This window comes from Lotus japonicus, chromosome 2 (genome assembly GCF_012489685.1).
Source record: "Lotus japonicus ecotype B-129 chromosome 2, LjGifu_v1.2".
Classification (NCBI taxonomy): Eukaryota; Viridiplantae; Streptophyta; class Magnoliopsida; order Fabales; family Fabaceae; genus Lotus; species Lotus japonicus.
This window is the reverse complement of record NC_080042.1, coordinates 89050271-89122359: the sequence shown is the minus strand read 5'-3', so window position 1 is coordinate 89122359 and position 72089 is coordinate 89050271. Positions and strand designations below refer to the sequence as shown.

Genomic DNA, 72089 nt, shown 5'->3' with positions numbered 1-72089 from the left:
TAGGCTTTCCTGTTTTACTTCTTAATTTCTCTTTTGTTTACAGCTGAAGTCATTACCCGATCAGCTCCTCAAGTTATTTCCCCAGTGGCTCATTCTTCCAAGGACAAGCCAGTCGTGATTGAGGATGATGATGATGATGATGATGTCAGTCTTGCTGACAAGCTCAAGGTACTTTCCCCATGCTTTTCCCTTTTTCTTTTCAATTTCTTTGGATTATGAACTAACGTATTCTGCGACAGAGTCGGAAAAGAAAACCTAAGCCTGTTGCTTCGACCAGTCAGAAGAGGGCCAAAGGGGCTGGTGTTTCCACCACCAGTGGGGCTTCTAAGTTGGCATCTGATGCTCAACCAGAAGTCGATGACAAAGAAGGTGGTGGCGACGCCGCCATTCAGGTATGTTTTCCATTCTCGAGGGTACCTTGTGACATTTTAACCTGTGGTTTCCTAATCTGAGTCATTTCTTGTTTGTTCTGTTTCTTTTAGGCTGATGTCCATGAGCATTCTACTTCTAATCCTCCATCCCGTGAGAATTCTCCAGCTCCCAACCCTGCAAAATCCAAAGCTGAAGGTGTCGAGAAACCTCCCAAAGCCGCATCCTCGGCTAAAAAGACCTCAACATCTGAGGGAAGGAGGAAGGTCAGGAGCAAATCTGGTCATAAGTCTCCTCGCCGTTCCAGAAGCTCCACCAACTCGAGCCCTTATAAGGAATCTGCTTGCCAGGTATCTTTATACTTTTCATGTTTTGTTGGCTCCTCTAATATGCATTTTACTTTATCGAAAAGGGCATTAAAGAGGCTTTTCTTGTAGGAAACTCAAGGTGCAACCTCTCCCATTCGCGAAGCAGAACCTCTTCCAGGCAAGGATGTATGCCTCCTCCAAAATCGACTGCCACTGTGCCACCTTCGCCTCAAGCCAAGGGTGGCTCTTCATCTCGTGTGTCTAGTGAAAAGCTCGACACTTTATTTGAGGAGGACCCGCTGGCAGCTTTGGATGGCTTTCTCGATGGCACCTTGGAATGGGATTCTCCACCCCATCAAGCTGATGCTACTGCTGAGACTGCTCAATCTAGTGGGGTGGCCAATTTTCAGCAAATCGAGGAGAGTATGGGTCGGCTGAAGGCTATTGTTTTCGCCAGTGGGTTCCTCGACCAGATCCAAGTTGATCCTTAAGCGAGCCATGCTGCTAAGGAATTGCTCGTCTTCCTTCTTGGCCAAAAACTTGATTCTCATCAGGCTGCTGCTTTGGCCAACCTTCAATCCTTCTTAGTGGATGCTTCAGCCACTTTTCATCAAGTTAAGGATGTTGGTCAAGCTGTCAGCCTTAAGGAAGCAAAAGTCTCTTCTGGTAAAGCTCAAGTTGCAGCAATGAAAGAGGACTTCAAGAAATTCACTGCTAGGAAGGTTTTGATTACAGACGAAATTTCTGAAGTCGACACTAAACTTGAGGAGCTGCATTGAGAGATTACCAAGTTGGGGAAAAAGCGAGCTGATTTGGTCGAGGAAGGCCCTGCTGTGAAGGCTCAGTTGGATGTGCTTACTAAGGACTCCAAGGCTCTGATCATCTCGACAAAAGATGTTATCAAGGAGTTGGAGGTTGACCAGGCTGTGAAGAAGGATCTCGATGCCAAGATTGCCAACTTCGCTGATCGTTTGAACTCTTTTAAATCCCTGCTTTAGGACTCCCTCTTATCAATATGTAATGATGGCACTATTTTAACCATGGCTTTCGATGCCAATTTGCATGTAATATTTCGACAATGGTTTTGGCACGTAGGCCATATAATTTGACGTTTAATTTGCCATGTCTTTTCAGTTTCCATTGTGCATTTATTCTGACGGCTATTCGCTTATTGTTGCACCGTTCAAACTCCCTTGCATCCCCTTACGTAGTCATTACTTGGTTTCTGGGAAATAAGCCAATTTATTGCTACCTTATACCACGTTTTCTTGATTCAATGAAGGTCTTTGTTCATTAAAGGCCAAAGCTATTTACGATGGTAGTGGTAATTTATGTGGCCTGTAACCATAAGATGAAGAGTTGGCAACTGATTGCCACTAATCAATGCACTCCTTTGTTGTTATACTATAAATAGAGCACTCTTGGTTACTTCTCTTCAGTAACTTCTTCAAACTCTCCCTTGCCTCTTTTCCAGAATTCCTTTCCTGCTCTTACACACCCTTTCAATCATGGCTAGCCGTCGTGTTCTTAACCAGATCCGGAGCTTGGCCTTTGACGAAGACCTGTTTTGGGAATTGCATTCCTCTCTTTCTCTGGCTGAAGAGCTTACCGGGCTCATTAACCAGCTTTTGCAGAGGAATATAATTGCCTCTGTAAAAACTCCTCTCCTGGAGTTTCTGGGCCTCCTGCATGAAGCTGTACCCCTATATGAAGAACACCGGGAGCTTACTGCTCGAGTGTTCTTTGCTGAACATCAAATTGAGGAGAAGATGGAAGAATTTGAAGAGTTGAAGGCTGCTCTGAACCAAGCGGACCCTGAGGGGAGTGTGGGAGCTCTGAAAGCCTTGGTGGACAAGCTTTCTTCCACTGCCCGTGAGGAACTGGATCTTCGACAGGAGAAATCGAGACTGGAATCCCAACAAGAGGATGTCTTGAGGCGCATGGAGCCTCTTAGGGCCAGATACGATAGTTATAGGGCTAATCCCCCTTTTTAAAGTTTCTTTGCCATAGTTGTAAATGCTCTATTCTAATTAATAAAACATTCGAGTTTGGCAATTTACTTTATTTATTTTCTTATTCTTGCTTCCTTATTCGATGTTTATTTCATGCAACGTTGGCTTATACGTTTTCAAGTATTTGCCATTTACCGTTATTTGTCGGTTTCAACCTCCTAATTCTTTAATCGAATAAGCGTTGTTTAAAAGTACTTTCTCGACTGTGAAAGGGCCTTCCCAGTTTGGGGCCCACTTTCCATAGCGTTTATCCCTTTTATCGACTGGTAAAACAACCTTCCATACGTAATCACCGGGCATAAAAGATTTAACTCTAACCTTTTTATTGTAAGCTTTAGCAACGCGATCCTTTTGCCTGGTTAAGGTATCCAACGCCAATAGTCTTTCTTCGTCGAGATTGACTAATTCATCAAGCATCATATTCCAATAGTCTTCACTTGGAATTTCCTCTTGCCTTTGAATTCTGCATGACTGCAAATATACTTCCGCTGGTAACACCGCTTCTTGGCCGTATGCTAGTCGAAATGGCGTTGCCCCGGTAGCTTCTTTAGGTGAATTCCTGTAAGCCCAAAGCACTTGGCCCAATGTTTGATGCCATCTTTTAGGTTTTCGACCAACATGTTTTTTAATCAAGGAGATCAATGTTTTGTTGGCCGCTTCTACTTGACCATTCGCTTGAGCGAAATAGGGAGTCGAGGTTAGGAGTTTTATGCCCCAAGATTCCGCGAATGATGCCACTTTTTGGCCTACAAATACTGTGCCTTGGTCTGTAGTAAGTGACTCAGGTAACCCGAAACGATAAACTATGTGATTCTGAATGAAATCGATCACCGTGTCCTGGGTAACATTTTGTAGAGGAATTGCCTCTACCCACTTGGTAAAGTAATCTATAGCCACTATTATGTACTTGTGTTGCCTAGAAGAACATGGGTTAATTTCGCCAATTAGGTCTAAAGCCCATCCCCTGAATGGCCATGGTTTAATGATTGAGTGTAATTCACTTGCTGGCACATGTTGTATTCCTGCGTGTCTCTGGCAATCTTGGCACCCCTTGGCATACTCCATGCAATCTTTCATGATAGTAGGCCAATACATCCCTTGTCGAAATAGGATCCATTTCATCTTGATTCCTGCCTGGTGGGCACCACATAGCCCATCGTGAACGGACGAGATTGCTATGAACGCGTCGTCTTCGCTTAAACACTTCAGTAGTGTTCCGTCGACGTTTTTCTTGAATAGCTCGTTTCCCATGATGACATAGCTCATTGCCCTATACTTTGTTTTTCTGTCTGTAGTGCCCACAGGATTTTGCAAGTAATCGACAATTGGCTTTCTCCAATCATTAGGTGCCATATTGTCAATGACCAGGATGTAGAGGTCAGAGGGGTTTAGTTTTTCTTTGACCTCGATAAGCTCTTTTAACCTACATTTATCGACCATATATCCTGACGCGATTTGTGCCAATTCATTGGCCTCTTGATTGTCTACCCTGGAAACATGACCTAGCCTTGCTTCGTCGAACTTGGCCAACAAATTACTAGCTTTCGTGTAGTACCTAGCTAGATTTTCACTGACGCACTTGTATTCCTTGGTAAGTTGCTTTATTACCAACTCAGAGTCCCCTTTTATGACAACATTCTTTGCCCCAAGGGCTATCAGGATCTCGAGGCCTGATGTTAATGCCTCGTACTCAGCCTCATTGTTTGAGCAGTTACTCTTAATCCTAAACTTGAATTTCGTGGGGATGCCCCTTGGGGATACTATGAACATCCCGATTCCGGTGCCATTCTTATGGCTGGAACCGTCGAAAAATAGCTTCCAAGGTTGGATGCCTACGTAAGTTACGATTTCTCGAGGCAAAGTATGATCTGCCAGGAAGTCAGCAATCGCTTGTCCCTTAACTGCCTTTAGTGGGGCATAAGTTAGTGAATACTCGGTTAGAGCTAAAGCCCATTTACCAATTCGACTATGCAAGATAGGTTTGGATAACATGTGCTTTATTATATCATAATGAGAAAAAACCATTACATCGATTGGCTTTATATAATATTTCAGCTTTACACAAGAGAAGTACAAGCATAAGCACAATTTCTCGATCATGGTGTATCGAGTTTCTGCATCATTTAACACCCTACTTAAGTAAAATATGGCTCTTTCCTTGCTATCTTCATCTTCTTGAGCCAACATGCTTCCAATGGTTCCATCCGTGGCAGAGATGTACAGCTTCATTGGCTTTCCTCTCATAGGTGGTGCCATTACAGGTGGGCTGGACAAGTACACTTTGAGTTCATCGAACGCTTTTTGGTGCTCTGCTTCCCAGCGGAACGCATCTTCCTTTTTAAGTCGAAGAAGTGGGGAAAATGGCTTGGTCTTCTCGCTGAGGTTGGCAATGAATCTCCTTAGGAAGTTAATCTTTCCCAATAATGATTGCAGTTGTTTCTTGCTAGTTGGTGGACTAGTGTCGAGAATGGCTTTAGCTTTGTTCTTGTTGATCTCGATGCCCTTTTTATGCACCACAAAACCCAAAAAATCACCTGCAATAACACCAAAGGCACATTTAAGGGGATTCATCTTCAAGCCATATTTTCTCATCCTCTCAAAGGATTTCCTTAGATGCAACAAATGGTCATCCCTTGATGGGGACTTCACCACAATGTCATCAATGTAAACCTGCATGAAAGTTTCGATAAAATCATGAAAAATGGTATTCATTACCCGTTGGTAGGTCGCGCCAGCGTTTTTCAACCCAAATGGCATGACCACCCACTCGTATGTCCCCAAGGCACTAGGACATCGAAAAGCTGTTTTCGACACATCCTCTTCTGCTATGAAGATTTGGTTGTAGCCTGAGTAACCATCCAACAAGCTTAAGTATTCATGACCAGCAGCTGAATCTACCATCATTTCAGCAATAGGCATGTGATACTCATCTTTTGGAGTGGCAGCATTAAGATCTCGAAAATCAATGCAAACCCTCATCTTTCCGTTCTTCTTGATCACTGGAACCACGTTGGCCAACCAGTCCACATATCGAGCCGTTCTGATAAATTTACATCTAAGGAGTCTTTCGATTTCTTCCTTGATTTTCACCAACACATCTGGATGGAACCTCCTGGGTAATTGCTTGACCGGTTTCCTGTCTTCTTTGATGGGTAACTTTAATTCCACCAATTCTCGACTAAGGCCAGGCATTTCATCATAATCCCAAGCGAAACAGTCTTTGAATTCCTTGAGTAATTTCACCATCCTGTCCTTTAGCTCCGGGTCAATAAGAGCACTGATGTATGTTGGCCTTCTTTCTAAGCCATCTCCCAGGTCCACTTCTTCCAAAGGGTCTTGTGCTTCCTCTTTCTTGGAAATGTCAACCACTGGCTTTTCGAAACCTAATGGACCGTCATCATAGATGCAATCCAGTCTCAAATCGCGAAGGTCCTCGAATTCGCATTCGTCGACACTCTGCTCGTATTTTCTTATGCACGTGTTATCCTTATTTGCTGTTGCCTCCTCTTGAGGTGTCATTTCGACAGGCAAGATTGAGGCATTGGCTTTGTCGGTAGCCATTTCTTTGGCTATTCTTGCGGCCTCTAAGGCCGTCCTTATTCTGTTCTCGGCTGCGTAAGCCGAAATTCGAGCTAGGCTCGAATTAATCATCTTTAACCTCATTTTGCCACTTAGTTGTGGCATCCTTTTCTTCATCGCTGTGTCATCCACTCATGGCATCAGGTTTGTATGCTTCATTAAGGTTTAAACCCCTGATGGGATCCAACATCACCGAATACTCCGAGTACGGGTTGAAATTTTGAGAGGCCACTGTGTCTAGAGGAGCAATTGTGGCTAAACTTTTCTCGAAATTCTTTTTGCTGACGTAACCTGTCTCCGCTAAGTAGTAGCTCTGATCTGCTTGCACGTTCTCGACGACCCCATCTGATTTCCAAATGGAAATTCGTTGGTGCAGGGTTGAGGGCACTGCCCCCACGCCGTGGATCCATTCTCTCCCCAATAGCAGGTTGTAGTTGGCTTTTGAGGGTACCACGATGAACAACGTGGAACGGGCCACCGTCCCTACGGTTATGTTCAACATAATTGCTCCTAAAGAAGAACCTGTCTTCCCTTCGTAGTCGGAAAGGACCATGTCGTGAGGGATTAGGTCTACTTCAGTTTTGCCCAACTTCTTGAGCATAAACTTAGGCATTAAATTGATTGTGGCCCCTCCGTCGACAAGAACTTTATTGACTCCTTTTTCGTCGACTTTGGCCCAAACGAATAACGGCTTCAAGTGGCTTTTCATCTGCTCCGTTGGCCTCTGGAAAATAGCTCTTTCGTCCTCGACGGATCCTTTTTGCATCACGTAGTAGCATAAGGGGTTGTCATCTAGCTCTTCCTCGTCGTAGTAGTCTTCTTCATTCTCGGTGACCTCTGAGATTCGGTCGAATTCAGCAGGTAAGATAGACACTATGCAGATGATGTTAAGATCTTCCCCATCGCTGTCGTCGAAATCGTCGAGCATGTCTTCGTCCTCATCCTCGACAGCATCCTTCCCTTTCTCCTTGGCTGGATTTGGTGGCACGGTCGCTCCTTGTTTGATGGCGTGGTCAAGTTGATTAATGATTGACGCCACACTAGGTTCATTGCGCGGGTTGTCTTCGGGCTTTATGTCCCATAATGAACGGAACTTGCCACCCCTTTCCCTTTCCGCTTTCCTCTTCCTCAGGAAACGTCTGAACTGAGTTCTGGTCATTTGTTCAGGAGCATAATAGTTCCCGGAGCCATAGGAGTAGTTCCGCGACACACGGGAATTGTTGATGTAAGAAGACCCCTGGCCCAAGTCGATTTTCTGCCACTTGGGGTATGGTTTTGGCCTTGGAGGTGCTGGCTTGAACCATTGATTTTTTGGTAACCCAGCATCAGGGACGTAAGTCTTGTCCTTGCTTCTTAACTTTTGGCCTTTATGGCCATCGAGTTCTTGATCTCTTTCAACCCACTCCTCGTGGGGATATTTCAACCTCCTAGACACAGGCATCTTGCTCTGGTAATGCCTCTTCATCTCAGAATCTTGATAGGCTTTGGCTGCTGACTTGTCGAAAACGGCACTACATCGAGGACAAAGCATGACTTCTTTCTCGCCATCTTTGCTCCGTGACAAAAACTCAACAAGAGTTTCTCCTGCCTTGGGGTAAACTTCCTCTAGGCTCACCTCTTTTGCGACCTCTGGTTCTTCGACAGCCATGTTTTCCTCCTTTGCCTCCTCGAGTGTCAGGCCCAGATTTAGCTTCTCAGAAATGTCGATCATGCCAATGTAGAAAGGTTCCACGTAGTTGGCTTCAGCTACTTGCAGTGGGTCGGAGTCAATCTTCATTTGGCTTTTGTCTTTCTCGTCATACTTGAGCCTTCCCGAATCCAATGCCCCCTGCACAAGATCCCTGAAACGAACACACTGTGAGGTCCAATGAGCAAAAAAGTTGTGATATTTGCAATATTTCTTCCCTTTCCTTTGTTCAGGAGAAGGAAGTTTTTGGTCTTTAGGGACCACAAGCAAACCATCAGACACAAGTATATCATAAATTGCATCACACTTGGCCACATCAAAAGTATAAGTTTTCACAGCAGGAATCGTGTTCTTGGGGTTTTCCTCCCCAAGTTTGTTTTCACGTGGCTTCAATGCTTTACAAACATAAGGATCCCCTGGCTGCAGTTCAGCCAGATTGACATCATTTAAGTCGACGTCTGCAGAGACTTCTCGATAAACACATGGACTTTGACATACTGGATCTGCATCTATGTACGCCACCTTCTCCTTCTTTGGCCATTTAGTAGTCTTGGCCCTTTCCTCAGACTTTTCGGCCTTTAGCAATTCGATGTGCCTCACTCTATCTACGAGTAAAGACATATCTCGAATATACTGAGTGTCGATTTTCTTTCTGATGGAATACTCTAGACCACCAGCGGCTAAGACAACTAGCTCGTGTTCAGGGACATGGGTGAAACATCGAGATTTAAGCATCCTAAACCTGTTGAGGTAATCATCAATTGACTCTGCTGGCTTTCTTTTGACACTAGCCAAATCTTTCAAACTCACCTTGCACTCTCCCCTAAAGAACTGCTCGTGGAAAATCCTTTCCAATTGGGCCCATGTATGGACTGACCTAGGAGCGAGGGTGGTGAACCAGGTAAATGCATTCTTAGTTAGAGAACTCGGGAAGTACTTCATTTTTAAATTTTCATTGATGGCTAAGTCCCCTGCTTCGATTTGGTACCTAGCTATGTGTTCTACAGTGGACTCTCCTGAATCCCCCGAGAACTTAGTGAATTTGGGGACCTTCCAGCCTCGAGGAAGTTCTGATTCGAGAACCTCCTCTGTAAAGGCCGACACAAAATGAGGTCTATTCGCGAAACCTACGTTGAAGCCATGTTGGTTCAACAATTGTTCTACTACGGCAGCAACATTTTATTGCCCCCCAGCGTTCTGGTGTCGAATTCTTTCTAACACACCATCAGCATGTTCTTCCCTGTTCACCATGTACACATTTTGCAACGGTGGCTGCACTGCCTCGTTCCCCCTAAATAAAGGGTTTGCCCCCATATCTTGGTGTTGTGGCACTTGATAGCGCACAGGGGCGGGGTTAGGCAATGGGATTTGGTTAATCCTTGGTGCTGGTTGGATTTCGACTGGTGCCCCCAGGGCTGTCGCCAAACGATCCATCTGACGTGCCAAATGCTGATTATTGGCATTATTATTTTGGAGCACTGGATTAAGTAGTTCACCTATCTGTCGAGATAACATGTTAACCATTTCATGGTTACTATCATCTACTTGCTGCCTAATGGCTTGAAGTGAACCAGTATTCATACCTGTAGATAAATAAATTTGTGAACTAGATCCAGGGATAGGAGGGCTAACTCGACTCCCCAAATTTAGCATTGTTCCATTTGCCCCAAAAGGGGGTATGCTGAATGGAGGAACATTTTCAGGGAATTGTAAGATCAAGATTTGGTCATGTGGTACAACTCTATGTTTTGATGATAACAAGTATTTATTTGTGGATGAACAACTATGATACTCTAATGTTTGTCTTGAGTGTTTTGACAAACAGGTTCTGATTCTGACACCAGAAGATATATTCGTCAGAAGTTCTGAAGATCAGAAGATCTAAAGATCAGAGGATCTGAGGATCAGAGGATCTGAAGATCAGAAGATCTGAAGATCAGAGGATCTGAGGATCAGAAGATCAGAGGATCAGAAGATCTGAGGATCAGAAGCTCTGAGGGACCAGAGGCTCTGAAGGTCCAGAAGCTCTGAAGGTTCAGAAGCAGAAGTAACGAAGGTCAGAGGATCCAAGCTTCCCTCTGACTCTGATCACCAAGCTTCACAAGTTCCAACACGAAGCATTCATCTGATCAGAAGTCATTAGGTTAAAGGCAAATGTCTCTATCAAGAAGTACAAGAGCAGTGTACTATTCTGAAAAGCCCTCCTACCAAGGTTCAGCCACAGCAGGTTCTGGAAGTTCCAGAAATGCCCTCCAACGGTCATATTCTCTCAACAGAAATATCCTTTGCACCTTGGACTATAAAAGGCTGAAGAAAAGAAGAAAGCTAAGAGAGAAAAATCAAGAGCTGCAATACAAGAAAAGATTCAAGCCTCTACTTTCTTCATCTGTTCTTATTTAGTTTACACTCAGCTTATTTAGAAGCAAACCTTTGTAAACACCAACCTCAAACAGTTGTTTGATTTTCCTTAAGGGACCGGGTAGGTCAGTATCCTTAAGAAGACTAAGAGAGTGAATCTTAGTGGTGATTCCTTTAGGAGATCAAGGTTGATCGGATCCTAGAGAAGACTAAGAGAGTGAATCTTAGTGTGAGCTAAGTCAGTGTATTTTTAATCACTTGTAGGTTTCAAGTGCAGTTGTAACAATTATCTGATTAGTGGATTGCCTTCATTCTAAGAAGGAAGAAATCACCTTAACGGGTGGACTGGATTAGCTTGAGGGATTTATCAAGTGAACCAGGATAAAATACTTGTGTGCTTCTCTCTTCTCTCTATCTTTATCCGCTGCACCATCTATCGTAGAGAAACCGAAAAGATTTACTTTAAATCTTAAGGGGAAAGTTTTTATATTGAAAACGCTATTCAACCCCCCCTTCTAGTCGTTTTTCATACCTTCAATTGGTATCAGAGCGCAAGTTCTGATTACCACACTTAACAGTGTTCAGTAGATCCGGGCCAGTGTGAAAAACTCATGGATGCCACCACTACTACAAGCAAATATCAATACAGTGCAAGACCACCTATCTTTGATGGTCAGAGATTTGATTTCTGGAAAGATAGAATCAAAAGCTTCTTTCTTGGCTTTGATCCTGATCTCTGGGATTTTGTTGTTGATGGCTACACCCCTCCTGTCGATGAACATGGTGTAAAGATCCCAAGGAAGAAGATGAGTGAAGATCAAAAGAAGGAGTTCAGAGATCATCACCGATCAAGAGCTATTCTGCAAAGTGCCATTTCATATGAAGAATATGAGAAAATCACTGATCGTGATTCCGCTAAGTGTATCCTTGATTCCTTAAAGATGACACATGAAGGAAACAAGAAGGTGAAAGAATCAAAGGCGCTGTCCTTGATCCAGAAATATGAATCCTTCATCATGGAACCTAACGAATCCATTGAGGATATGTTTTCCAGATTTCAGTTGCTCGTAGCTGGAATACGATCTCTCAACAAGAGCTACACAACTAAAGATCATGTCATAAGGGTCATCAGATGTCTTCCTGAAAGCTGGATGCCCTTGGTGACTTCAATAGAGCTCACAAGAGATGTTGAGCATATGAGTTTAGAAGAACTCATCAGCATACTGAAATGTCATGAGCTGAAGCGCTCTGAGAAGGCTAAATCTGAGAAGTCAAAAGCTCTCCAAGCTGGAGCAGAAGAATCTGAAGAAGCATCAGAAGATTCTGATGAAGATGAGCTGACTCTGATATCCAGAAAGTTCAACTGCATCTGGAAGCACAGGCAGAGCAAATTCAAAGGCTCATCAAAGGACAAAAAGTCAAAGAAGCATTTCAAGACCAAGAAGAGTCTGATGGTGACTTTTGATGAATCAGAGTCAGAGGATGTTGACTCTGATGGTGAAGTTCAAGGACTCATGGCTATTATCAAAGACAAAGGAGCAGAGTCAAAGGATGCTGTTGACTCTGACTCAGCATCAGAAGGAGATCCTACCTCAGACGATGAAAATGAGGTATTCGCTTCTTTCTCTACCTCTGAACTGAAACATGCATTGTCTGATATTATGGAAAAGTATAACTCCTTATTGTCTAAGCATAAAAAGTTGAAAAAGGACTTATCTGCTGCTACTAAGACTCCTTCTGAACATGACAAAATTATTTCTGATCTGAAAAATGATAATCATGCTTTGATCAATTCTAACTCTGTGCTTAAGAACCAGATTGCTAAGTTAGAAGAAATTGTTGCCTGTGATGCCTCTGATTGTAGAAATGAATCTAAGTATGAAAAGTCTTTTCAAAGATTCCTAGCTAAAAGCGTGGATAGAAGCTTAATGGCTTCAATGATCTATGGCGTAAGCAGAAATGGCATGCATGGCATTGGCTATTCTAAACCAATTAGAAATGAGCCTTCTGTGTCTAAAGCTAAATCCTTGTATGAATGCTTTGTTCCCTCTGGTACCATATTGCCTGATCCTGTACCTGCTAAAGTTGCTAAAAACCCTCTTAAAAAGGGATCTTTCTCTATGACTAAATATCATGCAAATATTCCTTTAAAATATTATGTTGAGACACCCAAGGTGATCAGAACCTCTGGGCTAACTAACAAGAAAGGACCCAGAAAGTGGGTACCTAGGGATAAGATTATATATGTTGCAGATATCTTCAATAGGTCCATCGAAACTCCAACCATGGAACCTGGACAGTGGATGCAGGCAACACATGACGGGAGAAAGGCATATGTCCCAAGATCCAAAACTTGAACCTGAAGGTGAAGTTGATCTTGGTGGCATCAGTAGAGTAAGATTTGGTCAAGTCAAAGCCAGCTGAAAAAGCTTGCAGAGATGAGCATGACCGTTTCAGAAAGAAACAAAGACTCAGAACTTGTCAAACCAGAAGCAACAACATCAGAAGATGCTACTACAACTTCTGACTTGCGTCATCAGAAGAAGAGTTGGTTCCTAGCTTCTCATTCTGAAGTATCTGAAGATGAAATTTTGTCCATAACGGAGATGTCACCAGAACCACACTTCTGCTCTCATCAGAAGATACACTAATCAGCAGCCAAGTATCCCTTGGTATTCCTTCTGAGGGGGGAGTATTTCGTCTTATGCTCTTACAATTTTTTTCCCACCTTCATTCTTTTTGCTTATGACAAAAAGGGGGAGAACTTATAGTATCTTGACAACTCCTATATTATTTAGCTCAGAATCTAGATATTACTAACGTTGATATTAAGTACTAGATTCAGGGGGAGCTTAGCTCAGAATCAAGCACGAGTCTTGGATTCAGAAGGAGCAAGATAAACTATACACATCAGGATAAGTTTTAACTCTGATACCTTATACTCTGAGTGTATTCAGTTTATTTGTTTAGAGTTGTTCATCAAAATACATGGTTTTGTCATCATCAAAAAGGGGGAGATTGTAAGATCAAGATTTGGTCATGTGGTACAACTCTATGTTTTGATGATAACAAGTATTTATTTGTGGATGAACAACTATGATACTCTAATGTTTGTCTTGAGTGTTTTGACAAACAGGTTCTGATTCTGACACCAGAAGATATATTCGTCAGAAGTTCTGAAGATCAGAAGATCTAAAGATCAGAGGATCTGAGGATCAGAGGATCTGAAGATCAGAAGATCTGAAGATCAGAGGATCTGAGGATCAGAGGATCAGAAGATCAGAGGATCAGAAGATCTGAGGATCAGAAGCTCTGAGGGACCAGAGGCTCTGAAGGTCCAGAAGCTCTGAAGGTTCAGAAGCAGAAGTAACGAAGGTCAGAGGATCCAAGCTTCCCTCTGACTCTGATCACCAAGCTTCACAAGTTCCAACACGAAGCATTCATCTGATCAGAAGTCATTAGGTTAAAGGCAAATGTCTCTATCAAGAAGTACAAGAGCAGTGTACTATTTTGAAAAGCCCTCCTACCAAGGTTCAGCCACAGCAGGTTCTGGAAGTTCCAGAAATGCCCTCCAACGGTCATATTCTCTCAACAGAAATATCCTTTGCACCTTGGACTATAAAAGGCTGAAGAAAAGAAGAAAGCTAAGAGAGAAAAATCAAGAGCTGCAATACAAGAAAAGATTCAAGCCTCTACTTTCTTCATCTGTTCTTATTTAGTTTACACTCAGCTTATTTAGAAGCAAACCTTTGTAAACACCAACCTCAAACAGTTGTTTGATTTTCCTTAAGGGACCGGGTAGGTCAGTATCCTTAAGAAGACTAAGAGAGTGAATCTTAGTGGTGATTCCTTTAGGAGATCAAGGTTGATCGGATCCTAGAGAAGACTAAGAGAGTGAATCTTAGTGTGAGCTAAGTCAGTGTATTGTTAGTCACTTGTAGGTTTCAAGTGCAGTTGTAACAATTATCTGATTAGTGGATTGCCTTCATTCTAAGAAGGAAGAAATCACCTTAACGGGTGGACTGGATTAGCTTGAGGGATTTATCAAGTGAACCAGGATAAAATACTTGTGTGCTTCTCTCTTCTCTCTATCTTTATCCGCTGCACCATCTATCGTAGAGAAACCGAAAAGATTTACTTTAAATCTTAAGGGGAAAGTTTTTATATTGAAAACGCTATTCAACCCCCCCTTCTAGTCGTTTTTCACACCTTCAGGAATGTCGAATACGTGCCTTGTATGCCTTGCATAATAGACGTAGGCATACCATAAGGCATGTTTTCCCTCGTAACCGTTGGAACAATTTGTGCCTGTACTGATGTAGATACAGGCATTTCTGCAGTTGCAGAAATTGCTACATTCTGGGTTGGCATAGTGGTGCCATGCCCCATTCCAGTAGACACTTCTTCATTATTGTTACCGCTACTTCCCCCGGGGCTACTCTGATTACCCACGTTAGACCCTTGAGGGGAGGTTCTTCCTCGATTACTTGCCATACTCACAGTCTTACCACTTCTCAGGTGCATATAAAACGTAAATCACAACCAGGGCAAGTAACAAATACCAAGTAGCATGCAACAAACAACACACACAAAACGCTTCTGTAAAACTTAGTTTTCACAAAAACGGTCCCACCGGGCGTGCCAATTTGTTTACGTGGATTTTTGGTAAACAAATATCTTCTTAGTTCGACTAAAGGAAGTTTAGATTCAGGGTCCTTTTGAGAAAACGCTTTGCCAAAGTATTGTGTGTGTGTGTGTGTTTCTCGACAAAAAAACGAATTGATTTAGACAGAACTGAATTTCATTAAACACGGGTCAATTACAAAGGAGTCACATACATAAAATAACACAAAAAACTAACAAGAGATATGGATCTCGACAAGAAAATGCATAAAGGAACTGGGAATTAAATAAGCTTAAACACGAGAAAACTAAAGCGTTGGTTCTGCAACATACTCCTCCATCATCACGTTGTGCTCCTTGAGTCTCATTGATGCGGACATTTGGAGCTTTTGGTGAATTTTCAGAGTTGAGTTGGGAACCTCTTTTTCTGCTGCTGCTTCTTCTATTTATAGTGCTGTTCCTGCCCACGTTCTTGGCGGTTTTTCTTGGATGCATGATGGCTTCGTGGGTTTTAAATTTTGGCGCCATGCCCCACGTTTAGCCGGTGGTCTTCGCGCACGTGACTCTATTGCCACGTGGATGGTTCTGAGTCGTGGGCCACCGTTGCAATTCGTGGCATCGTGGGTATATGCACGTGCTTGTGGTTGCTTGTTACTCGGTAACTGCCTCTTCCATTAAGATGATCGAGATTTCTTCATCTGCTGAGTTTGTCGAGATATAGCTCTCACTAACTTGACTTTGAGGGACACCGTGTGCTGAGTTGCCGGTTTCGCCATAACCCTTTCTGTCGAGAACCTACCTTTGCACCATGGTGTCGAGAGTCGTAGTACTCGTAATTTTTAGCTTAACAACAGTACTACAACGGTACGTTCTACAGCGCTTCATAAGCATTGTAAAATTGAAAAAATAAGCGTTGTAAAATGCAATTTCTGGCTTAGTGAAAGATTGAAAACAATTTAAATTGAAAAAATAATTATTTATTATAAAATATAAAAATGACGTTTGTATTGCTGCACCATAGGTCCGCGAACATGATCTCAACACGTGCTACATTTACTCCCTCCGGTCCTTATTACAAGAAACAATTGATTTTTTTGGTTCATAGAATAATTAATATATTTTTTACTAAATATAGACTAGATACATCAATTACATAATAAACCTAAAAAGTCAAATGTTTCTTATAATAAGGACCGGAGGGAGTATATTATGGGATATCTTATTTTGTTTATAAAATTATGTTAATTCTCAATGGTCATATATATAAGATAGACAACATGGGTCATTTTCTTGATAATTACGTTTTCTTGTCTTATGTGTCACCAGGACATTATTATCTTAATTAAGCATGACACATGAGCATGATCGATTGTCAAAATATTTGTAATTAAATTGTAATCTCATTTCATGTTTAAAATTTAATTAAACATGACTTGTAGTAGCTTATACATGCATGGTTAGTCAAGTTGGAGAGGCGATGCAGGATGACAAGAACATCGAAAGATTAAGTGCCATGGTCAATACGTGAGTGCGCAATGATATAGTATCTCATTATAATTAACAGCTTGCTCGGAAAACTAGAACAAAGACGTGAATATATAGAAAATACACTAATTCTGTCTTTTTCAAAATTAATCAAAACAAGACCTTCTGCAAATGCTCAATTTAATTTCTATCCCCCAAGATCAAGACCTTCTGCTAATTCTGTACTCCAAGTCAAGACTTTCTACTCTAATTTTGCAAATGGTCAGTTTTCTGCATAATTTCTCAACACTCCACTTGGGTCTTCTGCTATATATATACTACTCACTCTGTTCTTTATTATAAGATCATTTTTGAGTGTTTTTTTGTTCCTAAATATAAATCCATTTACAATATCAATAGAGCATTAATTATTTTTTCCCAAAACTATCCTCATATTTAATATGAAAGAGACAATGAGATTTTGAAATAATAACTTGGAAAGAGAAATTTATAAGAAATTAAATAAGGGTAATCTAGGAAAGTGAATAAATTCTTTTACAAATTTATTGCTTGTAATTACTTTTCTTAATCTAAGAGAATTGGATAAAATTGACTTATAAATAGGAACGGAGGGAGTATTTCTCTTAGGCCTAAAGGGAGTTGAGCCCCTTTACATATAAACACACAAATGATACAGGCACATTATAGATCACATGATCATCATAATTGACTCTTTCTCATTGTGTTGTTTACATCTATTCAGTGTCTGCCCGACAAGATTGTTACCCGTTTAACAATATCTGATACTGAGAGGCCGCTAAGGTCTGGCCTGCCCAAAGAGTGACAATATCTTCGACCCGTTTTGGTTTTGTACTAAACGACAGAGACTGCAATAAAAAATATAATAGAGTAAAATTTCGTCCAAGAAACAATTGGAAATATAGAATTTATGGTTTTGTCTACATCTTTAATTTATTACAACTCTTTGAATAGTGGTAAAATAATAGTCAAAATAGAGGACTAAAGACCATGCTGCATTTATGGTTTTGTCTACATCTTTTTTTATTGAAACAAGCACATGGTTTTGTCTGTATATAGAATTATTGGGTATTCAAATTAGTTATTTTACGAAATAACACAACGTCGTCACTCGTCAATGACCAATTGGTGTTATTGGACAATTTGATTTTGCATTATACTTTGCGATTTGCGCACAAGAATCCAGAATTTTTTATAATTCAGTCATTTGGACCAGTTCTTCAGCTTGATAATTTACAAAGCTACTCCTGAAATTAATTAAGTGAATTACAGGCAACCTAAGCCCTGATAACACGTACAATTAATAAAAACAAAAATGAGTCACAATTGACAATTTCATTTAGAAAATGAACTTTGAAACACTCGAAGCTTTATTTCACTAAGTCTAGTTTGAAGGGATTCATTTTAACCAACGAGTGATTGTTCATTTTAAAAACGGCATTATTCTAAATTAATTTTAGTCGAGAAAACTCATTTGAAAAAGCATGCCGGGACAGTTGGATGATAATTGAAGGTTGAAATTCAAACGTGACCTCGAAGCAGAATCGAGAAGATTTGTCAACAATTAATATTACACTATAAAATTCAAATTTCATCGACAATATTTTTTAATATATAACCAAAGGTGGCTTCTAGTATACGAATGAGTTTGACTTTACGTAAATTTTAAAATTCATTGGAATCATGTTTTTTTTAAAACAAGAATCATGTTTTTTTTTTGAACTCAATAAGCATGTTAATACTACGTACCATTTCATTACAATTCAATAAATTTATGAAGCACAATTCCTCAACCTTAGTAATTCGGTCATAATAACCATTTTGTATATATTTTCAAAATATGATCTCTTACATAATAAAATTTGAGGATAAATTTGTTATTTTAAATGGTTGAAATAGGTGTGAATTAGCTCTAAATATTCAGTTTTTCACAGTGAACAACCCAACCACACTTTCATGCTAGTCGCAACCAAAAAATTTATTTTGCTTTATAAAAAGATAATGAAATGATAAAAAGTAATCCAAAGCCAAACAAAAATATACCAAAGATCAATAGAAAAATATCAACAAAGTCAGTAAATTATTTTATAACTTCTAGCTATCATCACACTGAAAATTTAAAAATTAAAATGAATTCAATTCTTTGAGATCAGAAGTAGCATGCTAATCAACTAAAAATATTTTTATACGGAAATCGATGTAATAGCCGGTGAATGTGATAAACATGAGATCAGATATATCATTCCAAAGAGTTTTTATAATAGCATTCAAAGTAGGTGTTCTTATTAATTTATTACTTTTTGTAACTTGTCATTTCTTATCAATTTCCAGTGTCAAACATGATTTTGTAATAGTCTTAAAGTGAGTTATGATACATATCTCTCCACTTCTTTTCCACCTTCATTTTTTATTATTTCTCTTTTCTCTATTAACCAAATCACATATCACATATTTATTTTCTCTCTCATTTCTTTCTATCTCTCTCTCTTCAGTCACCTCTCCGCACCTCATTTTTAAGGTGTGAAGATATAATTATTTGTCTTATGTCATGCATAAATAGAAATAAATGGAGTATAAATTTCAACTTTTCTTTCACATCAATTTATTATTTTTTAAATAAATAAAAAGTAGACAAAATGTGGTAAAACTTTGAACAATTCAATAAATAAATTATTAATTGCGTGCTTTGAAATTTTTAAGGTTGCATGGCATGCTATGATGTGGAAAAGAGTAGAGAATTACAGTTTCTCCAATTATTTTGCGTCCATAAATGTGTCTTGGACATGGTCGAGTGACAAGAAGCGTACCCTCAATCATATCTCCATTGAAGCTGTTACAGGCACATCCATGGTTCCTTCAAAGCCACATGCAGCTCTTTTGGCAAGCCCTGGCATGGGCCACCTCATACCCACGGTGGAGCTCGGGAAGCGCCTTCTCACTCATCACGGCTTCGACGTCACCATCTTCGTCGTGACTACCATTTCCTCAACCACAACCTCACTAATACTCCAACAAACATCAAACCTCACCGCCCTCAACATCGTTGTATTGCCTCCTATTGATCTATCCACAAAAGTTGGACTTGATCCTTCAGTAGGAACTCAGATTGTACTTACAATACTGGAGTCCATTCCATTACTGCGCTCTTCATTCCTCTCCATGAAGCTTCCACCTTCAGCTCTTATAGTGGACCTCTTCGGCACAGTAGCTATTCCCCTTGCACGTGAGCTCGGCATGTCAACCTATATCTTCTTAGCCACCAGTGCTTGGTTCTCTGCAGTTACCATCTACCTTCCATTCATAGACAAGGAGATGGAAGAAAGGCACACTAACAACCATGAACCGCTTTTCATTCCTGGTTGTGAACCAATTCGGTTCGAGGACACGCTCGAACCGTTCTTATCACCGGGTGGGCCCATGTACCAGATGGGTTACCTACCAGCAGCAAGGGAGGTAGTGTCGGCGGATGGTATTCTGATGAACACGTGGCAAGATCTAGAGCCTGTAGCCACGAACGCAATGATGACACATGAGATCTTAGGACGATTTAGCAATGGACCGGTGTATCCGGTTGGACCGCTGGTGAGAACTGTTGAGTCGAAACCGAGGCATGGGGAAGATCAAGATGAGATTTTGCGTTGGCTTGACAAGCAACCGGCTGGGTCGGTGATTTATGTGTCGTTTGGGAGCGGTGGGACCATGCCACAGGGTCAGATGACAGAAATCGCTTTGGGACTAGAGTTGAGTCAGCAGCGATTTGTTTGGGTTGTGCGTCCGCCGAACGAGGCCGACGCGAGTGCCACGTTTTTTGGATTCGGGAATGAAATGGCGTTGAATTACTTGCCGGAGGGGTTTATGAAGAGGACACGTGAGTTTGGTGTGGTGGTCCCTATGTGGGCCCCACAGGCTGAGATCTTGGGGCATCCTGCCACAGGTGGTTTTGTGACGCATTGTGGTTGGAATTCTGTGTTGGAGAGTGTCCTGAACGGTGTGCCAATGGTGGCGTGGCCGTTGTACTCAGAGCAGAAAATGAACGCTTACATGTTGTCGGAGGAGCTTGGAGTGGCGGTGCGAGTGAAGGTGGCAGAGGGTGGAGTTGTGTGTAGGGATCAGGTAGTGGACATGGTTAGAAGAGTGATGGTGAGTGAAGAAGGAATGGGCATGAAGGATAGAGTTAGAGAGTTGAAATTGAGTGGGGACAAAGCTTTGTCAGAGTTTGGGTCCTCCCACGAGTGGCTTAGTCAAATGACCAAAGACTTCGAACTTCATCTCAAACCTTCAACGGCAAAAGCTCGTGGTGCTTAATTAGGTATTCATACAAAATCACAGAGTTTCGCACTTGAATATTTCTTTCTAGCTAAATCTTTATAAACCTCCATCTTTCTTCTCATGCTTGAATGTTATCTATGTTTGGGGTTTAATCCGCTACAATCTTATATCTCTTATTTCATAGAATAAATAAAAGTAATTATTCATAAATTTATAAACACATACAACTACTTTATTTTTCTCCCACTTCTCATCATATCAAATTAAATATCACTTTGATTACTTATTTTCATTCTCTCTTAATGTTTACACTGAATATAATTGAGTAATGATGTACATTAATCATTACTCTTTTAAAATAAAAATTGCACTCCTTTTGTGCATATGGGACTTTTGTAAAAATCATTACTTTGTTGTTTTAGTTATTGGAATATGAATTAGTGTGTGAAAAATGCACATACACGTTTGTAATTAAGTTAACGTTAAATATTTGTGTACATTTAAGAGGTGTAAACCATTAGATAATTAAGAGATATAAAGAGATGATAGATAAGTGATACGTAATGGGATGTGATAAAAAAAGAAAGATAAAGAGATAAAAAGTGATGTTTCAAAGTTTTTTTATAAATCAAATATATATAGATTTGAAGTACAATGGATACTTCAACTCAATACAACTAAGTATAAAAAAAAAATAAAACCAGAGAAAAAAGCAACAGAACCAAAGTAGGAAAAACTACAACAAACCAAGAGCACAACAAAGCAAGGAGCGCAAGTAGCTCTTGCCCATCAACCCCACACTACAAGCCCTTGAGGAAGGGTCAAAGCACTAGAGGGTTGTCCCTAAATTCCACGCCAAGCACACCAAAAAAAGAGCTTAGATATCTTCACACTCCAAATTTTATATAGTACAATTTCATGTATTTTTATTTCTATCTTTATGCTCATTTCCCATTATATGATCATGCATATTTCATACTTTTTTTCTCTAGTTTTTTTCTTTTCCTTCTCCTCCTTTCCATCTCTTTCCCGCTAATGGAGAGGTGTCAACCAAACATTAATCCGCCAAAAAAGAGCCTAAAGGCCCAACTTTGCCCAACGCAAACTGATGTTTCAAAGTGTATGTACTATGAAGTGCTACACTTTTTTAATAGGCAAAATAAAACAAAATGAAGTACAATGGTGCTTCGACCCGTAACAAAGATACATCATGAATAAAGTGGTACACGTATTATGAGATATTACAACGCTGGTCATTTTAAAAGTGGTCAATCAAGAAATCATTATATGTAATTCAAAAATTTCTTCCATGTCAGTGAATTTCAAAAGACATCGGTGTCATCTGTACCATCCTGGGCCTAGAGTGGGCCGAATAAATCTCATGTGTGATCTTTGATCCTTACCAATCCTAAATGGCTGACTCGGCCCACAATGAGATCGAGCAAAGCAAGGCCCAAGGGAACCTTCCCCCGTAGAGTGCTAAGGAACCAACGCGTGATAATTTGACCTGGCGACTGTACTGGTAATATCGACATTTTTCTCCCCCTTAGCTTAGTTGAGCTCGGGTAAGCAACAGGGTTTCGAAATTCTGTTTATCTAACCTGGCGAGTGTATGTTAAGTTCTTCCTGGTTCCACAAGAGAAGGTGAATATTAGAGAGTAGAACTGCTCTCTATCTGATGGTAGTGTGTATGGTTTTCGCTCTTGGTAAACTGTCTAATGAGGAAACATCTTATATACTATTAGATGAAATAAGGATCCTCTCATTACACATAGTTAATTAGTTAATTGACACAACCCATCATAAGTTAGTTATTAACAAAAGACTAATATATATATATATATATATATATATATATCATCCATCATAATACATGTATATAATTAAATTAATAATTCCCGTAATTACTATTAATAATATTCTAATTAATTAATTAACGTTAATCCACACAACAGAACATACACTGATACACGTGAATATATAGAAAATATACTAATTCTGTCATTTTCAAAATTCAAGACAAGACGTTCTGCAAATGCTCAATTTTCTATCCTCCAAGTCAAGACCTTCTGCTAATATTTTATGTACTCCAAGTCAAGACTTTCTGCTAATTCTGCAAATGCTCAGTTTTCTACATAATTGCTCATCACTCAACTTGGTCTTCTGCTATATATTTCTCTTAAAGGGAGTTGAGCCCGTTTACATAAACACACAAATAATACAGAGACACATTAATAAATCACATGATCCGATCCATTACTTCTCTCATTTCTCATGCATTGATTCTTTCTGTTGAGAAATTAAACACGTGTCTTGGCTGCTGCTTAGATAGTTTAGTTCAGTTTGAATGAGTCAAATAAAATATATTCTACTAGCTGTTAGTGGAGAGATCAGTTTCTGTTTTGTTTTTAATTATAAGTAACAGTCCCTAGAATTTAGCTAGAATTAAGGAGGTTATCTCTTATCAGTTATTTTCAAGATGTATTTAAATTCAAGTTTGTGATTCAATAAAGTATTATGCTTTTGCTGCCTCATATCAGAAGTTTTATACCGTTCAATTTTCTCTTCTGCTACTTTTCTATATATCAAAAACAACAATTGGTATCTAGAGCTACTTCTTACGGGACATGTGCTATGGATGTCGAATCAAGTTTTTCACATGTAGCTCTTCCTATCTTTGATGGGGAGAACTATGACCTTTGGGCTGTGAGAATGGAATCCTACTTGGAGGCTTTAGACCTCTGGGAAGCCGTGGAAGAAGATTATGAAATTGCTCCGTTGCCAAACAATCCCACCGTGGCCCAGATGAAAAATCACAAGGAAAGAAAAACCAAGAAGGCAAAGGCAAAGGCTTGCTTGTTTGCTGGTGTCTCAAAAACGATTTTCACCAGAATCATGACCCTCCAAACAGCAAGTGAAATCTGGAATTATCTAAAGGAAGAGTATGCAGGAGATGCCCGAATACGAAGCATGCAAGTGTTGAACTTAATACGTGAGTTCGAGCTACAAAGAATGAAGGAGTCCGAGACAGCCAAACAAGATGCTGACAAATTGCTTGGCATTGTCAACAAGGTAAGATTACTTGGCACAGAATTTCCAGATTCAAGAATTGTGCAAAAAATTCTTGTAACAATGCCTGAAAAATATGAAGCCTCTATAGCATCTTTGGAGAACACAAAGGATCTGTCACAGATCACCTTGGCAGAAGTTTTACATGCCCTACAAGCACAAGAACAAAGAAGAATGATGAGACAAGAGGTGGCAGTAGAGGATGCTTTTCTAGCAAACAACTCACAAGGAGGAAGGGATGAGAAGTATAACAAAAGGAAACGGTACAACAAACCTGGAAGTTCCAACATACATCATAATGAGTCTTTTCCACCTTGCACATATTGCAAAAAGACAAACCATTCTCCAAGCAGATGTTGGTGGAGGCCTGACATCAAGTGCAGAAAGTGTGGCAATCTTGGACATGTAGAGCGTATCTGTAAGTCTTCAACGGAGGCAAAAGTTTCCATGGAGCAACAAGAAGATGAGCAACTCTTTGCAGCAACATGCTTTGCAACAAGCAACAGTTCTAGTGATTTGTGGTTAATAGACAGTGCCTGCTCAAATCATATGACTCCTGATGAAACTCTTTTTAAAGAGCTTGACAAAACCTTCACTTCCAAAGTAAAAGTTGGAAATGGTGTTTTTATCCCAGCCAAAGGAAAAGGAACGGTTGCTATATGTGCCTAACATTGACCATAATTTACTTAGTGTTGCACAGATGGCTGACAATGGCTTCAAAGTTATATTTGAAGGCAAATGGTGTCTGATTCAGGATGCCAAAGGCAATGATCTATTTAAAGTGAAAATAAAGGCTAGAACTTTTGCTCTAAATCTGATGGAGGAAGAGCAAATAGCTTTTTCAAGCACCTGCAGCAACATTGAATTATGGCACAAAAGGCTAGGACATTTCCATCTTGCTGGACTTCAATACATGCAAAAACATGCTTTGGTGAAAGGTGTACCACGACTTGAAGACAAACTTGATGATTGTGTAGCTTGTCAATATGGCAAGCAAATCAGAACACCGTTTCTGCAAACAACATGGAGAGCAACGCAAAAATTGCAGCTTGTGCATACGGATGTTGGAGGACCTCAGAGAACACCATCTTTAAATGGTAATATCTATTATATTACATTTATTGATGATTATACCAGGTTTTGTTGGATTTATTTCTTCAAATCCAAGGCTGAGGTTGCTGATATATTTTGGAAATATAAAGCACTGGTGGAAAATCAAAGTAATTGCAGGTTGCGGACACTAAGGTCAGACAATGAGACAGAATATAAAAATAATACTTTTGACAAGTTTTGTGAAGAAGCTGGTATTGTGCACCAACTTACAGCACCTTATACTCCGCAACAAAATGGAGTTAGTGAAAGAAAGAATAGAAGCATTAAGGAAATGACAAGGTGTCTTCTACATGAAAAAGAGCTGCCAAAGAAATTATGGGCAGAGGCTGCAAATACTGCTGTCTTCTTGCTGAATAGGCTGCCTACAAGAGTTCTTCAGAGGAAAACTCCATTTGAAGCTTGGTTTGGTTACAAACCAGATTTCCATAACTTTAAAGTTTTTGGTTGTCTTTGTTTCTCTTTTGTGCCACAGGTTAAAAGAGACAAGCTCGATAAGAAGGAAGATCCTGGAGTTTTCATTGGATATAGTAGCACATCAAAAGCGTACCGAATTTTTCAGCCTCAAAATGGGAAAATTCTTGTAAGCCGAGATGTCAAATTCATGGAGAACAAACAATGGAGCTGGGAGGAGTCCATGGAGAAGCAAATTCCAGAAATTCCACAGATCATTGATGATGATATAGATGACTTTCCTGTCAGAGGTACAAGACCTTTACATGAAATTTATGAAAGGAGTAATGTAGCTGTCTTGGAACCTGCAGAATTCATTTAAGCTGAGAAGAACAAAAAATGGATAGATGCAATGAAGGAGGAGCTAAATATGATTGAAAAAAATGACACTTGGGTGCTAGTGGACAGACCTCAACACAAGCAACCTATAGGAGTCAAATGGGTTTATAGAACTAAGCTAAATGCAGATGGTTCTATAAATAAATACAAGGCAAGATTGGTTGTGAAGGGTTATGCTCAAGTGTTCGGAGTGGATTTTTCAGAAACGTTTGCTCCGGTTGCTCGCCTCGATACAATTAGAATGCTCCTAGCTTTGGCTGCACAGAAAGGTTGGAAAGTTTACCATTTAGATGTGAAATCTGCTTTCTTAAATGGTTATTTGCAGGAGGAGATATTTGTGGAGCAGCCAGAAGGATTTCATGTCAAGGGACATGAGGAGAAGGTCTACAAACTAAAAAAGGCCTTGTATGGTCTTAAACAAGCCCCAAGGGCTTGGTACAGCAGAATCGATGATTATCTTCAAAAACTCGGATTTGTCAAAAGTCCCTGTGAAGCCACTTTGTATGTGAAACTGATGGATGCTAATGTAATCATAGTTTCTGTCTATGTTGATGATTTGCTTGTGACAGAGAATGAAGAGAAGTTAATCTTGGAGTTTAAAGCTGAAATGCTCCAAGTATTTGAAATGACAGACCTTGGTTTGATGTCTTTCTTTTTGGGTCTGGAGGTAAAACAAGATCAAGATGCTGTTTTCATATGCCAAAAAAAATATGCTAGAGAAATACTCAAAAAGTTTTGCATGGAGAATTACAGTAGTACTAACACTCCAATGAATCAAAAGGAAAAATTCAGCAACGATGATGGAGCTGATAAGGTAGATGAGCAGAAATTCAGAAGCCTAATTGGTTGTCTAATGTATCTGACTGCAACTAGACCCGACATCATGTTTTCAGTGAGTGTGTTGTCAAGATTTATGCACTGTGCTAGTGAATTACATCTCCAAGCTGCCAAACGAATTCTAAGATATGTTAAGGGGACTGCAGACTATGGCATTAAGTACACTCACTTTCAGAGTTTTCTATTTCATGGATTTTCTGACAGTGATTGGGGTGGTTCAGTTGATGACTTGAAAAGTACAACAGGGTACTGTTTCAGTCTTGGCTCAGGTGTGTTTTCATGGTGTTCAAGGAAGCAAGATGTAGTGGCTCAAAGTACAGCTGAGGCAGAATATGTAGCAGCTACAGCTGCTGTGAATCAAGCCATTTGGCTAAGAAAAATATTTTCTGATTTACACATGGAGCAAAGTGAGCCAACACAAATTTTTGTTGACAATCAAGCTGCAATATCAATTTCAAACAATCCTGTTTTCCATGGGAAGACTAAGCATTTCAAGATCAAGTTCTTCTTCTTAAGGGAGATGCAAAGAGAAGGAGAAATCAAGTTGTTGTATTGCAAGACTGAAAATCAGAATGCTGATATCTTGACAAAGGCCCTTCCGAAGGCTAGATTTGAAGCTTTGAGATTCAGTTTGGGCATCTGCAACCTCCAAGGCAAGGAGGAGTGTTGAGAAATTAAACACGTGCCTTGGCTGCTGCTTAGATAGTTTAGTTCAGTTTGAATGAGTCAAATAAAATATCTTCTACTAGCTGTTAGTGGAGAGATCAGTTTCTGTTTTGTTTTTAATTACAAGTAACAGTCCCTAGAATTTAGCTAGAATTAAGGAGGTTATCTCTTATCAGTTATTTTCAAGATGTATTTAAATTCAAGTTTGTGATTCAATAAAGTATTATGTTTTTGCTGCCTCATATCAAAAGTTTTATACTGTTCAATTTTCTCTTCTGCTACTTTTCTATATATCAAAAACAACAATTGGTATCTAGAGGCTAGAGCTACTTCTTACGGGACCTGTGCTGTGGATGTCGAATCAAGTTTTTCACATGTAGCTCTTCCTATCTTTGATGGGGAGAACTATGACCTTTGGGCTGTGAGAATGGAATCCTACTTGGAGGCTTTAGACCTCTGGGAAGCCGTGGAAGAAGATTATGAAATTGCTCCGTTGCCAAACAATCCCATCGTGTTAATAAATCACATGATCCGATCCATTACTTCTCTCATTTCTCATGCATTGATTCTTTCTCATTGTGTTGTCTACATCTATTCAGTGTCTACCCGACAAGATATATTGTTACCCGTTTAATAATATCTGAGAGAGCGGCTAAGGTCTCTGGCTTGCCCGAAGAGTAAATACGACCCGTTTTGGATTTATGTCTACTCTTTGAATAGTAGTAAAATACTAGTCAAAATAGAGGACTAAAGACGATGCTGCATGCATGGTTTTGTCCACATATTTTTTTGTTTAAACAAGCACATGGTTTTGTCTGTATCTTAATAATATATAAAGCCCATCCACCAAAGTGGGCCATACTGATATTTAATTTCCACATGTCACATCTCTATTGGTTGGTTTCTCCTATTTTCCACATGGCCTCAGCTGATTGGTCCAAATCCTTGCATTTTGATTGGTCGAAATCATTGAATCATTAAATAGAAACATCAATAGTACACGGTTTAGGCAATATTAGTACCCGGTTTTGACAATATTAATACCCGGTTTTATTACAAATTGCACATGGTTTTGACACAATTAACTTCCTCCACGTTCAGTTAGAAAGTTTTGGAAAATATGATAAATTTTGCCCACATGTTTTTCCTTTTTTATTACTAAGAGATAAGAAAATAAAGCTATTGTGATGTGGTCAAGATTAATCATATGGACTTTTCAAAAAAAAAAAGATTAATCATATGAAAATAAAAACCGGCACCGTGTATAATAATCCAAATTATATATTCATCTCCTTAAATATACATCTCCATATGTTAAAGAGGAATATACAATTCAAAATTCAAGTATAATAATAACCGGAAATAAAATTGATTTATTTCTTGCAATTGACTTTCATCTCAAATTTGGAATATACTCATAAATTACGTATGTGTGGAAAAAAAATATTTAAGGCCAGCCTATATCAAACAAGAATATCATCTCAGATTTGGAATATACCAATAATTTACGAAATCAATGTTTTGTTTTTTGAAAAAAATTAAATTTTTCATTTCAAAAAATCCCGCCTTTCTCATGCTATATAAATCCACAAGCTCTTAACATTTAATCACCATAAAAATACATTGGTCGTACTGTTCATTTTTTCTTCTTCTTCATTATATTTGTTTTGATCATGGAGATGCAGAACTTTGTTGTTCTACTTTATTCTTTACCTTTTTTTAATGAAATGGTATTATATATTTTGTATTGTCTACTTTGATGTTTCATTTACATTCAAGTATCTCTATTGCTCCACTTTTTTTTACATAAGACAAAATTTAATTAAACATCACAAGAAGTTCGTACCTTCTATTCGTCGTAAGGTGTTGTTTTTGCCACATATAAGGTGGTGTTTTGGCCACATACAAGGTGTATTTTCTCAGGTTTCTTTCTAGCTACTGTATGTGAGTTTGCTGCATAATTTTTTAGCATGCCTTTCCATGGTGTATTTTTAATGTTGATCTTTGTTGTTGTAATTGTTGTGGCTATTAACCTCCTCATGGGGTATTTCATGTGTTGTTCCCCCTTTTGTTAATCTTTGGACAGCAGCCACGACATACAGATCCCATAAGCAAGAGGCCATCATGATTGGAGCTGCAATAGACCTGCTAGACAGCAATAAACCAGCAAAGAAACCAACAAAAACAGCAGCACTGAAAAGCAGAAGAAAAAACCAACAGCATTGCAGCATATAGATCAGCAAGCATTCCTTTGATACTCCAAAAAATTAGACCAGACCATCAGCTTGAATAATAGGAGAGGAAAGGGAGAAACAAAAAACAAAAAAGCCATGCAAACCAACTCAGATAGCTTATACCAGCAAGCATAACCCCATGAACTCATCGAGCAACTACAAAAACCATACACTTCTACAAATATATGTCACAGATCAAACACATAGTGATCGTTTAGTCCTAATCTAGCAACTACTACTTATTAGGTAGATCTTCTCAATGATCTACTGCATCTAAGAACCTAGAAACTTGCGGAGTATCTGAACTATCTATTGGCAAATACAGTTCTGGAAGAGAAATTTCACTGGGGCATTTGTGGATCTGAGAATTTTATGAAGAGGTTAATTTAGATACATTGTTAATATAAAAGTTTTACATTAACTTCTCATCACGTTTTGCTATATGATATGTGCTTAAGTGTGATTGAATGGTTTAGCAAAATATTAAGATTAACGATAAGTTAAAATGACATCCTTTTGTTAATTGGTTGAAGCTGCAAAGGAATGGCCACATTTAGAGAGTGCTTAGTAGAAGTTTGAATAGAACAAATAAAATTGGAGTGAAATTTAAGGATGGACTACATGTAAATTGTAATGTAAGGTCCTTAAAAATTTCATTTCACCCATTTTAAAACATATGCTACCCTTGAATATGTAAACAAGTGCCACTATGAACTTATCAAGATTGTGTCCTGCTTTTGCAAAATATATGATATTAGTCTTTTTTTTTGGGTAAGCAAAATATATTAAGTGGAATACTAGGAATACTCTCAAAACCAAAGAATACAAAGAATAAAAGAAAGAGAAGAAAAAGAACTAAGATTACATATCGCACTACCTAAGAAGCAAAACAGAACAAGACCCATACTGTCCCTATATCAAACCAGCAGATCACTCTAACATACAAAGAAAATGTCAAATGCAAGCCATCCAACCAAGGCCACTGTCTCTCACCACGGCATCCTCAAAACCATAGACCATACATATAATAATCCCCAAATATATTAAATGGAGGGCCAGCTGCAAATAAACCAGCTTCAGACGCATAGGCACAAGCACTGGATAGACAAGTTTAAGATCACAGACAACCCACACAGTATTGAGGAGAAAATTATAAAATTATAAAAATAAAAAAAGATGATATGCCAGAAAAGGAGAAAAGATGCCAATTTTAAAGACTTTAAATAATAAGATTTTTCTTGATTTAAAGACTAATATTAAACATTTTAGTAATTTCGAAATTAATAATTTAATTGCTTTAAATAATTACCATATATAAAAATATTTTTATAGATTTTTTACCGTTTCCTTTAAGCATTATTAATTATTGTGGTTCAACAAATATTTTATTCACTCTTATAGTTTGACTTAATGTACACAACAACATAAGATGATAGAATCAAAACTGAACTAAATCTCCATAAAATAAATAATTTAAAAATATCTACAATTAAAATACTAATTTATTCCTTCCTTTTAAATTTTGAAAACCTAAACAGAGCTATATTAAAACACCAGACTACACTTCACACACAACACGTTTTTTTTTTTTTGCCTTTCTATTGTTTTAAAATCTGCTCTCTTTCTTCACATGGTTTTTTTTAATAAAATGCCAAATTATAGCAAACAAGGTTGCTATTCCCTGATACAAGAAAAATAAAAACAGGGGCAGAAAGAATAAAAGGAGCGGATATACAATGTTGCAGACAAAGGTGTCAAACAACTCTACTTGAGAACTGTGGACAAATTCTAGCAGCAGCGTGAATCACATAAATAGAAAGCATCAAACCAAACTGTGCTCTTCACACCACTTTCTGCTTGAGTCCCCAAGGGCTGCGAATCAAGGCATCCTCATAAGCACAATTGGCCTTAATCGGTCCAGAGAAAGGTCCAATAAAGCATACTGATAGATATCACAGTTGTCACTAGCACTGTCTCATCAATCCTGCATCCTTTATTAATCATTAATATGTTTTTTTAGGTATGTATACAATTGAATTTCATAAAAGAAGACTTCCTTACGCGAACATATTGATTTGGTTGCAAGGAGAAAATAAGTTGAAGACTGAGGACGACATTGACAAAGTCATCTGTGCCGAGCTTCCTGATCCAGTGTTATATCTCAAATTGCACGCTATAGTTTCTAACTTCATGATACATGGACCGTGTGGTAGTGCAAACAAAAAATCACAGAAGGGTAGGTGCACTGAATTCTTTCCAAAGAAATTTCAAAACACCACCACGATTGACGAAGAAGGCTATCTGCAGTATAGAAGAAGGCAAACAGGGATTGTAATCAAGAAAAAAGACATTGAAATTGATAACAGGTATGTAATTTTTTACAAATGTTATATGCATTCCGAGTAAACTAAATTGATACCAATTTGAAAAAACATAACTTTGTGAAAAAATGAAAAATAACTCAGATATGTTATTTATTACAATTGTAATATGTATGCGGCATGTTCTACATTGCAGGTATGTTGTGCCTTACAATCTCACGCTCCTTATGAGGTATCAAGCTCACATTAATGTAGAGTATTGAACAAGTCCAATGCTATAAAATATTTGTTCAAATATATCAACAAAGGCGCAGGCCAAGCAATGCTTGAAATTTCACATAAGGACAACGATGCTCAAGCGAAAGAGCCAGTGGATGAGGTAAAGCAATATTATGATTGTCGTTATCTTTCTCCGTGTGAGACAGCTTGGAGAACATTTGGCTTGACCATACACAAACGATGGTCGTCTGTGCAAAAACTTAATTTTCATCTTCCAAATGAATATTTGGTATATTATAATGATGACGAAGACGTTGGAGATGTTATAGAAAAGAGTGGTACAAAATCCACAATGTTTATGGCTTTTTGCAGCTAATGAAAAAATACCGAGAAGAGCAGGATCTGACATATACTGAATTTCCCAGTAGATTTGTTTATCATAAAAAAGATAGAATCTGTAAACCAAGAAAGAGTGGTTTTAAATTGGCAGACTACAGTATATCCCTCCAGGCATCAGATAGTTATATTACATGATAATCTTACCAACTATGCAAAAGGGTTGTACATCATATAGAAGTATCAGAACAGTGAAGGGAATAACATATGATACTTTTAAGGAAGCATGCGATCAATTGAGATTGCTAACAGATGACAAAGAATATATTTATGCAATTAAAGAAGTCTCTGATTTAGCTTCCGGAGAACAAATGAGAAACTCTTTGTAAGAACGTTGATGATGAATTCAATCTCAAAACCTAATGATGTTTGGGATGCATGTTGGCTACTCTTATCAGAAGGCATTCTACATCATAGAAGAAAAGAATTTCATAATCCAGGTATGAAAATTTTCAAGTTAAATTATTAAGATTTAAAATGTTGTTATAATAAGTTAATTATTGCTTGGATTTAATTTTATTGAAATTCAAAACTTTAAAAAATCACATTGTGCAATATAATTAATGAATTATATGTGAACAACACAAGTTAAAAATAATTTGTTAATCTTTGTTCTCGACTGTAGGCCTACGAATCACAGATGCTGATTTGAAAAATTTATGTATCATTGAAATTGAGAAGTTGCTCCAAAGAAATGGTAAGTCATTAAATGATTACCCATGTTTGCCAACTCCAGAATATGATGAAGTCCTGTAATTTGACAATAGATTTATTGTCGATGAACTAAACTATGACAAAGATGCATTAAAGGTACAATTTGAAGAGTTTCTTAGTATGGTTACACCTGAGCAAAAGTCTGTATATGAGAGGGTTGTCACATTTGTGTTGTCAAACTCAGGAGGCTTCTACTTTTTATATGGATATGGTGGAACTAGAAAGACTTTTGTGTGGAACACTTTATCAGCGTCACTTAGATCCAAAGGACTAATTGTGCTTATTGTTACTTCTAGTGGCATAGCGTCATTACTCTTACCTGGAGGCAGAACAACTCATTGTAAATTTTGCATTCAATTAGATGCTACAAAGACCTCAACATGTAATATAAAGCAGGGAAGTCTACGAGCAAAGCTTCTACTTGAAACAAGTCTTATTATATGGGATGAAGCTTCAAAGTTGAAAAAGTATTGTTTCTAAGCTCTAAACGTTACACTTCGAGATTTAATGACGTCGAAAAATGAAGACAAAGCCCATAAGCCTTTTGGAGGAAAAGTAGTAATACTTGGAGGTGATTTTAGACAAATACTACCTGTAATAACTAGAGGAAGCAGACATGAAATCGTCGAAGCTACTGTAAACTCTTTCTCATTGTGGAAACATTGCAAAGTTATGAAATTGTCTAAGAACAAGCGGCTAACCGCAGCTGAGACGGCTGATGAAGCAAAATAAATCAAAGAGTTTGTAGATTGGATTCTTAAAATTGGAAATGGCGACCATCCAGATTCCGGAGCAGGAGACTACGATGTCCAAATCCCGCCAGATCTGCTCATCCCAATTAGTCCTGACCCATTAATGAAATTGATTAAATATACATATCCTGACCTTTCGCACAGAATGAAAGACCCTCAATTATTTCAAGATAGGGCAATATTGGCCCCTACACTAGAGGCTGTTGAAATGATAAACACTTACATCTTGGGATGATAGCTGCACCAGAACATGAATATCTGAGCTCCGACTCTGCCTTGCGATCTGATGACGATTCTGAAATCCAAGGTGAGTGGTTTACCACATAATTTTTGAACTACACTAAAAGTTCAGGAATGTCAAACCACAAACTTTTATTGAAAGTTGATACTTCAATCATGCTTTTGAGAAATATAGACCAAGCAGCAGATTTATGCAATGGAACCAGGTTAATTGTGGATGAACTTGGTGAACGTTTTATTGGTACAACTGTTATCATGGGAAAAAATGTCAATGACAAAGTGCACATTTTAAGAATGGACTTGGTTCCTTCTGATTCCAAATTTCCAATTAAATTCAGAAGAAGACAGTTTCCAATTGCAATATGCTTTGTTATGACCATAAACAAGAGCCAAGGACAAACACTATCTCAGGTTGGACTCTTCCTTCCAAGGTCCGTCTTCACTCATGGTCAGTTATATGTAGCTCTTTCTAGAGTACGCTCAAGAAAAAGGTCTTAAACTTTGTATATTCGATGAGGCGGGCAACAGGCAAACAACATACCAGTACTGTAAATGTAGTGTTTAAGGAAGTTTTTGGAAATGTTTAATGTACACAACACAATTACAATTACAATTATTTATTTCATTTTTCTCTTAATCTATCTTTACAGGGTTGCCTTATACAAAAATAGCTTATTTATTTATTACTCCCTCTGTTCCTATATATAAGTCACAAATAACTAATTCTCTTAGATTAAGAAAAGTAGTTAAGAGTGATAAATTTGTAAAGAAAATGATTTACTTTCCTAGATTACCCTTATTTACTTTCCTATAATTTTATCTTTCCAAGTTAATAATTCTAAAGTTTATTATCTCTTTCATAATAAATATGAGGTGAACTTGGAAAAAAATTATTTAATGTTTTCTAGATATTAAAAAGTGACTTATATTTTGTAACAAATTTTTTTTCAAAAAAAGTGACTTATAATAGGGAACGGAGGGAGTAAAATATTACAACATAAAATTTCCGTGCAACGCACGGGTTACGGAACTAGTAGAGCATTATTGGGTATTCAAATTAGTTATTTTACGAAATAAACTAACGTCGTAAATAGCCAATTGGTGTGATTGGTCAATTTGATATTGTATTATATTTTGCGGTTTTGGGCAAAAATCCAGAACTGTCTATAATACAGAGTCATTTGGACCAGTTCTTCAGCATGGTGATAATTTACAAAGCTTTACACCTTAAATTAAGTGAATTATTACAGGAACCTATGCACCGACAACACGTAAAATAAAAATAAGTCACAATTGATAAATTCATTTTGAAACAGTACTCTCAAAGCTTTATTTCACCAATTAAGTATAGCTAGAAGGAGTTCATTTTAACCCGTGAGTGATTGTTCAAATAGTACATGTTAAATCGTTTAAGCAAGATATCAATTTTAAGTATTGTGTATCAAAAATAATTACTAAATGATTTAGACCCATAAAAATATAGATACTCCTAGTTAGAACGGACCTAAATGCTATGTTCGGTTGGGGGAAGGAAAAAGGAAAAAACAAAGCCAAAGACCTAAAAATCTGGTTACAATATAATTGTGACGATATTTGTCTAAAAATGGTATTATTCTAAATTAATTTTAGTCCATGAAACTCATTATAAAAAGCATGTCGGACATTTAGAGGATAAGTGACAGGGAAGCAGAATCCAAAAGATTCGTCAACAATTAATATTTCTTTATAAAATTCAATTTTCATCGATAAAAAGAGTAAATTAAGACGGTGAGCAGGGTGATATTTAGTGGCTGCTAGTTGTTCACCCCAAAATGACTTAAAATGGTTCCAAATTAATTTTCACTAAAGTAATTTCTTATCAATAAAAACTAAAAAGTATGTGTGGAATTTTTCCTACTGTAACAAAAAAAAAAGTATGTGTGTGGTAAAACTTTGAACATCAATTCAATAAATAAATTATTAGTTGTGTGATTTGATATTTCCAGGTTGCATGGTATGCTATGATGTGGGAAAGAGTAGAGGATTACGGTTCCTCCAATTATTTTGCGTCCATAAATGTCTCTTGGACATGGTCGAGCGACAAGAAACGCAACCTCCATCTCCAATATTGAAGCTGTTACAGCCATGGTGATGGCCACAAAGCCACATGCAGCTCTTTTGGCAAGCCCTGGCATGGGCCACCTCATACCTACGGTGGAGCTTGGGAAGCGCCTTCTCACTCACCACGGCTTCGACGTCACCATCTTTGTCGTCACCACCGATTCCTCAACCACAACCTCACAAACACTCCAACAAACATCAAACCTCACCGCCCTCAACATCGTTGTACTGCCTCCCGTTGATCTATCCACAAAACTCGTACTCGATCCTTCTGTAGGAACCCAGATTGTGCTTACAATACTGGAGTCTATACCCTTACTACGCTCTTTCTTTCTATCCATGAAACTTCCACCTTCAGCTCTTATAGTGGACCTCTTCGGCACAGTAGCTATTCCCCTCGCACGTGAGCTTGGCATGTCAACCTACATCTTCTTAGCCACAAGTGCTTGGTTCTCCGCTGTCACAATCTACCTTCCATTCATGGACAAGGAGATGGAAGAAAGGCACGCTTACAAGCATGAACCGCTTTTCATTCCGGGTTGTGAACCGGTTCGGTTCGAAGACACGCTAGAATCGTTCTTATCACCGGACGGCCCCATGTATCAGCTGGGTTACCTGCCAGTAGCAAAGGAGGTAGTTTCGGCGGATGGGATTCTGATAAACACGTGGCAAGATCTGGAGCCTGCAGCCACGAATGCAGTGAGGAAACATGAGATTTTAGGACGGTTTAGTAATGGACCAGTGTATCCGGTTGGACCGCTGGTGAGAACCGTTGGGTTGAAACCGAAGCATGGGGAAGATCAAGATGAGGTTTTGTGTTGGCTTGACAAGCAGTCGACTGGGTCAGTGATTTACGTGTCGTTTGGGAGTGGTGGGACCATGTCAAAGGGTCAGATTAGGGAAATCGCTTTGGGGTTAGAGTTGAGTCAACAATGGTTTATTTGGGTTGTGCGCCCGCCAGTTGAGGACGATGTGAGCGGCGCATTTTTTGGATTGGAGAATAAAATTACGTCGGTTTACTTGCCGGAGGGGTTTGTAAAGAGGACACATAAGGCGGGGGTGGTAGTCCCGATGTGGGCTCCGCAGGCTGAGATCCTGGAACATCCCGCCACTGGTGGTTTTGTGACCCACTGTGGTTGGAATTCCGTGTTGGAGAGTGTGTTGAACGGTGTGCCAATGGTGGCGTGGCCGCTTTACTCGGAGCAGAAAATGAATGCTTTCATGTTGTCGGAGGAGCTTGGGGTGGCAGTGCGAGTGAAGGAGGCGGAGGAGGAGGGTGGAGTTGTATGCAAGGAACAAATAGCGGACTTGGTTAGAAGAGTGATGGTGGGTGAAGAAGGCTTGGGCATGAGGGCTAGAGTTAAGGAGCTCAAACTGAGTGGAGACAAAGCTTTGTCAAAGTTTGGGTCTTCCCACGAGTGGCTTTGTCAAATGACCAAAGACTGCGAACTTCATCACAAGTTTTCAACGGCAAAAGTGTGAGGTGCGCGCTTATTAATTCGGCGATCATACGAATTCACGGAGTTTTGCACTTGAATCGTTCTTTCTAGATCTTTATAAATCTACATCTTTCTTCTTATGCTTGAATTAATTTTATTTCTTTACGTTTTAGTTCAGCTCAATTTTGTATCGTTTAGTTTAGCAATCATGCACTCCTTTAATGAGAGGAAAAACTCTCTAGTTATTGGAATATGAAATAGCGAGTGAAAATGTGTGTTGCACTGCAATGCACGTTTATAATTAAGTTAACAACAAATATTTGTGTATACTTAATAGGTGAGATATAAATTATACACAGAAATATGAAGGGTTTGAAAGATATATGAGACATAATGTGATAAAAGTGATACTTTTTTTTTGGTATATCGAAAAGATAAATTGCACTCGCCAGGAATCGATCCCTGGATCTCCCCCTACCCAACCCACATATGTTCCTCAGCTTCTACCACTTGAGTTATCATATAGGGACTAAAAATGATGTCTTTAAGTGTATATACTTTGAAGTGATACATTTTTTTATATGGCAAATATAATTGAAGTGGTATACGTATGATGAGATATTATAAGGTTGACCATGGTATAAGTGGTGAATCTGGGAAACCATTATATATTTAATTCAGAGGCTTCTTTTATGTCGGTGAATTTCAAATTAAATGACTTCAGTATCATCTGTATTATTATATATTATTTCACCTATTTCTCTATCTTCTCTTTTTATCTCACACTTAGTGTTAGCGGAAATGAGAGGTGTAAAATTCTAGAAAAAAAAACTTCCATATTTTTTATGGTTATTGCTTTCTCTTATAAATTACACTGGAAAACTTTGATTTGAATAGAGGAATTCATATTAAAATAAAAGGAAAATTAAGTAGAGAGAAAACAGTTTTATTGCTTTCGTCTTTGGTCAATGTCCCGTGAAAATTCATGTTCTATGTCATGTCGAGATGTGACTCAGTTTTTGTTGGGATTGTGTGGCTTACTCCTCGCCGCATCTAGATCCCCGATTATGTTGGTCATTTGGTGCTTGATCAGGGATTTGTTACTTGTGAATGTTTCATTTTGATTCCAATGTCTTTTATGCTGCTCCCTTGATTGGATTTATGAAGCAAGTTTTTTTTTAAAGATGGCGCAAGCTCGGTTTTAGAATTTGCTTTGTTAAATTGGGGACTATGCTCACATTGTTATATGATGTTTGTAGTACTATTGACCTTTTGCTATCTAATAAAAGTTTGTTCTTTCTAAAAAAATACTTTATATTTTTTTTGGTTACAAAAAAAAATACTTTAAATTTAATTACAAGTTTCTAAATAAGAATAACTTATAAAGTCAATAATTATTATTTTTACAAATTTATGACTAATAATTATTTTCATCAATCCTAAAGAATTATAGATAAAAGTTTTTTTTTTTTTTGAAATGTATATTAGATAAAAGTAACTCCGGTGCTAATGGTGCTAATTAATGGCATAGATGATGTTTTAATTGACAGATTCAAATTTCTTAGTACTAGGCGTATTCTCCGAATCAACTACACTTGGGCTTTCATAATGCTATTATGCGAGCGGTTTAATTTCAGAAACTTCATTTGATAGCCATGCTAGGATTATCTCATGAAATCGTATGATCGTGTCATAATGTTATTTTGAAACACACGGCAGATTTTTTGAATATTAATGAAGAGACACGAAGTTTTTTATGACATAATGAGTATTTAACTACATTAAATGTTGACCGTAAAAAAAAACTACATTAAATGTTAATGATTCTATTACGTCCATAAATTTCTCTTGGTCATGGTCGAGATATACTGAAAAAATAACAAGAAGCGAAAATCAGTCCGTAAGAGAAATTCAACTGTCAACACAACAACATCCTCCATCTCCATTGAAGCTGTTACAGCCATGGTACCCTCAAAGCTACATGCAGCTCTTCTAGCAAGCCCTGGCATGGGCCACCTCATACCCACGGTGGAGCTAGGGAAGCGCCTCCTCACTCACCACGGCTTCGACGTCACCATCTTCGTCGTCACCACCGATTCCTCAACCACAGCCTCTCAGATACACCAACAAACATCCAATCTCACCGCCCTCAACATCATCCTATTGCCTCCGGTCGATCTATCCACAAAACTCGCGCCCGATACTTCTTTGGGGGAACAAATTGGGATAATGATGGGGGAGTCCATCCCCTCACTACGCTCGTCCTTCCTATCCATGAAGTCTCCTCCGTCAGTCCTTATCGTGGACCTCTTCGGTACTGCTGCTTTTCCCCTCGCACGTGAGTTCGACATGTCAACCTATGTCTTTTTAACTACCAGCGCCTGGCTATCCGCGGTTACCACCTACCTTCCTTTCATCGACAAGGAAATGACTGAAAGGCACGCTAACAATCGCGAACCGCTTTTCATTCCTGGTTGTGAACCGGTTCGATTCGAGGACACTCTTGAACCGTTCTTATCACCTGGCGAGCCCATCTACGCGAATTATGTGGCAGTAGCGAAGGAGATAGTGTCTGCTGATGGGATTTTGATGAACACGTGGCAAGACCTGGAGCCTGCAGCCACGAATGCAATTAGGGAATTTGAGATTTTAGGAAAGTTTACTAATGGACCAGTGTATCCGGTTGGACCGCTGGTAAGAACAGTCGAGGTGAAACCGGTGCATGAAGAGAACGAGGTTTTGCGCTGGCTTGACAAGCAACCAGTTGAGTCGGTGATTTACGTGTCGTTTGGGAGCGGTGGGACCATGTCAGAGGAACAGATGCGGGAGCTTGCTTTGGGGTTAGAGCTGAGTCAACAACGATTTGTTTGGGTTGTGCGCCCTCCGGTTGAGGGCGACGCGAGCGGCGCATTTTTCGGAGTGGCCAGCGACGGTAATGAAACGACGCTGGATTACTTGCCTGAGGGGTTCGTTAAGAGGACACGTGGGTTGGGCTTGGTGGTTCCCATGTGGGCCCCGCAGGCTGAGATTTTGGGACACCCTGCTACTGGTGGTTTTGTGACGCATTGTGGTTGGAATTCCGTGTTGGAGAGCGTTCTAAACGGTGTCCCAATGGTGTCGTGGCCGCTTTATGCAGAGCAGAAAATGAATGCTTGCATGTTGTCGGAGGAGCTTGGGGTGGCAGTGCGAGTGAAGGTTACGGCGGAGCAGGAGGGTGGAGTTGTGTGCAAGGAACAGATAGCAAACTTGGTTAGAAGAGTGATGGTAGGTGAAGAAAGTGTTGCCATGAGGGTTAAGGTTAAGGAGCTGAAACTAAGTGGGGAGAAAGCCTTGTCAAAATCAGGGTCTTCTCACGAGTCGCTTAGTCAAATGACCAAGGACTGTGTATCTCGTAGTGCTTAATTAAGTGATTCTACAGCTAATTATTTTATTGATTAGCGAGTTTGCTCTTTTTAATTCTTAAGAAATCTATTTTTCTTTTTGGTGCTCAAATATTATTTCTTCAAAGTGGAATATGAATTTACAGTAAAAATATTTTTACTCTCTAATTTCGCTAACAAAAGGGATGTATCAATAGCAAAAATATTTTGTTAACACTTTATTTTATTTTATTGTTATATCAAGAGATAGATCATAGGATAAAAAGAAATGAAAGATATGATAAGTAATATCATAAAAATGGTTTTTTGAAGAAAGAGAAAAAGTAAAATAAATTGAGCAAAAATGATCCGTTTAAAAATGAAGTGAAGTGTTAGAAATGAAGAATGTATGATGATGATCAGTGGTGATCATGATATGAAATATTGGATATACTATTAAAATTGAATTGAATAGAGCGAGTAGATCGAAATCCATGATTTACTATATAATATATTGATTTTCTTCTAGTAACTCAGTTGCATGAGTCACGATGGTTGTCCCATCATTTTAATTTTATAGGCAAATAATTTACTTCGAATAGTTTGTCTATATATTTGACTATTGCAATTAAATGTTTACAGTTCAATTTCTTACTGAGAAAAAGGATGATACACCGACGGTGTAAAGTTTTTTTACACCGTCAAACAATCAGATTTTAAGGATGTGCCTTGTCAATTAATGAAATTAAATAAAAAGAGAAATTTTCTCATATCATTGAAATCTGATTGGTTGACGGTGTCAAGTTAATAGAAATTAAACTCTTTCTTAATTAGCTACTTTATGTTTCCACTTTTGTAACATTATCATGGCCAATACCTTCAAAAGAAACAAAAACATGATCATACCATTATGTGGTTGACATGCATTGGCTCTAATTTGAAAACCAGTTTCATTTTCTTTTAGGCTTAATAGCTCGTTTGGTCCCTCACTTTTCACGATTTTACGCTTTTAGTCCCTCTAGAAAAAAATTAACAAAATTAGTCCCTTACATTTACACACTTTTGCTGTTTTAGTCTAAATAGAAATCATTTTTGCAAACAAATAAGTAATGTGGAGGACTAAAGTGCTAATTTTTTCATTGGGGACCAAAAGTACAAAAATGTGATAAGTGAGGGACCAAAAGAGCTATTAAACCTTTCTTTTATTGCTAAATATAAGTTGGCAGCGGAATAAACCAACTATTAGTGCGTTTGAATGTTCATTGGGTTTGTTAACATTATATTAGCATAAGTTGCATATGTTTTTTGAGTTGTGGGGTCCGGGACAATGGAAGAGCAAGGTTGCTTTTGAGAATTCCAAACAGACATAAGTTAGATATGGGTAGGAAAGTGGAGGCGTCCACACCAGAGATGAAGGTGGTGGAGGTGGTAGCAGCAAAGATCGAGATAGGGACTGTATCTGGATCGAATAAGTGGTGAATAGAGGTTTGGCTTGACGGTGTCGGGACTGAGATCACGAAAAGCCTGATGAGAGGTGGGCGATGGTAGCCAACGACAAAGGGTAGGTGAACAATGTTGGCCTAAAGATAGGAGAAAAAAAAACTCACTTATTTAGGTAACAAAACCACCTAATGTGGTAGAAAAATTAGATAATATGACAGTAACCCACCTATTGTGGGGAAAGGAACCTCCTTAGTGGAGGAAAATGGGAACCCCTGAGGGCGAGATGCCCTAAGGAGGCGGCGACTCAAAGCAAGGAGAAAAAGTGCCTTAGCAAAATAGAGAAGAGAGGACACGGGAAAAAGTTTTTTTTAGAGCTTAAATGAAATCAGACTAAAGGGAATTTTTTTGGGTCAAAAGGGATAAAAACATACTAATATGTACCCAAAATTATATTCTTAACACTACTATTTTGTTTTGTCCGAGTTCTTTTTTTTTTCTTTTTCAAACATCCTTCATTAAAGGGACTCAACCCAAAGAAAGAGACATAAAAGCCCAGCAGCTAATAAAACATTGGTCGTAAAAAAAAAAACTAATGTAACACGACTAAAATCCATAAGAAAAGAGAACGCACAAAAGCAACACGTGAATAATAAAATCCATATGATTAATTGTAATCACTCACAACTAAAAACCAAAAACCACTGGTGTCCTCCACCATCATCAATTGAAAGAAGAAAAATCCATCTAAGTATCTAACCCCAACAATTGAGCTTGCATTTAGAGATCAATGTTGCGATACTCCCCTGAATTAGACCAACAACGCCACCATCTAGAAGTTTTATTATTGAGCCAACACGTTAATATTGAAAAGGCTATGGAGATCCTTGGGAGGATTAATAATTTTACCACCATTTGGAGCTCGTCTTCTGAAGATAACTGGCAAGAGCACATAGTCATTGTTTTTAAAAACTTTGCATTCTTCATAATATATGCAGCAAACCGGAAATCATCTTCAATGTTTAAAATAGAACCAATAAAACATGTTCTGAGATGTGATGAAACACATTCCGGAACAGGAACAATTGAATATTCCTCTGTCTCAATATAGCTATGTTTCTCCAAAGAGCGCTGTTAATCATAATAGACAAACTTAGTTTTACAAAATACAAAATGTTAGAAATAGAATTAACAAAAATGATCCTAAAGACTCAACAAACCTTCTTGATGACAAGATTTTGAAGCCTTGGACAATGATAAAGCATTCCTAGTACGGTAGGCCATCCAGAAAAGGGAATACAATTAAATACAAATTCAAGGTGGATTAAGTTCGGAAACTTGGGAGAGGAGAAATATTCCTTGAAGCGCCTGAAGTACTGAATGACACAATAACAATCTATAAAAATATAATACAGATTTCTAATATATAGATAGGACTAGAAAATTCTAGATAATAGACTAATTAAAATTTGGTTTACAATTCTACACATTAAAATTTTAGCACATAAAAAAGTTATAATAAACTGTTGTAAAAACATGTTCTTGCTCATAGTGTCATATTCATGATCATCTATATACCTGAGGATTAGGTATGCATGGACGTAAATGTGCTTTCACCAAGTTGGAGGTTTTGGTCCCTACAACATGGACAGATCTTGAACTGGATGTATCTGCAACATATAAATCCTCAAGAATGGGTGCACCATTGAGAAACTTCCTGTAATCCTCTTTTTCATTATGGAAACAAACCTTGAACAAGTGAAGACTTTTGAGCAAAGGAAGATCAACCGAGGAAATTTTACCCACCTTACTTATCCTACTCAGTTTTAAGCACACAAGGGTTTGGCAGCGGAAGATGTTGGGCAACAAGGTGGCGCAACTAGTTGTGTAGGTAGATTTCGAGACCCTCAACATCGCGCTTCCATTTGGCGGCTTCGATGTCAAGCCTGATGAGAGGTTCAAGTAAATTACAGACCACTAATTTTTTTGTGGATTGGTCCTGCCCGCGTGGAATGAGTGAAACTGCGTCACGAACAAAGTCACAGACCTCGTGTTCGTCCTGTGGGCTGCCTTCATAGCAAACATTGAGAGAGGCAAATGAGCAGCAAAGTGAGATCCAGCGCTTGGAAAGAATGGTGGTGGTGAATGCGAGTTTAGTTGGGAGAAAAGAGAATATGTGACATAAAAGTTCATCCGGTAGGGCACTAATCCTATCAGCCATCCTCTTTCTCACAAGTGCATTGAGTTCAGAGCCCTAAGTTCTTATATAGGAACTAGTGAGTCATGGTTTTATAAAAAAATAATATGTGAATTTATGATTGATTTGCTTTAAAATAAGAGCAAACAAAACAAAATTTGATTTGAATTTGGAAAAACTTGTCATGTGAAATCCTGTTGTTAGCTAGCGTTAGATTATCGTATTCAAGAGAGTTAGGATTTTTATTTAATTTATAGAGATGCTATTTTATTTGTGAAAAGATTTTAAAAATCTTGGCATGCATTTAAGAGTTTATTACCTCTATAGAGTTTTTTTTTATAAGCAAATGAAATATATTAAATTGAAGTACAAAGGGTACTTCAACCCATATTACCTCTAGAGTGTCTCTATTTAAAGAATCACTCAACTCATTTTTTTTCTTTTTTTTCTTTCTTTAAGTAAATGGGAAAATGTCTCAACCCTAATTTAGATGTAAGGGTAGATATGTTTTTTTGGTTATGTCATATACGCAAGCACTACAAGCAAATTTCTTCTATACAAGGGAAACCATTCATCTTAAATGCCCCACCTGACACATGGCTAGATTCAATAACGAGCCGTCAAGCAAGAAACAATCTTCGAATTAAACTTTTGTCCACTTACATCTGTACTTGTGGTTCTTCATTTTCAGCTACAAGGTTCATCTTATTTAGACTAAGAGTTCGATGATAATAAAACTACAAAGGAAAATTAAAAAAAAAAACTGATGTGGTGTTTGGTAGGAAATTCAACATTATAGACCTTATAAAGAGCAAGAATCAATTTATATGCAGTATTACGCCGTAGTAAAGTCAATTATTAACTTTTCCAAACTCACAACACAGCTCACACACCTACAGGTTCAGTGGCTTTCTTGAGCCATTCATTTTCAGCTGCATCATCCAAATGTGGTTGCAAAATATCCCTACATCTGGAGTGATAAGAGTTCAGCCAATTTATCTCATCAGGCGTTAGAAGGTTCAGGTCAATCAACTTCGTTTGATATGGTGCCTGGACGACAAAAATCAAAAAGCACTTGATGAAATACCATGAGGAATAATATTCTACTGTCATGATAAAATTCTCCAATTTTAAATACCACAATACAAATGCAAAGGCCAGAACTTAGAGTGAATAGTTGAATGAAGTGTAAAATATTCTATATTTTATATTTCAAAAGTAAACATCCAACTGAAATAAGCTAAACACATACTAATACAGATTATAACTTACCCAGGTAATATGCTCAAAAGATAAGTAACCCTTATCACCAAAATTGAATTTTGTATCAGCCTCGTTGATTATAAGCACATTCTCCAATCTTATTCCAAATGCTCCATCTTCATAGTAACCAGGCTCTGAAAAACAAATTCCAACGCATGGTTCAGAAGCAGAACCCAACATATGCGGCCTTTGTAATGACCAGAACTAAAAATGATACAGAACAATCAAATGCAAAAATAATATGATAGAAATGATGTGTGAATCTCAATTGCACATCCACTACAATGTTATGGTACTAACCATCTGTAACAGTCATGGAAGATTGCAACGGTACATTCCGAGGTTTGAAACTGATTAAATGAGGTCCTGCAGAACTTATGTTGTATTAATTTAAATTCTCATTTTGTATTGACTTCAGGAAAAAGAAAAAAACTTGATTACACGATCAAAATCAGCAATAAGGGATCCATGATAGTTCCTCAATACCTTCATGAACATTCAGGTAGGACCCAATACCATGACCAGTACCATGTCGATAATCAAGACCATTCTTCCACAAAGGAATTCTAGCAAGTATATCAAGGGCATGACCTGAAATTATTTCACAAAAAAAGGAAATGAGTAGCTAAGTTGGATGTGAGAAACCAAGACTAATCAATTATACTCAGAATTTGACAAATAAAAATTGTGAAATTTCGTTATACCATTTGTCCCATTAGGAAACACAGCATTCCCAAGAGCAATGTGACCCTTTAAGACCTGCGCCAAGCTCAGCAAATCAAACATGATATAAAGCCCCGATAGAAATAAAATTGGGAAAGCGAAATAATATTTGAGTATGATTGGATACGTTCAGGTTGGTGACTAACTAGCAGTGTTGTTAATTGGGGATAGCGGGACATGGCGGAAAGCCAAAATCCCGCCATTCATGACAAATAATGGCGGAAATATGGCGGGCATATCGGCCATAGCGGAAAGCCGAAAAACCGCCATGGCGGATATTTGATAACACTGCTAACTAGCAGTATTATTTCTGTTTACAAGATATTAAATATTAATAAAGCATTTTCCTTCCCAAAAAAAACGCTTCATGGTAAAGTTTTGAAACTATGTAACTTGTAGAAAGAGCAAATAAAAGCACATACCGCTGTATAGCATGCTTTCTCATGGGCCGAAGGTTTCCCAAAATGAACTGTTCTTGTAATATCAGTTGTTCCATCTAGATACTTTTAGAAACACCACCACCAGTTATCAGTATACAGAGGTGGAGATCATGATTATCATATATGATAATATGAAAACCATAAAATTTCACCAATAAAAAATATTATCCGCAGACTTCAGTTAAAAATCCTAGACAGACCTGGGCACCAGAATCAAAAAGATAAATTTTATCTGGATCAAGCTCGGCACATGTTTCAGCTTTTGGAGAATAATGAATAACAGCGCCATTGGGACCAACAGAGGAAATAGTAGGGAAACTCAATCCTCTGAAATGCTGAAAACATAAAGGAAAAAAATTCTTAGGATTGAACAGACTGTCATACTCTTGAAACATGCATGTGTATATGAACATCTACTTCAAAACCTTCATATTCCATTGAGTTAAATAAGAAACAAACATTTCTCCTCATTACTTTAACTCCAAACAGACCAAACCTTATATATTTAAGCAAACGCAGTAAAATGATGTTCGACACTTCGACTAAGTTGCAGAAAGGCATAATTTCACTTTCAATCTCTCTACTATATAGCTAATATGTAATTTTTATCCTATAATATTTTTTAAAGTGAACTTTATCCCTCGAATTTTGTAACCATTACAATTAAGTTCCTCCATCATTTTTCTTTTACTTAAAGTTAGAACTCTCAAAATTCTCATTTTCTTTTAAGTTTCAAAAACTGAATCAATTAATCATTTTAAACATTCTTTGACTCAACTTACCAACAAAAACATTCAATTTCAGACGAAATAAATAAATCTCAAATTCCCCCTTTTCAACTCCTAATCATATATCCTACAAAATACTTCAAATTTAATCAAATGTCCACTAATTTTTTTACTTTTGAACTTTACAATTATACCAAATCCCAAGTCTATAACACAATCAAAAAGTCAAAACATTTAAATAGAAAATAAAATTTTGCGGACTTTAGATAGAGGAAAATTGATATTAAGACCCAATTTGCTTATTTTTTAAAAAATAGAGCAACTTGATTAGCTCAATAAAACTTGAGACCAAAATCACAAACAGTCCAAACTGAGACACCAAAAGTGCAATGCAGTCATTCAAAATCGATATTAATTAATATGTGATTCCTACAAGTTATATGCCAAAACTAGTCATACTCATAATGGTTCAAGTCTACCTTATATGCAGAATCTGCATACAAACTATAAGCAATAGCTTAAAATGTAAGCCACTACTTCTATCCAATGGGCTTATCAGACTCTATGGAGGACTCTAGTTATTAATAAGCACATTAGAAAACAAAATCACTTCGAAAATATATCAAGGGCAAGAGAGATGCTTATAAGGGGGAATTATAATCAACTGTGAAATAGCTTCAGATTTTTGTAAAATAAATAAAAAAAATCACTTTTTCACAACCTTAAAAATAAATCATTTTTAAGCCATAATCTTTGCCATCTTTCCACAAGTGTTTCTTTCTTGAACAGAAACTTTTTGGTACAAAAAACTAAGCCAAATAAATACATTTTTAAATGATTTAGTTAACTCCACCTTTTTTGATGCTCGAAAACCTTCAAGCTTGTCACTTACAGTCACCTCAGTTAATTTCAAGGACTGCCTGCAATGATTTGAAAAAATTCAGTAAGTATACTTTTTGACTCATTTCGGAGGATATGGAGCTAATTATTGCAAAAGACATGCCCAACCTCTGAATAATTATAAAAAACATCACTGTTAAGAAAGGTTAAAAACGACTCAACTTCTCTAAAAGAATATTTTGATAAAGGGTGTGTTAATTTTCTAAAAAACTTCAACACCCCCTCAGGGAGGCTTTTTGTAAATAAAGTTAACCTGCTAACCTTCTCTCATCTTCCACAAGTTTAAACAAATAATGAACATGTTAAAGTTTAGGTGATGAAGCCCAGATACTTCAAAATTTCTAAAGCATCAATGTTGTATCCGTAACAGATACTGATACGCTTAAGATACTCCTAGATATGTATTCAAGAAATATCCTCCCAATTTTTTAAAAAAAAAAATTATTATCTGATACGTTAGGGATACTCCTATACATTTGGGATACAACTTTTAATGCAACCTGTTAGAAATATTAAATAAAAGCATTCATGTATTTTCACCCAACAACTTAAGCTTTTGGGCATTTCATGTTTGAGATGATACTTACGACAGTTCCTCTTTTTTCACAGTATTCCCCTCTGAGAAGTAACCAGATGCTCCAAAAATATCCTGCATCTGCACATTGAACCAAGCTTTCGTGTCATAATTGACACCTAAGAGCTTATTGCATATTTGTTGGACAAAGAAGAAAATAATATATTGCAAGAAGAGACTAAATGCCGTCATCCAAAAAATAAAGATATATAGAGACATAAGATCCAAATACAAACCTGCTTATCCAACCAGACAAGATATTGCACAACAGCTGCACCATCCCGAATATGTGCCTGTTTTAACCCCTCCAACTCCACCGGGTTCTACAAGTATTAGATAGATAAACAGTGAGCTAAACGTTATGTCATAAAAAGGTAAAAGTTTTTTTCTAAGATACGTGTAAAAATTATCAACTTAATTGCTGACACATTTTTCTCCTCTTCCTTCTAAAATAATAAACTGGTTAGCCAACCAGAATAGTCTTTCAGATATAAGAATCAAATTGAGACTTCCTAAATTTTCATGGATGCTTGGTTTTCAAAAGCTCCACACCAACTTATGTACTACCACAAAAATCAAATGGCTTTAGACGAGTATAAGCATACAACCTTCAAAGCTTTTGCAAGAGCCAAAGGTGATTGCTGCAAGAGAACTGTATCAGGGTTCAATTTTGAATACACTGCATAACAGCATGAACCTGGATCAGCCCATATGAGGTTGTTACTATTTTCTTTTGCCTGATGTTTGCCGTTTACACTCTTATTGGTTTCACTGACAAATTTTTCAGCCTGCTTTGTAATTTCAGCTAGAGTATCTTTGGCAGTAGATGTAGTATCAAGCTCATCCGTTGCAAGCAATGCAACATCAAAGCTTACTGCTGTGTACTCTCGAATTTCAATTCCATTCTCCTCCAAATGAGACTTTACCTGGCACAAAAATCAATTTTCAATAAGATTAGTATCTTCAAAGTTGCACCTTCAACCCGGTCACATAAATCATTAACCAAAGTATTGGTCGATCAACCAAAGTAAATAAACTTTGATATAATTCAACCATAATGTTTTCATTGGTTTAAATGAGTAGTATAGAGCAGTCTGAAATCAAATCCTTATCATATCATTCTTATTACATTACATAATATATTAAAGGCAGACTTTTTTATCATGGTCCAGGTACAATATAGACGTGAAGTAACTCCATATTGTATAGTTCTAGAATTAGTTTTGGCACTTCCACAGACATACAAGAAACAGGCTGGAACATATTCAGAGCTGATGAGACATTACTCAAACTGACCTCAGCTGACACCTTACGCTTGTCCACATAAAGGAAAGCAGAATTGGATGTCACAATAGCAAATGCATGAACAACGGGACAGTATGCCACATCATTTCCACGAATATTATACAACCATGCAACCTGTAGAATAAAATAATAAGAAGAAATTAATCTTAAAAGGGATGAACATGAGGCAGAAAATACCCTTAAAACTCAGATGACATAGAAGAAAAAAGAGAAGTTATTAAAAGGATACACTCACTTCATCAAGTGATGTGAAAATTATCCCCCGAGCTTGCTCCTGTACAAGCTTTTTTCTCAAATCTTTCAATTTATCTGCAACAGAGCGACCTGCAAATTTTAATGGTTGTACAACCACAGCATTAATCTCGGCCGGTGGGCGATCTGCCCATACTTCATCAACCAAGTTTTTTGTTGTCTGAACCAGCTTCTGCTGTTTTTCGGCAAAAGAACGCTCCCATCTTTGGGCAGTATCAATTGAAATGCACCAAGGATCAACCCCGATGGATGCTTCTTTTAGCAAGTTCTAGTGAATGGAAATGACTTATTAGTTAGATAACCCACATAGTAAAATCCCAGATATAGTCTAATCATGAAATGAATAGAAAATGGACATGAATGCGGCCAGAAGGATCCAGCACATAACCTTCATTCAAAAACATAAGTTTATCATCGGGCTTTATGAACAGGATTTTTTTAAATGACTAATAATATCAAAACTTATTCCTATTTTAACATGTCTATCTCTTAGAATTTTAAATTTTCCGTTATTTCTATACCTATCCTTCTTTACTTAAATTCAAAAAAAAAAATATCCTTCTTTACTTCACTTCAAAACCCTTATTTCTTTTTCTTTTATTTTTTTATATCACTTATGCTAGTACTTCTAACTTCTAAGGACAAGCTACTTGTGCCTAACATATCATTAGTGCCAAGACGTAGACAGATAATTCTTGACCCAAGCTGTAATATCATGTTTTGGTGAGTGAACAATATGAAAAATATCATTCACTAAATTTTAGGCATTTGTCATAATAATTATCAATAACACACATATATATATCAAAGAGTTTTTTTAAAAGCTCACATCAGCCATCCAGGTGTCCACAGCAGGATCTTCACCAATGCGCATTAGCTTCCACTCATCACTAAGTTGTTGTTCAGCCTGCAAAAAGTAGCGTCCATCGGTCCACAGCAGTGCTACATCCTTAGTTATAAGTGCCAAACCTGAATGCCAATTTTAAAAGATAAAGACAAACAAGACAAAAAACACTTCATTGATGTTATCATGTTAAAAACTTGAAATACACAAGACCATCGCATAGCTATTTAGCAAACAAAATTGAAATTCAACAACAGACTCAAATTCCATCTTATATCAGGGACTAACCCTCCGGTCCTAGAATTCCCATCCAGTGATTATTACATGCATTCCATAGCAACCAAAATACTCCCATCCCCAGGCCGATTTAAAACAAAGCACGCTGATCATTAGTCATTAACCATAAGGCTAGCAACAAACCGTAACCCTTTTTCAAGCTTATAGAAGCAAAAATTGTTTTACGGAAACCGATCACACAACTCGAAAAGGGACTAGAGAATTTTATAGAGTAATTTTTTTGAATTGCTAGAGTGAAGAACACTCCCCCTTAAGTTGGAAATACAAATCAAATGCTCACAGGAAATATCATGAACTGAGATCCCCATAGACTTTGCTAAGATATCTGATATTTGATCATTTGACTTAACAAATTCAGTGATAACTTCCTTAGGAATGACTTTCTCTCACATAAAGTCGAAATCAACTTTAATATGCTCAGCTCTTTCATGGAAAATAGGATTAGAAATTATTTAATATAAAGAGTCCTTGATTATCACGACATAACTTTCATTTGTTGGATGTATCCAAATCTCAACTCCTGAGGTTGCTATATTGAAGTAAGCTCACAGGTAGCTACTGCCCTGACCTAATATTCAGCTAATGGACTAGACCATAGAATATTTTCTTCAGTCCTTCATGAGAAAGTATTTTCACCCACAAAAATACAACCCCATGGAAGAACATATAACCTATCGAATCAACATCACAGTAACCAATATTTAAGTGTCCCTACTTCCATTGTCTTCATAGAGGAATCCTTGTCCAGGTTCCTTAATATAACTCAAAATTAGGTTGCATGAATTGGCTGACTACTTGCATTATAAAAAAAATTATACTCTTGTTAAAGTGAGATAGTAAGCTTTCCAACCAACTTTCTTTGACACCTCACATCATCATAATATAACTCTTCTGATTTGAGAACAATTTATGATTTGGATCCATGTGACTTTCACCGGGTCGACAATCTCGCATACCAATTTCTTTGAGTATGCCTAATGCATAGTTACTTTATGTATGATATGATAATTCCATTACTTGATTAGAACACACCTCAATTTCAAGAAAATCAATACGGTAAATAGTGAAATGTTGAAACTAACAAAGGACTACTTCGGAGTTTGATTCAATCCATTATAAACCCTAAAATCATAGATACTACGATAAATTATATTGACAAACCAAAACAAAAACGCATGAAATGAAATTTTGGATAGAAACTAACCAGCACTTCCAGAGAAGCCAGAGACGAATTCACGACGCTTGTCTCGAGCGGAGACGTATTCACTCTGCAAAGCGCAAAAGGAATCGCAGAAATAGAGAAGAGGTTTCATATTAGCAACATCGAATTAGAGGATAGAAATTGAAACGATGAAATAGTTCGATCTAAGAGTGAAGATGATGATGAAGATGAAGAAGAACCTGGTGATAATCTTCAGAGGGGACAACTAAGGCATCAAGAGGCGGAGAGTGAGACGCCATCAACGACCTCAACGCTGAAAGTGTGTTTTCCATTTTCGGTTTTCCTCAGTCTCGCTCTCGCTGCTTCTGAGTTTTGTTGAGTGATAAATAAATTCAACTGACTTGAATTATATTTATACACAGCGATCTGTGCTATCCACGATAGGATGAAAAGTTAGTGCCTTGTTTGGTTCTTATTTTTAAAGCTTACCGAACGGTGTTCTATTCTAGTATTCTAGTTAAAAGACGAACTTAAAAGTGTTTTTTTATATTTTAACTTAAGTAAATTAAATTCTCTAATCAGCTAACATTGTTAATTATTGAATGGAAAATTAACAGAAAAGCCAAATTTGTTTTATTACTAAAGTTAGAGTAGAGAACTTCAATTGAGTAAAAAAATTATGGGGGCCAAAACCACTCAAATACTATACTTAGAGGATAAATTAAGTCAATACGTTGTATGTTGTATAGTATAAAGTCTGATGAGACTTGTGTGTATTAGGTCTGATAGTATTAGGCCTAATAAGAATTTAATTTTATAACATTTGGTCATGCATTGTATAACTTATCATTTTATTTAAATTAATATAAATTTATATTTAATTAAATATTGAGTAATTATAGATATTATAAAAATGAGAACGGTGTAAGTGAGAGGTAAGAATGGCAGTAGTGACTGAGGTGGTTGTGACAATGGTAGTGTAGGTGATGGTGGTGACTAGTGATAGGAGTAGTAGTTGTAGAAGTGGAAGTGATGATACTGAGTGGTGGCGGTGGTGGAGGGAGGTGATTGTGGCGGTAGTGATAGTGGCAACGACGGTGACGATTGAGAGTGTTGGAGGCGGCGGGGGTAGTGTAGTGGATGGTGTTGGTGGAGAGTATTGTGGAAGTGACAATGTTGTAGCGCAGTGGTGGTGGTAGTGGCTGTGATAGTGGTCATGTCGGAAAGTGGTGGCGGAGGTGGAGGGTGGTGGTGACAATAGCGATGGCAATGGCGAGATTGCGGTGGTTGTACTGGTGGAGGGTGGTGGTGTTGGATTAAATATTTTCATAATTTCATGTAGCTTATACATCAAACTCTTATCATACCTTATCTATCATTTATGGATTGAATTAAAGAGATTGATGAATAAGCTTATATAATATAATATAATGTTAGCAAAAACAATGGATAAGTCCATAATATATTGTATAAGCTTATACTATCATATTCAGTATGGTAAATCAAAAGAGCCCTATATTTGTCAAATGTTATCCAAGCAAATATGCTATGTTATCAGTCAAAAAAATCAAAACAAATATTATTATCAACGTTAACCGCATAAGATTAACTAGATTATGTAGAAGAAAAGATTCTTATGCGGTGTTTTCTTAACCGCCGCATAAGGACTTCTTTGCAAGCTTCTGCTTCTTCCACAACTGACCAGTGGAGTCAAAGAAAGTCTTTATTTGTGTCGCCATGGCGTCGTACTCATGGGACCCAAACAACATCATGTCAATGACCGTAAGCTACGCTGTCGTTATCTCTAGCACGACCCATCCTTGAGTGGCATCTTCATCTGGTTCAACACCTCATCTATAGTACACGTTGTGATCATTCTTCTTACGGGAAACACAACTAAAATAATACTTATCGCAGCCAAAAATGAAATTTTATTTTTGAAAGAAAAAAATGTAACGTTTTTCAAGTTTAAATGATATATCGCCACCATATTCATTCAACTTCCCTCCTAAAATACATTCAAACAAATACTTCCCTCCTAAAATGTTTCGATTTTTTTGGGCTAATATTAAATTAATAAAAAAAAATCATAAAATCAAAATAAATTTTGACAAACATAATTATCGTCCTATATAAATATTAACCATAAAATTTTAGAAAAAATGATAATTCTAATAATAGGGTTATTAAAAATTCATATTTAAATTTTGTAATTAATATTTTCATTGAGATAAGTAAATTTAAAATTGATTCCTGTGGATAAAGGCTATTGATTAAAAAATTATAATTATTTTAACATATTTTTAGATAAACTTTAAACAATTTTTTTTAAAGACTTCAAAACATACTTTTAAGCTACTATGTTTATAACTTTATATAATTAGTTTAACATATTTTTAAAAATTATTGTAAATATTTTTCGTGGCACTCATTTGTAAGCATTTTTTACTCTCCAATATCTATTTTATATCTACTTATATTTTTGTCTCACCCTAGTACCCTACTTCATGTACTCATAATGTATTAGTTGTTGGATAATATACAATTGTCATTTCATTTCCATCATGAAAGTAGCATGTCTGTTTAAGTACTGACTATCATTTTAGTCATAGTAAAATAAATATTATAACTATAAAATTCAAATTGCAAGAGTTTATTAAAACTTATTTGATGGCAGGCAAGGTGTGTTGTTATAAGATCAAGGGTTAAACATTTCGGAAGTAGATAAAACATAAAGGCAAGGTTGTTATAAGTGTTTCTCCCTTGGTGAAAACTGTTTATTCTTTAACAATAGCTCAAAGCAGGTGCAATTTTCTCTTCCTACTTTACTGTCTTCAATTTTAGTTCCTACCTTTTCTTGCTTTTTTAGGGGTAGGTTAGTGGGGGATGTTGCTTTCCTTTGTACAAGTTGATGTTCTAATCACGAGTTACCTTAAGTCGTCACAAAAGTTTAAATCAATTCTATTATCGTAGCCTATAAAACACCCCCCCAAAAAAGAAATAGACATGAAGATATGCAAACTTCACACAATTATTTGACATAAATTTATGAACAGCCACACACCTTCCAGGACAATGCAGAATCTACAACAAGGGAATCTCATCCCAACATAATTGATAGGGGAACAAAGCTTACTTTCCTCGTCACAATGCAATGAAAAAATGCCAAAACCAATTTGTCAAGAACACAAAAGAACGGAAAAAAGAATACAATGATCCACAAAGAATTGAATGAAATCAAGAAAACATTATCATGACTTGGCTGCGAGCCGCTTGACTATAGTAGCCATATACTTTCCCTGATGCTCTGCAAGTGTCAGCTCTGTTTCAGTTGGCTCTCTTGTGCCATCACCAGCATACACTCCTGCACCATATGGAGAACCCCCTCTAATGGAGTCCATCTTGAACATTCCAGGTCCAAATGTATATCCAATAGGAACAAACAACATCCCATGGTGTGCCAGCTGAGTGATTGCTGTCCAACTGCATTAAAAAAACTCAAACCTAAGTATTACATAATACTATTACAACACTATTATTTAAGAGACCGCTCTAATTTCCACCAAGAAAAGACATAAATATTTCTACCGAATAATATCAGAGAAGAATATGTGATGGTCATCATATTTATTTGACCCTTTAGAGTGAGGACTTTAGAGAAAAATGGACCCAGCCTTTGGTTGAACTGTTGAAACGCATGTAGCTATGAAGTTGTCTAAATTCACTTCATTGATTTTCTAACTAATGGTGACAGTTTGTTATTTAGTCTTCAATTAAAGTTAGACCCCTCACTTCAGAGAAGCAAAGAGTAGCCAAATCTGAATTTCAGTTTGCTCAGTTTGCAGACATACACTTCCATAAATTACATATTCAATTGAAGCTTATTTCACCGACCAGAAGTGTTTCCACTATCTTATCAGCATAAAAGACCACCCTATGAACAAATGTTGAAAACTTAAGTAAAAGAAAAAAAAAAAGATGCCCCACTGTGGTTATCCCATACTAAGCTTGTCTATTACCCTGAACTGTGTAACCAATTCTTCATATCACCCACACATTATAATCCAATATGGTGGTAATCTCATGCTAATATGAATCATAAATAACATGTAGCTCACATAAACTTTAGTCTTCAATACATTGGAACTTTCTTTTATCTCATTCATTCGTGGAAGGACACCATTAGAAACATATATAACACTTGAAAAGGTGATGTTATACTAAATGATCAGAAGAACTAGTTCAACACTGACTATTGAGACTTCAAAAATACCTAGGATACAAAGCTTGCGAGTTGCAACTCAGTAATTCAAAGTTCTTCTATCTATTTATTGTGTTCTTAGATTTTGTCCAATGAATGTTATACTTCGCTGTGTTGTTTAATCTTATAATCTTCAGATGCGTCATAGAAGATTCCAATTTATGCCTTCATATCTATGATGTGCAAAATTAAAACAAATGCAACATTTAATCAAAGGCAGAGACATTGACGACAAATGACAACAAAACAAACTCCACATTGTAGAAAGAAAAAAGATTCTTTAAAATGCAAATCCTTACGCTGTGGTTTCTTGACCGCCGCCTTGGGTGCCCGTGCTGACAAAGAAACCAGCGGGCTTTCCTGCGAGCTTTTGCTCCTTCCACAACTGCCCAGTGGAATCGAAGAAAGCTTTCATTTGCGCCGCCATGGCACCATACCTTGTGGGAAAGCCAAACAACACCCCGTCAGCCGCAGTAAGTTCTGCAGCCGTAATCTCCGGCACGGTCTCATCCTTGGGCGGCGCCTTCATCTGGCTCAGCACTTCATCCGACAATATTTCCGGAACCCTATACAAAACCCCTTCGACACCGTCCACAATATCCACACCCTTCTTCAAACTTTTCGCCAGTCCTTCAACGTGCCCGTACATCGAGTAGAACACGATGAAGATCTTCAGCTTCGTGCTGCCCACAGCAGCGGATAACGATGATGCGACTCTAGTTGGCTCATCGGGGTGGGTGTTTTGCTGCTCAGTTTCAATCACAGCCTCCCTGAGTCCTTGAGTGGCCTCAGGCGGTGAATCTTGAGCGACTAGCGGTCCCTTTTTCTTGCTGGGAACACAACCTCCTCCTTTACCCATCAAGAACGATAAAGGCGAAAGCAATTGGGAAAGTGAGTGAATTGGGAAACGAAATCAGAATTTTAGCAACTGAATTTTCAGAGCTGAGACTTCAAAAAAAGACTTGTTTCATATGGAGACATTCGAATGATTGGTGACGTCACCATCGTCGCCTCGCTGCGCTGTGGCATTCGAATGAAGGATAGACCCAATCGAAACGACGACTATGAGTAGGTTAACGCGTGCGTTTCTTCCGCCCCTGCTGTCATACGACATGGAGAAGGACTACAACCTCACTTGATTGATTTTTTTTTTATTTTTTATTTTATGTTGCTCTGATACCCTTTTAAACCGTGAGAGTTTGAAACAATTCAGTTTATTATTTAAAGTGTAAATAATTAAAGGTGAGTGCTACCGTCCAGCAGCTGCATGGGGTACACCTTTAATTCTGGTCATAGATTTATTCATAGTTTAATTGAATGGTCTAGATTGGTTTTGAAAAATAATAAGAGTTTAGTCCTCATCCTTATTCTAATACAATATCTAGTATTATGTCATTTATAGTCTCACATAAATACTCCCAACGTTTTATAAACACGTATAGGCCCTCTAGGTTTTCCTATTTTCATTTTAATCCTAAATATATGTACACAATGAGCAACAGACTGACAATCCAATAACTGCATATTGATGTTTTTCTATGAGTTTCTCCTTCTCCTACAACCGCTGGCCACCACCTCCTCTGAGCTTGCACCACCGCCCCCACTACCTTTGTTTCCCCTGAATCCGGTCGCCACTCACCACACCTCTCACTCTCAAAATCTCTAAATCGATATCATCTTCTTCACTCACCTAAAAACCCCAAAAAACCACAACCCTCTCTTTGTCCAAATCGCACCGCCACCACCACAAGTCTTCTCCATCCTGAGTCCGTGTTGTAGATCTGAGGAGAAGGAAGTCTGATTTTATGAAAGAGAAAAAACAGATCTGGGAGGGCATCGGCGTTCCTCTACCGCTATCGTCGCCGCCTGGTGCATTATGTTGCACATTCGACGCTCGAAGCTTGATTACTCGAAGGTCTTCGGTGGGATCGGGGACGTAGACGTCGCTTTGCCTCTCGAGAACCTGGTTGCTCAGACTATAGCTTCACCAGTAGAGCACCGACACGGTGAGTTTGCTTGCTGATTCTTTTTGTTTTTTTGTGTGTAAGGGTTTCCATTTCAATGTTGACTTGAATCATGTATCTGTGTCCGTTTTGGTGTTTTTCTTGAAATCCAGATTAGATTGGATAATGTATGGTTTGGAGCATAAGTTTCTTCAATCTTTGAATGTGGGGTTTATCTTTGACTGTTACAGTAAGGGGGAATTCACAGGTGATTGATTCTAGGCTTTAATTATTGAGAGACTGGATTTGTTTACTCCTCTTTTGTTGATGACAACTTTGCACCTGATAAACCTCTTGATTCTGCGGTCTTATCACGTCTAAAGCAATTCTCTGCTATGAATAAATTGAAGAAGATGGCATTACGTGTAAGGCTAATATGCTGAGCATGGAAGATCAAGTTTGCTTTCATGAATACTCAGTTTTTGTCTTCCTATCACAATGAAAAAGCTATTATGCACATTTTTTATTTCAACCTTGGCTAAGCAAATCGAAAGCTTTTATTTCAAGATCCACCCCAAGGCCATTATTTTCATATTTAATGAATTTCCTGTACATTCTTTTTAACAGGAATCATTAGATTTAGTGAAATGAGTCCCTTTGCAACCTTAGCCTAGCTTCATGAAGTTTTTGAGATGGGATTTACTATTCCTTCTTTATGGAAACAGAAAGTTGAAAGTGGTCCATTTTCTAGTCTTCTTCATGTCAAATGTTACTACAACATTTACAACGTTAAATCTTGCTTAATTCTAGGTTATTGCTGAGAGGCTATCTGAGGAAGAAATTGGTGGCCTGGAAGAATTAGTCAATATGATTGACACAAACAACAGTGGAACCATAACAAAAAGGATTTGGTACTAGTCATGCTACTATCTCGTCATTCTTTCGATATATCATAAAGCTAATTCTAGACTTTATATCTTCCTTCGTCCCACGCCTGAAAGGATCCTTACACGGGGTTTCTTTATCGTTGCTTTAGGTGCATGTGCTGACAAAGAAGCTAACAAGTTTCCCTACAAGCTTTTTCTCCTTCCACGACTGATTAGTAGATTCAAAGAAATAATTTATTTGCACCGTCATATCTCGTGGGGAGCCAAACAACAATATTTGTAGTCGTAAGCTATGTGGTCATTGTCTCCGACACTGTATTCTCTTTGGCCAGCGCCTTCATTTGGCTCCACACTTCATCCAAAAACATCTTCGGAACCATGTACAAAAACCCTTCTATGCCCTTTATAATGTCCACACCATTTTCAAACTCTTCGTCAGGTCTTCCACGTGTTTTTACATTGAATAAAATATGATGAAGATCTTCAGTTTTGCGCCGCCCACGGTCGAAAACGAAGACGACACAATCTCTACTCCCTCCCTTGCATACGAGAAGAAATTGGTGTTAGTCATGCTATTATCTCATCTTCCTTTCAATATATCATAAAGTTAATTCTAGATTTATATCATCTCTCGTCCCACATCTAAAAAGATTCTTACGATGTGGTTTCTTGATTATCATCTTGGGTTCCTGCGCTAACAAAGAAGCTAGCATGTTTCCATACAAGTTGTTGCTCCTTCCACAACTGCCTAGTGGATTCAAATAAAAACTATATTTGCACCGTGATTACGTCATATCTTCTGGGGACCACAAACAACATTATTGGTGGTCATAAGTTACGCCAATGTGATCTTCGGCATAGTCTTCTCCTTAGCTAGCCCCTTCATCTGGCTCAACACCTCATCCGGTAATATCTCTGGAACCCTGTAAAAAAACCCTTCCACACCATCCACAATGTTCACACCCTTCTTCAAGCTCTTCGCCAGACCTTCCACCGTATATACATCAAATAAAGCATGATGCAAAACTTCAACTTCACGCTGCCTACGATAGAGAACGACGAAGACATGATCTCTATCCTTTCATTTTCACACGAGGCATAATTTGTGCTAGTCATGCTACTATCCCACTTTTCTTTCAATATATGATAGAGCTAATTCTAAACTGTATATCCTTCCTCGTCCCACATCAAAAAACAACAATATTGTCGGTGGTCGTTATCTCTAGCACAATCATTTCTTTGGTGAGAGCCAATATCGAGCTCAACACCTCATCCAAAAATATCTGTAGAACCCTATAAAGATCCCCTCCCACAACGAATTGAATGAAATTAAGAAAAAATCATCATAACTTGGCCGCGAGGTGCTTGAATATAGTAGTCATATACTTACTATGATGCTCTACAAGTGTCAACTATATTTCAGTTGGATATCTTGTGCCATCACTAGCATACACTTCTGCACCACATGGAGAATCTCTTCCAATGGAGTATATCTTGAACATTCCATGTCCAAATGTATATCCAATAGGAACAAACAACATCACATGGTGTGTCAGCTGAGTGATTGTTGTCCAACTCCATTAGAAAAGCACAAAACTAAGTATTCCATAATACTTTTCCAGCACTATTATCTAAGAGAATTTTCTAATTTCCATCAAAAAAAGACATAAGGCATTTTTACTGAATATTAGAAAAGAATATGTAAGGTCATCATATTTATTAGGAGACGTTTCTCCTCACTACATTTACGTTTAAGCCTTCATTGATTTGTGTAGGTTGTGTTAGGGCTTTCCATCAATCATTGTCAACATGTAACTCACATGAACTTCAGTATTCAATACATTGTAATTTTGTTTATATCATTCATTCATGGAGGGGACACCATTAGAATCTCTCCATGAACGAAGACTAAAAGCACCATAGAAACATATATAACGTTGTCAGAGCTATAGTTTGGTTTACTAAGCCATTTGCTATGCTGCTAAAAAGATGTTTATTACATGTCATTCATCTTGATAAAAAAACATCACAGACAATTATACTAGGTTATGATAAAATATATTACCGCACTCTCTCTTTTTATCAACTGTAAAATAAAAATCATAATGTAACATGAAAATATGAATACAAGCCATGCTAAATCCATATCCATATGATATAGAAACAGGAAAAAATGTTGAATACCAAGCTTCAAATGTAAATGAGCACATTATATATCCATATGAAAGAGAAATGCTTACGAAACAACCCTTGAAAAAGGGATGTCAAACTAAATGACCAACCAATTCTACAAGTCATTTTCATTTTGACCATCATGATCTACAATTTAATCACAATATTGGACATCAAAATCTGATCTTTCATGTAAAGTGAGTAAGTGACCTATTCAATTCAAGTCAATTTAAAAAACGAGCAACTCTTCACAATAAGATCAAGTTATATGTAAAAACTAGTTCAGCAACGACCGTTGAGACTTAAAAAATACCTAGGATACAAAGCTTGCAAGTTGCAACCCATGAGCAATTCAATGTTTTTCTATCTATTGTGTTCTTAGCTTTTTTGCAATGAATACTATACTACACTGTGTTATCTAATCTTATAATCTTCAAACTTTAATGCGTCACAAAAGACTCTAATTTATGCATTCATATCTATGATGTGCAAAATTAAAACAAATGCATGTTTTCAACATTTAATCAAAGGCAAAAAGAGACATTGACAGACAAATGACAACAAAACAAATTTTCTTAGAACTTTAATCTTCAATACATTATTAGTACTTTCTCTTATCTCATTCATTCATTGAGGGACACCATAAGAATCTCCTCATGAACAAATACCTGAAAACACTATAACAACATATATAACTCAACTAGGAAGTTATGCTAAAAAAATACTTTATTTGTATCGACATGGTGTCATATCTCGTATGAAACCTAGAAAAATTGTCGGTGGTCGTGAGATATGCCACTATTATCTCTAGCACAATCATTTCTTTGGTCAGTGTTTTTATTTAGTTCAGCACCTTCTTTCAACAATATCTCCGGAACCCTGTAAAAATCCCCTTCCACACCTTCACAATTCCCAAGCCCTTCCTCAAGCTCTTCGTCATGTGTCTGCACATAAAAAAAACACGATGAAGATCTTTAGTTTTGTACGACCCACCGTAGAAAACGACGACAACATTATATCCCTTCCTTTGCACACGTGAATGAATTGGGGCTAGCCATGCTACTATCTCAAATTTCTTTCGAAATATCATAATGCTAATTCTAAACTTTATATCCTTCCAAATACGAAAAGATCTTTAGGCGGTGGTTTCTAATCATTATCTTGGGTGCCCTTGCTGATAAAGAAGCCAACACGTTTCCCTACAAGCTTTTGCTCCTCCCACAATCGTCTAGTGGTGTCAAAGAAAGAATTTATTTATCTGGCGTCATATCTCGTGGGAAACCCAAACAACACTCTAAGTGGTCAAAAGCTCCGACGTCCTAATCTTTGAGAGAGTATTTTCCTTGGCTTAACACCTCATTGGACAATATTTTTGGAACCCTGTACAAAACTCCTTCCATACTCTCCACAATGTCCACACCCTTCTTCAAACTCTTTTACACGCATTCTACGTGTTTGTACATTGAATAAAACACAATGAAGATATTTAGCTTTGCTCTGCCCACAACAGAAAATGACGACGACTCGATCTCAATCCCCTCTCCATTACACACGAGAATGAATTGTTGCTAATAATGCTACTAAATCACCTTTTTTTGATATATCATAGAGCTAATTTTAAGATTTATATTTTTCCTTGTCCCACATCTGAAAAGATTCATATTTATTGGTGGTCTTAAGTTTGTCGGCGTTATCTCCGGCACAATATTCTCCTTTGCTAGCGCCTTCATCTGGCTTAGCATCTCATCCGACAATATCTCCAGAACCTTGTACAAAACTCATTCCACATCGTCCACAATGTCAATGACCTTTTTCAAATTCTTCGAAATAGATTGTCTTTAGTTGTACCAGTGATGGAAGAAACTAGATCTGGGGGATCCTACTTAGCTACGATCATTTAGAATTATCGTTGTTTTATTTCAGTTTTTATTTTGTATCTCTTTCCATTATGTGCAGGAGTCTATGTCGCCGATTATCTAGCGAGGAACGCCACCACCTATTCTAATTCTATTTGGGCGGAGGAGGTTCGGCCAAAACTTTTATCTCTAATGAGAGTTGATGTACTGGCTTCTAATTGCTGCATAAGATCACAAAATATGATAATGATGGAGATCAGGATGGAGTTTAACTTTATCTGCATTCAATTTGATATTAAAATTTCAACATGCATAAAGCAAACTCAATATGGTTTGGTTAATGATTGGATTATCGAATTGATTTTAGGTGTTAATCAAAATATTCTCACATTTCATACTCGTGAAACTAATCTCTAGATCACGGTTTAGTGAATGATTAAATCATCGAATTGACTTAATATTGAAACAAAAACACAAATTCCAATATTATACACATTTGAATTATAAAAGGTTAAAATCAAAACAAAAATCAAGAGTATGTATTTCAACATAAGTTATATGAATAGGATAAAATTATTACATTTATTATATTAATTTAAAGTAAAGAAAAACCATTAATAAAAATAGTTAAAAATTATTACTTTTTCTTCTTAATTTTACGTACTAATATGTCTAAAAAGGTTAATTATTTTTTTTCAAAAATAAAGGTTGGGTTTGTTCTGGTCAGCCCTTTCGTAAAACCCAATCGCAAAGTTTTTGTCAATGCTAAACCAAACTTTAAAAATGGACTTAGATCTAATTATTTCTCAGTATACTAACCTAGTCCAGTTTATGACATGCCAACCCAAGTTATTGGACTGGCTAATTCACGAGCCCTATTATCATTTTACGTTTACAAAAAAAAGAAACAAAAGTATCATACGACTCTTGTCCGGTGAAGGAAGTGGAAGGTAATTTTATACTTTTAATTGTTCAGCACTTTTTTGTTCCACTCCCTTCCCCCCAAATTAGGGGGAGCAAAATTAAGGGTATTGAGTGGTATCTGATGGAATGGGTGCCACTGGATTCCATCCCGCTCCATCTTTTTAATAAACCAAACATATGATCCCTTCCTCCATCCCTTCCATTCCATCTTGCTCGAGCCCCCTCCATCAATCCAAACATAACCTTAAGCTAATATCTTTTATCGATAAATATAAAATGAGTACAAGGTCACAATACACAAAAAAAGAGGAAATCAGCCAAATAATAACTTTTTTTTAACTAACCGAATAATAAGTAATAACTTGTACCTTGGAACACTTGCATGACATCAAATTAAAACTAATAAATATTATTTCTCACAGACGACATATTACCTACAAACAATATTGGATTAGATTACTCAACATCTCAAAAAAAAAAAAAATTATTGGATTAGATTACTCGAGAGTTGAGGACTATATAGAGGTAGATTTACATGTCAATACTAGATTTTAATTAATTCATCTCAACACCTATTTTTGAAAACAATCAAACTGCCTTTCCAAGAATTTGAAAGAGAATTCCATACATGAAGCATATATTGGCTCATTCTACGTAACTGAAACTTTGATTTGGGAAGAGCATGTTACTATATTGCTAATAAAGGAATGAAAAATTTGACCATATAATGTAAAAGCAATTTTTGTTTATCAAGATTCTAGCTAAGTTGTCTTATCCTTAATTAATTATTGACTCATGCAAGGTGAGTTTTTGTCACTTTAGAAAAAGAAATAAGTAGGTAAATGTTGTTATTATATTATTTTTGGTAGATAAATGTTGTTATTATATTTTTTATAAGCCAAATATTATTGAATTAAAAATATAAGGAGTATTTCAACCTAATACATAGAGGAAAAAATAACGATTAGTGAGAAGAATTAGAAATAACATAAACAGTCCCCTAGAGAAGGAAACAAACATTTTGATCCACATATGATGTGATTAAATAATTTCCACAACTCTTTATATCAAATCATGAAGGCCATGTATTTGCTTTAACATCAAACTATATTTAACTCCATCCCTTTAAAATTATTGCTTTCACATTTCGTGCTTAGGAAAGTGAGACTAAACTTTTAAAAGCAAAATGAATGTGACAAACATGCTCAAAGCTATTTAAATCTCAACATTTTATCTCTCATTTTAATTATGATTATAATTGTCTACTTTACTATTTAAATCACCCATATTCTGATCGGTACGGTCTAAATTACCATATAGCCTAATAGGCTAATAACATTTTGTTCGGCCAAAAGGATTTATAATCAAGCAAGTATCATGACGGCAATGATCACTTAGCCAAAAAATATATCATCCAACTCACTAAATAACAAGGTTATTGAAAGGTAACCATGATCCAAGATTTACTGAGACTTCTAAATACCTTCATTCATCATACTTGTTAGTTACTTTTTGAACATAAAAAAACAAATTAATTAACATACATGTGTCAATATATACATACACACACATATCCACGAATAATTCGTTTTATAAATCCAAATGCATCGTTGAGTCATCATGTTTGGAACTTTATAAACACAAGCGATTGACATGTTAGCTATGCTTTAATTAGTTGCTTTGTATTTTTACAAAATTTAGTAACATTGTCTTTGGCCTTCACCAATCACCCCATTCACTAGCTTGCATTGTTTAGGTTAGACAATACGTGCGACCTTATCCTCCAATATCCATTGTCTTATCGCACCTATGTATATATTTCCCTATGGGGGCTTTCCCTCTCTGTTCCAAAGTCTCGCCTTCACGTGTTTCCTTAAAAGCCCGCATAAGGTGTCCACATTGTGCCCCCATTCGTTGCATCAAACACAAGAAAAGTCCTACATGACTTGTTCTGTAACTGTAGCGGTTGTTGCTTTTTCTTTCTTTTGGGTTCTTGTAATTAAAGAACTTCACAATTGGCCTTTTTTTGTGCTAAATATGGTCCTTAGTTATGTTAGGCTTTTAAAGCCACAAATGTGAAACTAAAGCTCATGATCAGATAAAGGATATAATTAACTGAAAAGCCCACATAACTAGATAGATCTAATTAAGGTCGTCACTATTTTACTAAGATACGCCAAATATTTTACATCTAAATTGAAGTGATATGGAACCGTAACATATTTTAGTTCACATTAATTCACATATATTTTTTTTTAAAGGAAACTACAAATTCATTAATCAAAAGCAGGTATAGAAGCCATTACATCTTTATGAACCAAAGTTATGGCCTTCATAGGTACCTCTTCCAACCAAACCATATCAGTATACTTGGAAGCGGTACCAGCTAAGAAATCAGCAACAGAATTGCCCCCACGGCGAACAAAAGACAAGTCAACATAATCAAAAGAACGAGATAACATAAAGCAATCACCAACAATACTAGATAAATACGATCGACCATCTGGAGGTTTATTCCAAAGCTGGAACAGCTGCAAACAATTTGTCTCAAAAAGAACCCGACGAAACTCCATCTGAATGGCAAGCTGCATAGACCAACGGAAGGCTAAAGCCTCCCCAAGAATCGCTGAAGCTGCATGGAGAAGATATTGTGCTGCAGAAGCAAGGACCCCACCCAACATATTCCTCACAATCAAACCAAAACCCACCTCTCCTGTTGTAGCCACAGCTGCATCAAAATTCAGCTTGTAGATACCATAAGGTGGTTGGGCCCAAGTTGCCTGCAACAACAGGGCTGGTTTAGGCACCACCGTCACCTCTGATATCGGCGCAACAACTAGCATGGAACATCGCTGGATCACGGCTGCAACATGCACATATATAGAACTAGTACATCTTCATTCAATCGTAAAAAAATTCTCCATTTATTGCAGGATAACTTGCACTAGTATATAATAATTTTTTTATTGCACTAAAGTATCCCACACATTTAGTAGGGATGAAACATTTTTTTATCAGCAATAATGAGATTAATCTCATCAAGACTTTATATCACATTAAGTGGATATATATAACTAACAAATTTATTTTCATACACATCACCCAGAAATTAAATCTTAAATTAGATACTTAAAACTTAAAAGCTAAATTATTTACCAGCTGCCCTAGACCTTATTTGTAGTATATATGATACATTAGGCTTGTAAAAATAAGTCTAGCTCGAGTAGCTCACTCTAGCTTACTCACCTAGGAACTCTAAAGAAAGTGAATTAAGTTGAGTTAGCTCATTTTTTTCTGGTGACATTGCGAAATTGTAATCTCGATTGACCCATCATGGGTCGACAAGTTATGAAAATTGGCTCACTTTTATTTAAATAAAAAAAGATGTAAATTAATAAAAAAAAAACTACTAAAAAGTAAGAAAAGAGTGGGGGAAAAAAGTTTAGAATGTATCGCAACAAAATGCATAAAAAGTAATGTTATGTTAATAAAAAATTGACTCATGTCATTATCAAAAAAAAAAAAAATTGACTCATGTTATTATATTCAAAAAATAAATATAAAGGTGACATGACTCAGGGAACTTACTTCAAATTCGTTTAACCAACTGAGTTAGGTGAGCCTAGTAAAAAATAACTCACTAAATATGACTTTTATTTATCCAACCCAACGGCTAAAAAAATGGATCGAACCCAAGCTGGCTCACGAGCTGAAGTCTTATTTTTAGCAGCACTATAATATATATCCAATCAACTGATTAAGGTGCCTAATTAAGCACAAATTAAAGTAAGAGGCTCAAGATGAAGGACCATGAAGGCTGAAGCAATGTGTTGCATTACGCCAAGTTAATTTTTTAATACGAAAAGTAGTCGAAAAGAACGGGTGAGAGAAGTCCTCTCATAGTTCGTTCACCTGATCAGAGATCAATATCTAGGTGATGATCTTCCATAGCTGTTGGATTGACACATGTCCCGTACACATTTTCTTTAATTTTAATAATTCTCAACGTTATTATGAAAGCATTGGTTATAATTCTCCCAAATTCATCAGAACCAAAAAAAGAATGTGAAGAAAAGAAACGATCCATGGAAAAAGATAAAAACGATATCAGTGTTGTTCAGTGGCAAGCATGTGCTAATGCCACAGCCAGCTTGGAATCCCTTAAAGAGTGTGCATGATACCCAAGGACCAAGCAACGCCACATCCCCACTACTCTACCTGCCACGTTTCGTACGCTTGCTCATTTTTTAATCTCAATTAGTTAATTAATTAGGTGATTAATTAGCAGAATCTTTTGATATTATATATACAAATACAACTCTCTGGAAGATACTCACTTAGCTGTGTGGAGATTTATTGCTTTTAACTTTATCTGGGGAATAATTCAAATATTCCAAAACTTCCATGTTTGCATGTATGGGGCTTCTTTTTAATTTGTGTGGCCCTTCAAGCTTTATGATGAAAGGGACATATTTAACCTTTGCCTTCTAATGGAAAAGCTAGCCTCTTTCCAAATTCACTTTTCTTCACTAGCATTTGACTTAAACTACAATTGCATCTTTTCACCAATAGGGGTCAGGTTAGTTGAATACGTACTCCTAGTCATACTCATACTCTATTAACTATTAAGTGTTTGTTTAGTTTTCAGTTTAAAAGTATTTTTATCTAACAGAGGTTCAAAGCCTCTTTCACATTTGAGATAGTGAAATATGTGATCTTACTTTCTAATGTCTTAAAAAGACTTTCAAACTGAAAATAAAACTCGGCCTAACTCTTACAAAAAGGTTTCAGGTGCTCCTTAATTTAGATTGACTCGATAATACAACCTATAAACAAATGTAATTAATTTGTTGTTATTTACTCATTTTATTATAATGGCCCAAATTGTGGCGTAATTCAGGGGTTGTTGAAAACTATAGATCCATAGGTTAAAAAAGTATTCAAGAATTAAAGTGGATTGCAAATCAATCCATGACGCTTTATAAATTAAAAAGTAGCTAGCTACTGAAATTAAAATAAATTAATCACGTTTTTAGAGGCTAAAATGTGAAATGGATTAGTCAGGAAGGAGGGAAACAGGGAAGTGCATCGTGTGTGGCGCACACAACACAAACAAAATTGACCACGCGGATGCACATTGTTGACAACTTGACATCCATCATCATCAGAATATATCATTATCCATGCAAATATATACGTATCATGTATGGGAAATTAAACCGAACGGTTTCATGAGTTACACGTACGTACCAATTGAAAAATAATAGATGCTCTTCATTTTTGTTACATTTCTAAAAATTGTGATGTCTATTCAAATCCAAATTAAGATGATGGTATGGTATGGATAAAATGCTAGCTGCTGCTCAAAGAAGTTGTTACATGTATTCAAGGGTCATGTGTTTTATCTTGGACATCAGATCCAATATTGTGCTAAATTCATGAAAGCGCGCGGGACCATCTAGCTGTAGTATAGTACATTAGTACTGAATCATGTTTCTTTATTTGAATGCAAGCTCATTAGATTTAATTTTGCCAAAGATGCTTTATTAGGTGTGTGTGTGTGTGTGTGTGTAATTTACTATTCCATAATCAAGGGAATGCACTTTGATTAGCCAGGGTGTGTGACTGAAAATCTGGATCAGCAAACTAAATGTAAGTTGGAAGATGGGAAACAAAGAGTGGAAGTGTCGGGATAAACATTACAACCACTTGTTTAATGGATTGATTAGTTTAATTAAAGTTATTATTACTAGACCTGTCAAACAACTCAAAAGCATAATCAAAGGAATCCAACCCGTGCCACGCGCATCTTCTTTGGCACATATAATATTCCATTAAACGAATGTGCTAAATTTACTTCATAAGTAACTTACTTAAGAGCGAATCTCTCTGTTTTCTTTTTTCACTGCTGACCATGCTATGTGATCTTCAATTCTTCATCCTTATCCATAGTTAATCACCTTTATTTTATCTTTACTTTAAATCCATGTTATAAATTAAACTCTAGTAAACTTGAAGAACCATAGCGTCATGCTTTAATTTGCAAATATCCCCATATCTTCTCTTGCTTAAAATAAATATGTCTGCTTTACCCTGGCCACCATAGCATAATCTCTGCTTACCCCTCCCAAGTGGGAAAATTCCAAATCACATCCATCCATTTAACCTTTTGGCTTGAAAACAACGTGACATTCAAATTTTAATTAAAGTGACTTTAACAAATTAGATTATAGAGTTAAATGTCATTTTAGTCATGTAAAATAGGGGTGAATTGGATTTAATTCCTCTAAAAAATTCATAGCTTTTGATTAAACATTAATGAAATTGATGAAATTAGTTCCTCAATTATTTTTGTAGCAGTTTAAACCGCCACTGAAATAAATAAATTGTGCAGATTAAAAATCACGGTTAATATACAAAAGTCGTCGTACAACAGAGTTTAGAGACTAATTAACTTTACATATTTACATAATGTTTGAGATTAAAAGTTATGAATTAGTTTTATAGAGTCCAAATTCAATTCACTTATATTTTAAGAGAATAAAAACATATTTAACCTATATTATATATCTAGCTATTTTTTATAAACAGTCATAAATAAACTGTGGCAAAATCTCATTTTATTAATTTAAAACTTGAGAACAAAAAATAAATATAAAACTATGTGTGTAAATTTTAATATATATGAGGAGAAAGAAACAAACAGAGTTTTCCTTAGTATATATGGGAAGGACAAAAATGGACGCAATGAATGTAGAATTGGAATGGATGTTGAGTGGGGAGGTTGTCAATTGTGGCGGCTACAGTGATTGGAGGAGGGAATTGAAGTAGAGTGGACAGGGACTCTATTTTAATGTATGTGGAATCAAAGTGTTGAGGTCATGAATAGAAAGGAAATAAATAAATATTATGCATGCTTGGAACAATGTGGATAGAGATGTGGTCCCATGAAATGTTAAACGGGG

General features: G+C 37.1%; 7 protein-coding genes across 7 annotated transcripts; 3 read left to right on the top strand and 4 right to left on the bottom strand.

Moving 5' to 3' along the window:
• Positions 1-19142: 19142 nt before the first annotated feature.
• Positions 19143-20918, top strand: LOC130740753 (UDP-glycosyltransferase 72E1-like). Its single transcript, XM_057593437.1, has one exon. The coding sequence runs from the start codon at positions 19155-19157 to the stop codon at positions 20742-20744; it is 1590 nt and encodes a 529-aa protein (XP_057449420.1). The 5' UTR covers positions 19143-19154; the 3' UTR covers positions 20745-20918.
• Positions 20919-36090: 15172 nt separating this feature from the next.
• On the top strand, positions 36091-37737 carry LOC130740752 (UDP-glycosyltransferase 72E1-like). The gene has a single exon (XM_057593436.1). It carries the CDS (start codon positions 36114-36116, stop codon positions 37638-37640), a length of 1527 nt encoding a protein of 508 aa, XP_057449419.1. The 5' UTR covers positions 36091-36113; the 3' UTR covers positions 37641-37737.
• A 1807-nt stretch (positions 37738-39544) lies between these two features.
• LOC130737238 (UDP-glycosyltransferase 72E1-like) lies at positions 39545-40999 on the top strand. The gene has a single exon (XM_057588994.1). It carries the CDS (start codon positions 39560-39562, stop codon positions 40997-40999), a length of 1440 nt encoding a protein of 479 aa, XP_057444977.1. The 5' UTR covers positions 39545-39559.
• Positions 41000-41820: 821 nt separating this feature from the next.
• LOC130737237 (putative FBD-associated F-box protein At5g44940) lies at positions 41821-44310 on the bottom strand. Its single transcript, XM_057588993.1, has 4 exons — positions 43975-44310; positions 43617-43772; positions 43400-43527; positions 41821-41833 (listed from the first exon to the last, which is right to left on the bottom strand). Exons 1-4 carry the CDS (start codon positions 44308-44310, stop codon positions 41821-41823), a joined length of 633 nt encoding a protein of 210 aa, XP_057444976.1.
• Positions 44311-45213: 903 nt separating this feature from the next.
• LOC130740751 (aminopeptidase P1) lies at positions 45214-53496 on the bottom strand. Its single transcript, XM_057593435.1, has 16 exons — positions 53321-53496; positions 53124-53187; positions 51608-51747; positions 50762-51046; positions 50518-50640; positions 49830-50147; positions 49458-49544; positions 49235-49302; positions 48601-48667; positions 47220-47354; positions 47002-47082; positions 46561-46615; positions 46343-46447; positions 46157-46222; positions 45866-45990; positions 45214-45643 (listed from the first exon to the last, which is right to left on the bottom strand). The coding sequence occupies exons 1-16, from the start codon at positions 53411-53413 to the stop codon at positions 45479-45481; spliced, it is 1977 nt and encodes a 658-aa protein (XP_057449418.1). The 5' UTR covers positions 53414-53496; the 3' UTR covers positions 45214-45478.
• Positions 53497-56094: 2598 nt separating this feature from the next.
• Positions 56095-58493, bottom strand: LOC130740750 (probable NAD(P)H dehydrogenase (quinone) FQR1-like 2). The gene is made up of 2 exons (XM_057593434.1): positions 57642-58493; positions 56095-56564 (listed from the first exon to the last, which is right to left on the bottom strand). Exons 1-2 carry the CDS (start codon positions 58199-58201, stop codon positions 56333-56335), a joined length of 792 nt encoding a protein of 263 aa, XP_057449417.1. The 5' UTR covers positions 58202-58493; the 3' UTR covers positions 56095-56332.
• Positions 58494-67400: 8907 nt separating this feature from the next.
• On the bottom strand, positions 67401-67967 carry LOC130737236 (uncharacterized). The gene has a single exon (XM_057588991.1). It carries the CDS (start codon positions 67965-67967, stop codon positions 67401-67403), a length of 567 nt encoding a protein of 188 aa, XP_057444974.1.
• Positions 67968-72089: the final 4122 nt, after the last annotated feature.

What these genes read in the sequence shown, in the direction of transcription:
- LOC130737237 (XM_057588993.1), bottom strand. Translation starts at nt 44,310, where the DNA reads ATGTTGAGGGTCTCGAAATCTACCTACACAACTAGTTGCGCCACCTTG. An exon ending in CATGCATACCTAATCCTCAG is followed by an intron (nt 43,773 to 43,974) that starts GTATATAGATGA and finishes TGTGTCATTCAG; the next exon opens with TACTTCAGGCGCTTCAAGGA. An exon ending in AAAATCTTGTCATCAAGAAG is followed by an intron (nt 43,528 to 43,616) that starts GTTTGTTGAGTC and finishes TATGATTAACAG; the next exon opens with CGCTCTTTGGAGAAACATAG.
- LOC130740753 (XM_057593437.1), top strand. Translation starts at nt 19,155, where the DNA reads ATGATGTGGAAAAGAGTAGAGAATTACAGTTTCTCCAATTATTTTGCG.
- LOC130740751 (XM_057593435.1), bottom strand. Translation starts at nt 53,413, where the DNA reads ATGGAAAACACACTTTCAGCGTTGAGGTCGTTGATGGCGTCTCACTCT. An exon ending in TTGTCTGGTTGGATAAGCAG is followed by an intron (nt 49,303 to 49,457) that starts GTTTGTATTTGG and finishes TTCAATGTGCAG; the next exon opens with ATGCAGGATATTTTTGGAGC. An exon ending in GTTTTCGAGCATCAAAAAAG is followed by an intron (nt 47,355 to 48,600) that starts GTGGAGTTAACT and finishes TTATGTTTTCAG; the next exon opens with CATTTCAGAGGATTGAGTTT.
- LOC130737236 (XM_057588991.1), bottom strand. Translation starts at nt 67,967, where the DNA reads ATGCTAGTTGTTGCGCCGATATCAGAGGTGACGGTGGTGCCTAAACCA.
- LOC130740752 (XM_057593436.1), top strand. Translation starts at nt 36,114, where the DNA reads ATGTCTCTTGGACATGGTCGAGCGACAAGAAACGCAACCTCCATCTCC.
- LOC130737238 (XM_057588994.1), top strand. Translation starts at nt 39,560, where the DNA reads ATGGTACCCTCAAAGCTACATGCAGCTCTTCTAGCAAGCCCTGGCATG.
- LOC130740750 (XM_057593434.1), bottom strand. Translation starts at nt 58,201, where the DNA reads ATGGGTAAAGGAGGAGGTTGTGTTCCCAGCAAGAAAAAGGGACCGCTA. An exon ending in GGCGGTCAAGAAACCACAGC is followed by an intron (nt 56,565 to 57,641) that starts GTAAGGATTTGC and finishes TTTTTAATGCAG; the next exon opens with TTGGACAGCAATCACTCAGC.